Source organism: Schistocerca gregaria, chromosome 3, assembly GCF_023897955.1.
Source record: "Schistocerca gregaria isolate iqSchGreg1 chromosome 3, iqSchGreg1.2, whole genome shotgun sequence".
Classification (NCBI taxonomy): domain Eukaryota; kingdom Metazoa; phylum Arthropoda; class Insecta; order Orthoptera; family Acrididae; genus Schistocerca; species Schistocerca gregaria.
Genome location: NC_064922.1, coordinates 421,994,954 through 422,067,042, shown reverse-complemented (window position 1 = coordinate 422,067,042; position 72,089 = coordinate 421,994,954).

Genomic DNA, 72,089 nt, shown 5'->3' with positions numbered 1-72,089 from the left:
TGCAGAATCTCCGCTCGGCCACCTAGGCGCTTCAGTCCGGAACCACGCGGCTGTTACGGTCGCAGGTTCGAATCCTGCCTCGGGCATTGATGTGTGTGATGTCCTTAGGTGAGTTAGGTTTAAGTAGTTTTAAGTCTAGGGGACTGATGACCTCAGATGTTTAGTCCGATAGTGCTTAGAGCCATTTGAACCATTTTTGAAGGAACATATGAAAAACACTGACAGGAAGAAGGGAGAAGGTGATCAGTACATGTATTACGACGTCATGGTCCTAGAAGGAGCTGCAGAGCATAAGAACTGTTGGGCTGACAGTGTTTTGAATACATCCGCCAAATAACTGAGGACATGGGTTGCAAGTCCTATTTTGAGATTAAGAAATTAGCGCAGAAGAGATATTCGTAGCGGGCTGATTCAAACCAATTAGAAGACAAGCAGACGTAAGATCTCATCCACAAAACCCCAAGAGTGCAGCACATGGGACCGTTGCCAATTTCCAGCGTCAAGGGTACAGACAAAGTATGTGACTGGTGACTCACCAACTTGCAACGTATGTTGGTGCCTAAAAAAAAAGATATCAATCAGAGGGATCATATAACTACCAAATTAAACACTCGTCCTCTTTAACCTCCATTCATTATTAATTTCCCTAACACAGTCAAGAACAAGAAACAATGAAAAGATCTATTCCATCTTGAACAATCCAGAGAACACGAAAATTGACAATTGATAATTCTTTAAAGACCTGCAAAGACAGGACAACTTAGGTGAAGAGGACAAAACTGGGATCTTAAAAATGAGTTATGGAGAAACATACCCGCGGTGGGAACGCAGTGATTGCCTGATAGCGCCTGAAGAATAAAAAATTATTGATCGAGTCATCAATGACTCGCGAAAAGCATTGTGAGACCTACTTGATCCACAAAATGGAGCTGTTTCGCTGTTCACGGAATGCAGAGATGAGTATCTGTGGCGAACTGACACCTCCACAGCGTTGCAAGAACGCGGTCTGTCAGTAGTAAACAAAGTTCTTTTGAAAGGTGTTTTGACCAGATGGCACGCCTTGTAAAAAGCAACATTCTGCAGGAGCGCAGGTAGTCGTCACGGTACGTTGTACGACTATTCTGAATGGAGGCCTGGGCCCCATTTTGCGCAGGCACATAGTGCGAAAAACTGCCGGAGTGCGTCTTCTACCATACAATACGTACTTCGGCGAGTAGACGCTTCGGTTCATCGCCCTCGCTGAAAGGCGAGCCCAAGCTCCCAGGGATGCCTGACCGGACACGGACGGACGGGACTGAGATTGTGATGAGTGATGAGTTTAAATCAGTTATGAATGAAACATGAAGCGTACCAGTACGGCAATGGACTGACGCTTATCAATAGTAACTGAGCAGTCTTATGTTTCACCTTGTAGGATCACAAACACTCAGGTTCACCTCTTGCTAACCCCAGGAGTTTGCGGGTGCTCAACGCCGAGGAAATCTGCGCTTCTATACCACAGTTCTATCCAGATTTTTTCATATACCGTTTTAAAGCAGTTTGTAAGTCTTGTTATTGAAATCTTCTCGGGCTTCGGTCCGGGTAGCTGTGTCGAAAATCCGCGACGTTTCGATGCTTGTCATTCTCATCATCTTCTTGAGCCAGAAGATGGTGAGAGTGACACTCACCGAAACGTCGCGGATTGTCGACACAGCTACCCGGATGGAAGCCCGAGAAGATTTTATCAGAAGTATACACCGGAAAAGCCTACATTCACTTACTTATAAGCCTTGTTTACACATCTGCAATGGCTTATTCTTTTTCCCGTTATTGCTTAAAACTTTTCTCGTTTTTGAGTCCGGTTTTTTGACAAATACTCCAATTTGTGTTTTTTGACTTCGACCTCTTCCTTTTTGTTTTGGGGCCACACAACACATAAGTGAAGTAATTTCTGTAACAGCGAATAGTTTGAAAGTCTCTTTGCTACATTCCTTCTTCTTCCTAGGACCTGTGGAATAAGATTCTTCATGTGATGCAATCATAACTGAGGGATCACCTTCCAGATCTTGTTTTGACTTCTTGGGAAACGAGCCCTTCGCATAGTAATCTATTTCTTGGCATTTCAACAAATAGAGCACGTCACGGGGTACCATACCACACAGTCCTGATCTCATGAGTTTTAGAAACATGTTTTACTTGTGGGCAGCTCAAGCTGCGTCCATAATTTCAAACTTCTTGGCTCTCATGTAACAAGCAAACATTTATAATGAGAAGTCGAGGTTCTTTTATTAATTTTTTAGTCATAGCGACGCGAAAGTAGTTGCTTCCACATTACAAGTGAGCTGCGAGGCATCATCACCTGAAATACAGTAACATATCATCAAATGAATAGTTACTTATTCGACTGTGAAAGGTAGGAACAGATACAACCTCGTATGATTCAAACAGTTCTGCTGTAGCTGTAAAGCTTGCCTCTTCAAAACTCTCCAGACTACGCTTTTGTTGCTTCGTTCAACTTTGGAGTGTTCAAAAACAAGACAAAGTACACTGTTTTGTAAAAAATGATTGTAGGCTTTAGGAGAAAATTTTCTTAATGTGATTATCTTAGGGGAGAGACCAATTTTCATTTTAAAGTCTTACCCTGCAAAGTAGGCGCCATTTTAATTGGCAACTCACTTAATAATACGCACATCAAAAAAGCTTTGCATCGGCCCGGTTTCTAGAACTCCTGAAGGTAGACGTTGACTGTGGATATTGTAACATACAGTTCCTTTCACTGTTCAGAGATGTCAGTTAAACCGCCCAAGGATGCAGAAACCCATGCATGAGCAGCGCGTATTAGACGGAGGGGGTCCGACAGCCGATCAGTTCCAGTCATTCCACCAGGAAGGAGGTACAAGGCTCGTGTTGTCTGTAGTTCAACCATGCCTAGACGGTAAATACCGCGATTTGTTCGCATCCGCATTGTTACTTTGTGCCAGGAAGGGCTCTCAGCGAGGGAAGTGTCCAGACTTCTCCAAGTGAACCAAAGCGATGTTGATCGGACATGGAGGGGATACAGAGAGACAGGAACTGTCGATGACATACCTCGATCAGGCCGCCCAAGGGCTACTACTACAGAGGATGACCGCTACCCACGGATTATGGCTAGGAGAAATCCTGACAGCAACACCACCATGTTGAAGTACGGTTTTCGTGCAGCAACAGGACGTCGTGTTATGACTCAAACTGTGCGCAATAGGCTGCATGATGCGCAACTTCACTCCCGACACCATGCAGCGCGGTACAGATGGGCCCAACAAAATGCCGGATGGACCGCTCAGGATTGGCATCACGTTATCTTCGCTAATGAGTGTCGGATATGCCTCCAACCAGACAATCGACGGAGACGTGTTTGGAGGCAACCCGATCAGGCTGAAGACCTTAGACATACTGTCCAGCGAGTGCAGCAAGGTGGACATACGCTGCTGTTTTGGGGTGGCATTATGTGGGGCCGATGTACGCTGCTGGTGGTTATGGAAAGCGCCGTAACGGCTGTACGATACGTGAATGCCATCCTCCGACTGATAGTGCAACCATATCGGCAGCATATTGGCGAGGCATACGTCTACATGGACGACAATTCGCGCCACCATCGTGCACATCTTGTGACTGACTTCCTTCAGGATAACGACATCGCTCGACTATAGTGGCCAGCATGTTCTCCAGACGTGAACATTATCGAACATACCTGGGATAGATTTAAAAGGTCTGTTTATGGACGACGTGACCCATCAACCACTCTGAGGGATCTACGCCGAATCGCCGTTGAGGAGTGAGACAGTCTGTACCGGAGCCGGCCGCGGTAGCCGAGCGGTTCTACGCGCTTCAGTCCGGAACCGCGCGACTGCTACGGTCGCAGGTTCGAACCCCGCCTCGGGCATCGACGTGTGTGATGTCCTTAGGTTAGTTAAGTTTAAGTAGTTCTAAGTTCTAGGGGACTGGTGACCTCAGATGTTAAGTCCCATAGTGGTCAGAGCCATTTGAACAATCTGGACCAACAATGCCTTGATGAACTTGTGGATAGTATGCCATGACGAATAGAGGCATGCATCAATGCAAGAGGATATGCTACTTGGAAATTAGAGGTACCGGTGTGTACAGCAATCTGGACCACCACCTCTGAAGGTCTCGCTGTATGGTGGTACAACATGCAATGTGTGGTTCTCTTGAGCAATAAAAATGGCGGAAATGATGTTTATATTGATCTCTATTGCAATTTTCTGTAGTGGTTTCAGAACTTTCGGAACCGAGGTGATGCAAAACTGTTTTTGATGTGTGTAATATCAAAAATAGAGGCGAAGAGAACTTCCTTCTAAATATTGACTTCAACATATCATTATGTACCACTCAAGATGTGTACCGTACTACATTGAAGTACCTGGCGGGTTACACTGCATGCAAATGCAAGAACATTGACATTTTACCAAAAATTGTTAGCCTGCTGCAAAAGAAACCGGGGATAACGCCTGAGTTACCGTGATTTGTAAAGAACGGCTCACATCTATATCACCCAAATGGCTCACTAGATTGCTAGAGATCTAATAGATCTTAGCGATTTTCCACGGAAAATGGGTTTTGAAGGTAAACAAGATGATGGAAATTGACATCTGTGTTACATTTTCAGTTCGAGAAAATTAACGAAAATTTCATTTCCATTTGAATGAGAAGTTTTTTTGTGTGGATCAAACACCTGAACAGGGGCTTAAATTGGGAGACTATTAAGGAGAATGTAACAAGAAAAAAAAATCTGAATTGTGTCTCTTCAGTCATCTTCAACATCCTACCCTCGTTTTAAGTAATGTCAGCATTGTTAATTAACTTGATATGAAAAGTTACTTCGGCGAAAAATGTATTCATGTAGATCTGATAATTTAAATTGTAAACTTACATACCTTCGGGAAGCTCTAAATCGATCAGCATAATTTTCTGATAGTTTGAGCGACACCATTCCCTATTAGATCCTGTTAATATACAACCGTCTTATATATAACTCTTGCAGCTCCATTAAATACAGTAACAATTGTTTTATAATGTTGCAAGATAAAAAAACTGTAAATGTTTATACAATCTGTATGCGGGTTATATCTAGAAACAACGTTGCAGTCGAGACTTAAGTGTCCCACTGCTGTCATCATCCCATTGTCGTAAAGAGACCGGCAGCGTCTTAACCGGACTGGTGTGCATGTTAAATTTCCGTCTACCGTTGATAGACCGTCAACGGAAGACTTTGCTAGAGCCCAAGAAAACAAAGACACTGAGACAACGACCTAAGGAAGGTTGGTGGGCAATGTTAAATTCTTGAGCAGCCTTTTCCCAGCTTGATTTGAATATATAAAACCCCAACGGCTACAATTTACAGCTCAGGTTTTGCGGGACGTTGTTAAAATGGCGCGACGTTGCTCCACTTTTGTATTTCGGACATTTGATAATGAACATTATCCGAAATATATTTCAAGTTCACATAAAGACTGTTAAAGAAGCTTCATGGTGTTTGAATAAGATGCCTTTGTAAAAGTATATTCCATACAGTATGGCATTCATATAAAGCAAAATGAGATACCAATGTTACAAGTTTCGAAGCCGGATTATAGTATTTCTCTCTTTTGTGTATAACAAATACCATAAGTTACCTTGTGCTACATAACCATATTTCGCTCCATGTAGGCATCTCGCTGGAATCTGGTTGGAAGGAATGTGTCGTCAGTCCACTTCATCAATGTGAAATGTACAAACTGTGTTGGATTTACCATGTGCGCATACTAAGGCGTGACAAGGAAGAACTGTCTGGTGGAATAATTAGAGAGTGTTCCACCAGTTAGTGACTAAGACTCCAGTGAAGTGACGCACAACTCGACCTGAAAGCAGCCTTTCTTATGTGAGAAGTCATTTCAAGAGTCATCAAACGAAGTGGAAGCATGAGAATATCATAATGTCTTTGCGACCGCAAGCGGCGCAGTATCAACACGTGAGTTTCGAAAGAGCACGGTGATTGGTCCACTTTGTTATTTCGTGCTGTTTCATTTGTTACGCTGACTTTTACAAGGAATGCTACTACGACAATAATGTGTGTTTGAAATCGGTGGATGTAGAAGAGAATCGTAGATAGCGACAGACAGACATCACGTAACGCGAATACAGTGGCAGATAATCATTATCTTGACGGTATTGTCATCACTGACCGTACATCTTCGTTAATAGTGTTGGCGTACCCTGGAATACTTACGTTGGGGGGACTTTTAGTGGATCTACGGTTTTACGCCATATGCTGTAGTCTCAACTAGACATGGGGGATCCGCTCCTGAACTGATTCTTAGAGTTGAATCTTTCAAAGGAGTAAACAATCAGTGATTCAGAAAAAAATAACGGTAGCTCCAAACGTTTCCCACAGCAGATAGAGAGAGAGAGAGAGAGAGAGAGAGAGAGAGAGAGAGAGAGAGAGCAGATCAGCGGGGCCTCTGCTGGTCAGAGCACACTGCACGCCACACAACACAGCCAGCACTGGCCTCTGCCCTGCTTCTGCCTTGGCTGCCTGCATTGTGCAGTGCCCCATTGGATTTTGTGTTCGTTTCTAGTATATACCTATCAGTGATTTTTACCTTCATTGTGGACTGCAGTCATACTGTACTTTACGAATGAAAATGCAACTATTTGCCTAAGTTTCATTATTACTTCATTTCACACTATCACTATTTAGATGTGGAGGTATGTTTTGCAGGGCACTCTAAAGTGTCGTTATCAGCATGCTTTTTGAGCTTTGTAGCCATTATCACTTGCAAAGGTGAAATATTTATTACATATCTGACATGTCTGAATGATTGTCACAATGTTACAATCATTCAGAAATGTCATATATTTTATGACTATTTGATCTTTGACCATGATAACGGCCACAAAGCCAAAACCACGACAGTGCAAAATAAATCAATAATCAAAAACTTTGTCATATCGTGGAAATTTCAATAAACAATACAAAATTCTTATTCATTATCTGTGTTACTTCAAAATAAGATCAAATAAGATCAAAATACAGGTACAGCACTGGAATAAATCAAGTTTAAAGGGCAATGTGCCTTCCATTCATTTTCTATTGTGAATGAGTGGTGAATTATGAAAAAAAGAGCTAGTTCATTTCAGGGAGTGAACAGTTCTGATTCGATCTCTGAAAAGAACAGTTTTACCCATCTCTAGTCTCAACCCCCTAAGCATGCTGTTCTGTCGGCCTCCATTGCGTAGAAAATATATACGATGAAGACGGAATTTGACGTTCTCAATGCATACAGGGTGGTATAGTGCCTGTTTCTCGAAGAGGCACCCTTCAGCCTGATTTACAACAAAGGCAGCTTACGTGTAAGATGCTATTTGGTGACCAACAATGTATCCATAATCTAAGCTAAAGACTGGTAGGGAGGAACTCACATTAGTTTTGTGTAAGGGAGTAGGATAGAGCAGACAGACCATGTGTTACAAAGTAAAACTCAGAACTACTGAAAAACTGCGTTTCTTAAATCACCAAACATATTAATGCCTCCATTTAACAATACACTGTACAGTGACATTATTCTGACCTTCGCCTATGTTCGACGTCAACATTAAATGACAACTCACACAAGGCAGGTGGCAGGACTAGCAGTGGAGCGCATAGGAAGGCAATCGGGGGAAAATGTCGACGAAAACAGTGCAGTCGTTATTGTAATTCAGAAACGAGGCGATTTATGTGGCGTCCAAAGGAGTATGATCATTGGCTTTCGGACCAAAGGTGGAAGCATTTCCGAAACGGTCAAGTCTGTAAACATTTTGTGTGCCGCTGTGTTTAAAGTATACTGTGCACGGCGAAATGGCACTAAAAAAAATTAAATCAAATGGCTCTAAGCTCTATGGGACTTAACATCTGAGGTCATCAGTCCCCTAGACTTAGAACTACTTAAACCTAACTAACCTAAGGACATCACACACATCCATGCCCGAGGCAGGATTCGAACCTGCGACCGTAGCAGCAGCGCGGTTCGTGACTGAAGCGGAAATGGGGCTATCCAAAACTGACACCGAGGCAAGTATGGTGTACCAGGAGCCATATAGCCCTATGGCAGGAGTAAACGACGGCGGAGAAGATGCATAGGGCGAATAGACGTTCAACTATTGAGTAACTGACCACCCAGTTGAACCAGCCGACTAACGACAATATCTCCTCAACGACCGTTGAGCGAACGTTGCTGTGTATGCTGTGTACAGGCCTCCACGTCAGGCGCCTGGTTCTTGCACCCGTTCTGACTGCTGTTCGTAGGTGACGAATTTAACTGGACGTCCAGTGAGATGAACCAAGGAGCTACCAACAGTGTCTCCTCAACGACCGTTCGGCGAACGTTGCTCTGTACTGTTGCTGTGTACAGGCCTCCCCATCAGGCGCCTGGTTCTTTCACCCATTCTGACTGCTGGTCATCGGTGGTGAATGGAACTGGACGTCCACTGAGAGCGACAGGTGGCTTTTCGGATGAATCACGTGGTACCCTCAATCGGACAGACGGTCACTGGCGTATACGATGTGAAACATCTGAAAACACGCACCATGCAACAGAAGTCAGAAGGGCCTGGGACGGAGGAGGGTGCGTTATGGTCTAGGGAATCTTTTCGTGAGAGTTCCCGGATGATCTAGTCATTCTGTAAAGCACAGTGGATCAACACATGTATGAATCTATCCTTAGGAACCATGTCCACCCCTACTTACAGTTTGTTTCTCCTCAACACGATGGCATATACCAGTAGGACAATGCACGGTGTCATGCATCTCGCACAGTACGTGCATATCTCGAAGAGAAAGAGGATGAGTTTATGTGTATGGCTCGAAGAGCAACATCATGAATTTGCCGTACTCTACTGCGCACCAAACTTCTCGGCTTTAAAATTGCACGTCTCGTAATTGTTCAGGCTTGTGACAGACGGTGAATTAATTTCATTGGACAATGTTTGTGCTACTGGATGCAGAATTTTAAAATGAGAGATTATAGTATGTACGAGAGTCATACACGATATTTCGTTAGAAGGCGGGTAACGCTGAGTTACGTGCGAATACTTTCTGTATTCACATTTTAGTAGTTCTCACATTGTCTGGTAGCATGAGAAAAAACATCTCGAGCTCAAGGCACAACCCTAATGGAAGGCCTTTGACATTTTCAGTTTCAAGGAGAATAATGGCGATCTGCGATAGAGCGACGATACGACTGCTATTGCTTTCGTCTCGAAATGTGTGGCTGACGACTGTGTAATGATTTTTGAATCGTTTCGCCAGCACGCGTGACTGACAGTGTGACTGATTCACGCTACATTGCTGGTGCAGGTATGTAAATATTTGACAATGGCAACCAATCTTACTGACGAAACGAGAGAAATACGATTGAACAAACGTCGGCCGAAATTCCCGAGACGAAAACCAACAGGCAAAGAAGTGGCCACTAAAGCCACAACAAGTTTGTCGTATTGTTGAATGTTCAGGATGCGAACTCGGTTTTCGAAGATAATTTTTTTGTTATTGGTAAAGTAGAAGGCGGGGGCGGGGGAAGGGACGGGGGGGGGGGGGAGGGTGGCGATGTCGGAGCAGTGCCCTCCCTTGACTCTCGCTGGATGTGCCAATCATGGTGAAGCATTCTATCAGCCTGCGTTATTGTACGGCGGGAAAAAGAAAAACATGGTGATTCGTAGCACCAACGCATCAAACATAAAATCACGACAATGGCGCGTTGGGGACAACACTATTCGCTACACCAGTGAGGGATTAGAGCATAAGGTACTGTCCTCTACCAGGCAACTTCAAACCCCGTAGTTCAGATATGAATTTTACCGGCTGGTGTGACCGAGCGGTTCTAGGCGCTTCAGCCTGGAACCGCGTGACTGCTACGGTCGCAGGTTCGAATCCTGCCTCGGGTATGGATGTGTGTGATGTTCTCAGGTTGGTTAGGTTTAAATAGTTCTACGTTCTAGTGGACTGATGACCACAGATGTTAAGTTCCATAGTGCTCAGAGCCATTTGAAGCATTTGAACCAAGTTCAGGAGGATTACTCTTGGACCACCGAGGGAGGTTGTCCACGGGTAAGATGATGGACTCACATTCGGGATAACGGCGAATCGGATATCCGCCCGGCCTTCCAGCTTGAGGTTTTACGTGGATTCCCCAAACCGATTAAAGCAAATGCCAGGATGGTTCCGTCGAAAAGGACGCGTCACATTTCCTTCCCCATCCTTGTGCAATCCAATCTTGTATTCCAGATCTAACGGCATCGTCGTCAACGGGACAGTAAAACCCCAGTCGCCCTCGTCATCGACGGAACTTTAAATCCTAACCTTCTTTCTTTCGTATTAATACCTGAAATATGTGACGAGGGATGCTGACAGGAAACACTGCTTCCCTGATCAGCTTATTCGTCTAATTAGGGGGTGTGGAGGAAGAGTAATGGTTTATAGTTCATCGTAGAACATTTTCCATACACAGAATAACATCGCCAAATGTGAAACATTACATAAAATGGCTGAAAGTTCATAATGCGAATTCAGTCACTCCGTTTCTTCAGCTAACATTAAAGTACCAAATACATACAGCGTAATGAATATAAACGTTTTAATAATTATTCTTTGGCTGAAAGCAAGAAAAGAATTCTATCTCTAAATTTGCACTTGCACACGAAAAAGGAAAACAAGTGCTACTGCCGCTGAACTAAGAAGCAGGTATTAGTCTTATTTCGACAATGCAACGAGCTATCAGTTTCTGTTTTGGAAGAATCTGACATTTTTATTATTAATTTATGTAGGGACCCCAACGATTAACGGCCTCATTGACATAGCTCGAACACCCGGAAATGGCTGGAAAAGATACAATTGATACCAGCCGTGGCATGGTCCACTTCCTGATCGGGCACGGCCCGTACCAGCACGCATCTGTGGTATGCACCTCAGAAGCCTTACAGGGTAGCCTTGTAGTTTGGTAAGTTGTCGGTGTGCGCGTCAGAGAGAGAGCAAGTGTTTTTTTTTTTTTTTTTTTTTGAGTCATCAGTCTACTGTCCTCCTTGCTCCGTCTGTCATTGGTTATTTTACTGCCTAGGTAGCAGAATTCCTTAACTTTATTGACTTCGTGACCATCAATCCTGATGTTAAGTTTCTCGCTGTTCTCATTTCTACTACTTCTCATTACCTTCGTCTTTCTCCGATTTTCTCTCAAACCATACTGTGTACTCATTAGACTGTTCATTCCGTTCAGCAGATCATTTAATTCATCTTCACTTTCACTCAGGATAGCAATGTCATCAGCGAATCGTATCATTGATATCCTTTCACCTTGTATTTTAATTCCACTCCTGAACCTTTCTTGTATTTCCATAATTGCTTCCTCGATGTACGGATTGAAGAGTAGGGGCGAAAGGCTACAGCCTTGTCTTACACCCTTCTTAATACGAGCACTTCGTTCTTAATTGTCCACTCTTATTATTCCTTCTTGGTTGTTGTACATATTGTATATGACCCGTCTCTCCCTATAGCTTACCCCTACTTTTTTCAGAATCTCGAGCAGCTTGCACCATTTTATATTGTCGAACGCTTTTTCCAGATCGACAAATCCTATGAACGTGTCTTGATTTTTCTTCAGCCTTACTTCCATTATTAGCCGTAACGTCAGAATTGCCTCTCTCGTGCCTTTACTTTTCCTAAAGCCAAACTGATCGTCACCTAGCGCATTCTCAATTTTCTTTTCCATTCTTCTGTATATTATTCTTGTAAGCAGCTTCGAAGCATGAGCTGTTAAGCTGATTGTGCGATAATTCTCGCACTTGCCGTCTTCGGAATTGTGTGGATGTTGCTTTTCCGAAAGTCAGATGGTATGTCGCCAGACTCATATATTCTACACACCAAAGTGAAAAGTCGTTTTGTTGCCACTTCCCCTAATGATTTTAGAAATTCTGATGGAATGTTATCTATCCCTTGTGCCTTATTTGACCGTAAGTCCTCCAAAGCTCTTTTAAATTCCGATTCTAATACTGGATCCCCTATCTCTTCTAAATCGACTCCTGTTTCTTCTTCTATCACATCAGACAAATCTTCACCCTCATAGAGGCTTTCAATGTATTCTTTCCGCCTATCTGCTCTCTCCTCTGCATTTAGCAGTGGAATTCTCGTTGCACTCTTAACATTACCACCGTTGCTTTTAATGTCACCAAATGTTGTTTTGACTTTCCTGTATGCTGAGTCTGTCCTTCCGACAATCATATCTTTTTCGATGTCTTCCCATTTTTCCTGCAGCCATTTCGTCTTAGCTTCCCTGCACTTCCTATTTATTTCATTCCTCAACGACTTGTATTTCTGTATTCCTGATTTTCCCGGAACATGTTTGTACTTCCTCCTTTCATCAATCAATTGAAGTATTTCTTCTGTTACCCATGAGGCCCTTTTTAGAGATGTCCATTCCTCTTCAACTGTGCTGCCTACTGCGCTATTCCTTATTGCTGTATCTATAGCGTTAGAGAACTTCAAACGTATCTCGTCATTCCTTAGAACTTCCGTATCCCACTTCTTTGCGTATTGATTCTTACTAACTAATGTCTTGAACTTCAGCCTATTCTTCATCACTACTATATTGTGATCTGAGTCTATATCTGCTCCTGGGTACGCCTTACAATCCAGTATCTGATTTCGGAATCTCTGTCTGACCATGATCTAATCTAATTGAAATCTTCCCGTATCTCCCGGCCTTTTCCAAGTATACCTCCTCCTCTTGTGATTCTTGAACAGGGTATTCGCTATTACTAGCTGAAACTTGTTACAGAACTCAATTAGTCTTTCTCCTCTTTCATTCCTTGTCCCAAGCCTATACTCTCCTGTAACGTTTTCTTCTACTCCTTCCCCTACAACTGCATTCCAGTCGCCCATGACTATTGGATTTTCGTCCCCCTTTACATACTGCATTACCCTCTCAATATCCTCATACACTTTCTCTATCTGTTCATCTTCAGTTTGCGACGTCGGCATGTATACCTGAACTATCGTTGTCGGTGTTGGTCTGCTATCGATTCTAATTAGAACAACCCGGTCACTGAACTGTTCACAGTAACACACCCTCTGCCCTACCTTCCTATTCATAACGAATCCTACACCTGTTATACCATTTTCTGCTCCTGTTGATATTACCCGATACTCATATGACCTTGTCTTCCTTCCACTTCACTTCACTGACCCCTGCCATATCTAGATTGAGCCTTTGCATTTCCCTTTTCAGATTTTCTAGCTTCCCTACCACGTTCAAGCTTCTGAAATTCCACGCCCCGATTCGTAGAACATTATCCTTTCGTTGATTATTCAATCTTTTTCTCATGGTAACCTCCCCTTTGGCAGTCCCCTCCCGGAGATCCGAATGGGGGACTCTTCCGGAATCTTTTGCCAATGGAGAGATCATCATGACACTTCCTCAACTACAGGCCACATGTCCTGCGGATACACGTCACGTGTCTTTAATGCAGTGGTTTCCATTGCCTTCTGCATCCTCATGTCGTTGATCATTGCTGATTCTTCCGCCTTTAGGGGCAATTTCCCAGCCCTAGGACAAGAGAGTGCCCTGAACCTCTATCCGCTCCTCCGCCCTCTTTGACTAGGCCGTTGGCAGAATGAGGCTGACTTCTTATGCCGGAAGTCTTCGGCCGCCAATGCTGATTATTTATCAAAATTTAGGCAGTGGCGGAGATCGAACCCGGGACCGAAGACGTTTTGATTATGAATCAAAGACGCTACCCCTTTTTTCTTTTTTTTTTAATCTCATTTTGTTCGTGTTTGTTCATTGCTTCTGCTCGTGGCGGACGTCGCAAGACGCCCGTTTCAGTTCGTCGTTGATCAATTAACTGTTTTTTTTGTTTTTTTTTTTTTGTTACAGAGGGCAGCTAACCCTCTGACCGAACACGCTGAGTTAACCGTGCCGGCAACTAGACCACGGGTATTACTGTTGAAAAGCTTGGTGTTATTGTGACACAGTCCTTGTGTCTGCGCTCTCTGATACATTCTTGGTTGAATTGTGGTAGGTGATGGACGTATTCAGTAGTGCTGTGTTGACCTGTAGTTGTATCTGTAGATGAAGAAAGCTTTATTGTAAAGGACAACACGGATGAATATGATGTATACATTGGAAAGCGAAAAGAATATAAAGTATGAATACTGTTATTATTTTTTGAAGAGAAGTTTGAGGTATGTGTGCAGCACTGCGCAGCTAGTTTTGCTGAGTGACATTGTCAGCTGATTAACTTTCTCAGAGCTGAGAGTTATGCATTAAGATCACAACTGATTAAGCTCATTGGTTTTCATAGAAATTCTCTGTTAACATTGTACCCTGTTCAAATCATTGTTCACTTTGTTAAGCACACTACTGTGAAATTTTACTCTGTCCGCTTGAATGCAAACTTCATTCTAAAATTACTGTCTTGGAATATCATTTCATAGGAATATTTACTCTCCCAGTACTACTGTTTAAAGAAGGTTCATCATTACGCATTACCGCATGTTACCATATGGTATGCAACAGTTTCAACATTGTTCGCAAATTTTATTTAAAAACAGAAATCTAGCTAACTTTTTGCTGCTTGCTGTGCTGTTGTGCCTTCGGAAAATCTGCAACAATGTTGTCAAGATGCGAGGCAAATGGAAATTTTGATTAGGACCAGATAATTGTTTTACTTGAGTTGCGCATTTAGAATAAAGACAAGTTGTATTCAGACCAGTTGCAGTTCAATTCAAATTATCTTCTCTTTAGTCAAAGGTTAGCACATGCTATTAAGTTGGATAACATTTTGTGGGTACATAGTTTTGGTAAATGTAGATTTTTTATAGAGTGGTAGGTGAATTTGGACTAAGTTTCATACAGAGACATACCGTGGAAACGTCAGAAGCCTGAAAGCACAAACGGAGAATATGGGATTCTAGAACACGTACTCTTCCTCTGTGACATCCTAGATCACGCAAGACACTCAGGAAGAGACGTTAGAAAATTGGACGGAAACAGAGGCTCCTGCAAGCGACGTATCCATAAGGCTATGCAGTCAATAGAGACAAGAAACCTCAAATAGCTCCAGGGAAACCAGTGAAGACACTTCAAAGTACGGATACCACTGACTCACAAAGACCAAAACGAGCCATTTTTAGAAGAAATGATCGAGGAGGAAACGTAATAACGCGACCTTTCTACTAGCAAAATCTATTATGAATACATTAATACGTGTGGACTAGACACACAATTAAAACAAAGGTAAAAAGCGCATTGGAATCTCTGAACACATGCAAACACTTCATTTTCAATATATACAAATTAATATCAGGAATAAAGGAAACCGCTACGGTCGCAGGTTTGAATCCTGCCTCGGGCATGGATGTGTGTGATGTCAGTAGGTTAGTTAGGTTTAAATAGTTCTAGGGGACTGATGACCACAGATTTAAGTCCCATAGTGCTTAGAGCCGTTCTAAGTTTTAGGGGACTGATGACCACAGATTTAAGTCCCATTGTGCTCACAGCCATTTGAACCAATAAAGCAAACGGAAATATTGCCAACAGGAAAGCTGTTACTGTTGTAATTAATATTCAATTAAAACACTTCATTTTCGCCTACGTCATACTCCGCAAGCCACCTAACGGTATGTGGTGGAGGGTACCTGTCGTGAATAGTGCGTGGTAAGAATGATTGTCGGCAAGCCTCTGTATTGTCTCTAATTTCTCGAATTTTCTCCTCGTGGTCATCATGCGAGACGTACGTGAGTAGAAGTAATATGTTGTCCGACTCTTCCCAGAAAGTGCTCTCTAGAAATTTCAATAGGAAATCTCTTGTAGCGTCTGTCAGTGGCGCTTGTTGAGCATCTCCGTAACACTCTGGTGCCGACTAAACGATCCCGTGACGAAACGCGTCGCTCGTCGTTTGATCTTCTCTATCTCTTCTATTAGTCCTACGAGGTAGGGAGCCCAGACAGATGAACAGTACTCAACAATCGGTAGAAGAAGCGCCTTATACGCCACTTACTTCTTGGATGAGTTACATTTCCGAAAGATTGTTTCTATTCTGGCAGCTGCTTTTCCCTTTATTATTTTGTTTTATGTGCTCATTCCACTCAAGGTCGCTCTGAATTGTTACTCCTGAATTTTTTACGGTATGTCCTGTTTCTAACGGTTTGTCACCGACAGTGTAGCTGTAGAGACGTAGATCCCAGTTTTTGGACAAGAAGATAAAAATTAATTCAGTCTCTTAACTGGAGCAAATATAATATAAAATAATATGCAGAGTTACGGTATACTGTTAATTTTTACTTCATGGACCGTCTGACAGCACAAAATTCGAAACCAAACACCAGATCTGTTTATAACCTATAGGTACAGTGACCAAAATGTAAACTAAATAGCAAACATATGCACATATTCCAGGCCACTGAAGATGCCTTGCAGAAAATAAAGGCTAAACGCGTATGGCATGAAATTGTGTTTCAGTTGCTGTCAGACGGTCCATAACGTAAAAATTATCAATATACCGCAATATTACACTCAACTGAGGAAGCAGGACTAGCAAAAGTTGGAGATGTTAATATACAGAGTGTTGGGGTATAAGCGCAAGCATTTTCTTGGTGATTGAGAATAGTGTACTGAACAATATTACATCAGTATTTACTACATTTGCGGACTAGTAAATGTAGCTGTTAGGATTAGTACGTTTTTAGGTTGGTTAGTACCACCAAGTACATACGGCAACCAATTTTATGTGACGCAGCATACGAAAGTTGCTGTGTATGGACGGGTTAATCCTGTAACCGAAATTGCAGATCTGAAGATGGTTCTAGAGGAACCGAAACCGGTGATGTGAATAAAAATTTTTTTGCAGTCAAGACGGATTATAAATAACATTGGAAAAACCAGTGATTGCGGTTATCCCATCAGACATTATGTCTGTTGTTGCAAAGTTACGACTGCAGTGTAGACAGTATCATCGATACTAGGTGGTAGACCATTGGATACCTGTCGAATGAATCGCGTTTCTTGTTACATTAGGTCATCCAGGCAAACGGCTGCTCCAGATATGCAGTGAGCCAGTATGGCAGCAGTATTATGCTGTAGGTGCATTCACCTGGGATTCCTTCCGACGTGTGACAGCACTCCTTGAAAATTGAGGATCACGTAAACATTATTGCTGATCACCTGCATCCATTCAAGTTCGATATCCTCCCCGAAGGCGATAGCATCCTCTAGCACGATAAGTGTCTGAGCCACAAGGTCATAAACGTGCTATAGTGGTTTGGGGAGCATTCTGGTGAGTTTATGTCGATTTTTGGGGTACCAAATTTGCCTGATGTGAATTCCAATGGAACACATCTGGGAAGCTATCAGGCGGGGCTCCATCTATGCGTCCACGGACTCCTGACCCGTAATTTTCAGGAATAGCGGTGTTTGTGTCGTTGACTGGTGACACAAAGCTTACGGACTTATAGAATCCAGTCCACGCAGAATCTCTCTGTACTCGTTCCAAAGCGGATCAATACGCTGCTAAGCACACAGTCTTTGTTTTGTGGCTCATCGAGATGTGAGACAGTCTGTTAGACGAACATTGAGGGACCATTTATCAGATATTGAGATAACTTTGACGTTCAAAGTGTGAGGATACTGATGTGTAGTATCTGTAAGTGGTTGTTCTTTGGAAGGCGACAATGGCCAGTGACGCGGAGAGCCGCATGCAGAGGCAGTTGTAGAGAGGCTGCGGAAGGTGAAGGTGGCGTGAGCCAAAGACGGTTGCTTAGCGAAGAATTTATCTCTATGTTTGATGGTAGTGGCACACAGTTTGAATAATTTTATGTTTGTGCAGTGTGATAAAGGAAATAAATGAAATTTTACCAGTTCTTAATGCGTCTCCATCAGTTAGTACCACACCATTGCATTTAACAATGAACGAAGTCAACTACAACAAGAGGATTGTAACATAATAATCATTAATTAACCCATATAATCTCCAAGGAGACGGGACCTTATAAAAGGATGAAACAGTTTGCAGTGGAAGCGCTTTCAGCAGATTCGATGATGTGACTTGGCTCAGAAAAATCGAACAGTAGCCTCAATGGAGCAATATAGTTGCAGTGAGTAGTGATAAATCATTTTTGATTAATTTAATATAGACTTCGAGTGGCACAGTCCAAGTAGCTTCAAGAAAACCAGGTCGTAATTGCTATGTGACTTGGCACATCTGTATAAAGTAGCTCAAAGTATAGCATGTATCAGCTAAGCTCGTTAGCTCAGAAATTTTCTGAACCGTCAGAGAGCTCATAATTCTGTTTTCACAGAAATTATTCATGAAAAATTCCTTACTAAATGGCGCATTAATAACAGAAATATCGGTGTCAATTTCAATTTTCCCAAAGGAAACTATATTGATTTTTGCTGTCAGTTTTTCCGTTCTAAAAGAGACAAATCCAACGGTACTCCACTCCACAAAATCCTATCACTAGTTCCTGAGTAATTACAATATTTATAACTAACGATTCCTATGGTTTGAACACGAAACCGACTGCTCTCTCTTGCGGAAGGTCATTTTATTACACGGAAATGTCGAGTCCGAATAATGTGACATAAATTTAATTTTTGAGTTTACCACAGACCTAGAAGTCCATTGACGTCAAATCAGGCGAACAACCCAACTGATTACGCCTTCACATCCGGTCCAGCGACCGCAAAAGAGCTGGGTGCGCGCTTTCCTGGCCGCAAGCAATTAATGAGCTGGGCACCACCATGCTGAGAGTACCATCTCTAGGAGAGCCGGTAGCGCTTCGGTACGAAACTGTGCGTATTTTTTACGCGTTAATGTTTTTTTAAGAAGTAAGACCCAGCCACGTAGTCTCCAATAACCATACATCAAACTTTCACACTCCATTACTTCTGATTTGCAATCCACCACAGCAAGCGCGTATTTCAGCGGTATAGCGTCGTGTATTGCAAGAACCGCCCCCATTAATACTAAAGCTCCAGAGATGTCTCAGTTTAGCCGGTGAGTCCGTAGATGATGGTATAAGGGCCGTACAATATAAATGGCTACGCATTACCACCCGAGTTTTGCCATAATTAAGCTAGTCCGTCCTTGAACTGACTTACGGAGTTGCTGCTTCGGAATGCTTCCTACCTGTTATGTGGAGATGCTTCCGTAGTTTTATGTACACTTGCAGAACCGTAGCAGCGCCGTCGGATTCTGAAACTACAATACTACCGTCTATATTTCACGTAATGAAGAGGGAAGAAGTTACTGTGCATGTAATTTTTCATGGGATGCGATTGTGGTACTTTTATTTAAAATCACCGTAAAATGACCTTGTTCACACAGATTGTAAGGTAACTGTTAACGGTACGACAGCATGGTCCAGCGAATGACTAGACCGAAAACCATAGTACCGACGAGTGCCGACAGTAGTGCAACTTCAGCATGCAACGTGTACAGTTCGTACAAGATTATTCATTTATTTATTAATATCAACTTTTCCTGGCATTGCAAATTTACTGAACTGTAGTGTTTATGGCCCGTAGACTCCTGAATGGCAAAAAGCAACTTTTATTAGCAAATATTTATTAATAACAATTACTTGTGAAATATCTCCTCTGAAATTTTTTATAAATGACAATGCTGGAAAACCTCTACGTTATTTCATTTTCAAACAGCTGAGCAAAACTGGACGTACTCAGACATTCACTAAACTGACACACAGTATTTTTTTTAGCGCAACGCAATCTGACTTTCAAAAATCCCTACAAAAGAATGGGCCTGACTAACAATAACCTATACCTTTCATGAATCACTTGCCTCACAACAATCTTCGTTACTCGAACTACAGCAATTCAGCGAGCGCCACTACTGCCAGCTAAATAAAACATTCTAACTACTGAAGGCACTAACTACTGCTAGGCAAAGTTAGCAAATGAAATACTTTGACAGAGAACAAACAATGTATTTACCTTAATAATGTTCAAAAGTCATCATATATATATCAGTTCATGATATACAGTATTACAGATTTACTCTTTCTGCTGGAAACACGTCCAGATAGTCCGCTCTCAAAATTCTGCCATCTCTTTCCCTACATCCACCGCTGCTAGCGGCTCACCTCCAACTACGCGCTGTTCACATCCAACTGCCCAACAATGCAAACCAGCCGCAGACTGCACACAGCACAGCAGTTATTTTCATACAGAGAACTACGTGGCGTTACCAACATAAAAACGTAAAAAGCCTACTTAGAATTGTTTCGCGCAGGAATAAATGTACTTTCCCCATGTTTCTCTTTGCTGAAGTCACGAGCGACTTCAGCACGTGCACCTCATCACACTGGTTAGCCTCTGCCTCTGCTAGCCAGCGCGGGAACCTACCGCTCGGTTCTTCTTACATTCCAATTTTCGTGCTTTGTAAAAGTAAAGGGAACTGTTTGAAGAAAGAACCTACAGTCCTAATGTATCAGAATTCCATGCCTGTTCTGAAGTCCCCCTGGTTAACCTGTTTGTGATGTGACCCGCGATACGGATGGAAGCTGTAAGCTGTTTGCACGCAAGCAACACTCGGCTGATGTATTCCAGAGCCACTCTCAAATTCTCAGGCGGGAACATGTGCATTATGAGCAACAGCTGGCAGAACACCCATCGCGCTGTCTCTGTTCGCGCAGGTTTGCTCCTTACCCTCTGCCTAATATCCTAGTATCCTTCCGATAATTATATTTTGCACTTTCGCTGAAGTGTCATTCTTGTTCGACACCGTCTGTTGGGATATCTTTACGCATACAACTCCATTGTTCGTTATACGTTCCTTCTATCTACATCTACATTTACATCTATATCTACACTCCGCAAGCCATTGCAGTGTACCACTGTTACTTCACTTTTTCTTGTTCCACTTACGAATAGGTCGCGGGAAGAACGATTTCCGGTAAGCCTCGGTGTGGGCTCGAATCTATCTGATTTTATATTTACGGTCTTTTCGCCAAATATACACAGGAGAAAGCACTACATTTGTTGACTCTTCCAGGAGCGCACGCTCTCTGAACTTTAACGGTTAAGCACAGTGTGTGTAGAACGCTTCTGTTGCAGCGTCTGCCACTGCAATTGGTCGATCATCCCTGTGAAGCATTCGTGCTTACTAAATTCCTGTAACGAAACGTGCTTCTCTTCTTTGGATCTTCCCTATTTTCTCAGTTAGTCCTATCTGGTACGGATTCTTCACAAGGGAGTAGCATATGTACTTTATTTTTTTCAAACTAACCAACACTCCACACCCGTGAACGATACAGACGGAATGAAACCTAAATTTCCTCTCTGCCCCTTTAATACCGGCACTGCTGCGTTGGCACACACTGTTTATTCCTTATCCTAGGTGATGTCTTTTCTTATTGTGATATGGAATCAGGAATCAGTGTAAGACAGCAGTCGGTTTCATGTTCAAAAGCGACAAATATTAAGTTATATATATTGCAATTTCTCAGGAACCCGTAATCGCGTTTTGTACGATGAATCGCTGTTGAATCTGTCTCTTATTATTGCGGTACCAGTAGCAGAAGCCACTACAGTTCCATTTAAAAAAATTAACTTTGTACCTATATTTTTGTAATTAATATAGCTGTGACAAGGTACTTTCTCAAAATTACTTTGACTGAAACAGAATTACGATATCTTAAAAGATGCCGAAAATATTTGAGATAAACTGTTTAGCCGAATCATCTTGTGTAATGGTATTTATTCGTAATCTAGCTACAATAAAGAAATTGAATACTCGACAGTTGATTTGTAGACTCACAGTTTTGGTTATTTGCACAAATATGGTTTTTATTATTCATCTCGCATTACTTAACAAGACAACAGGCCTAGACCGTTATTACAATAAATAAATAGATGTACAGCATGAGGTATTATCAATTCCACTCCTTCTGAAGCGTTGGATTAACATTTTAATATCCCCAACTACCTGTTATTAACCTAAGGTTTTGCTTCGCGGTACAGAAATAAACAGGATGCAGTCGGATAAGGAAAAAATGGGAATTCTCTCCCTAAAACCAGTTCATAAAATTTTATAAGGAAGTGTTCATGGGATATTAATCCTTCATCTGAGAATGCAGCAGCGCATAATTTGTAACATCCCCGCTGCTCTTCTTAGAATATGCTCGCCAATAAAACTGAGGCAGTCGTATATTGTAGTGAAGGCTGCTGGTTCATGCTTCTACTTCAGGCGTCACGCATTCTTACTCCCGTGTTTTGTATGACATGACTGACTGGTGTTATTAACCATATCAGCTTCGTGCAGGAAGAGACATTCACTGGCTTGTGTGTGTAAGAATTCATAATCTTTCCGCCTGTTCATTTCTGAGCGGCAAATTTTAAACTTCTGAACCTCCGCAGCGCACCATCCCTTTACGCCAACTTCGTAAACCTTCATCAGCGATATTGCTCACGGCTCGCTTCTTACCTTATTATGTCGTTGCACATAGCAGCTTATTGCCGGAGGGTGCAATGTTTCATGTTCCGATGTCTGAAATGGTAAGTGGAACGAGCATGGTGTTTCTGTGACAATTGTGCCTTATGCGTCAGAAGTCTTAACTCAGAATTTTAAAATTAATATCAAATACTATGTTAAATTTAAATCCTGAATTTCATTAATATAGAAAACGCAGATGTTATCATCGTTCGAGTTTTTGTGCAGTTTTCATCTTTTCTTAATCCAAACAAAAACTTGCAACATTTACAGTTAAAAGTACTAAAATACACACAAATCGTTAATGGAATCAAAGTTAGTCCAAAGCCAATGGTACTTAGTTGTAAGGCGTTAGCATAAACCATTCTCTTGCTTTGCAGTCAAATGGTGTATGTGAATTGAAATAAACGTTACTTCATTCTTTCAACCATTCGGTATCATATTATTGTAACAAGAGTAAGCCATTGCCGATTCGCGTAAATATTAGATGACGGTAGATAAACCGGAGAGAAACACCAAAAATCGAGCTCGGGCATTTCAGAATATTCACAGATCTACGAATCATATTTTCTATCGTTTACAAAAAATGAGTATTCGCAAGCTAAGTTAACAACAAAACTCAACAGTGGTGATATTTTTTTGACTCTGCACAGCAAGAAAACGAAGGTTCTAATACAGATGCTTTTGAACGAATAAATCAACTGCACACTTTGTACCTTTTTAATAGTTTGATAGCTGGCACCGAAAGGAACACGGGAACATTTAGTAATAAACGGATGTCTATGCTAAAAGCAATGCTGCGTATGGTAACAGTATTGACGCCCACCGAGAGGCTCTTGGTCTGCCCTCTAACGGCAAGTGCGGAAAGCTATCATCGCCAGGGACGCTCGTGGCAGCATCTAGCGGAGGGCTCTTGAAGCTTCAAGAGATCTCCAATGCAAAGTAATTACGTCACATTACATTGTACGAGATTTAATTTAGTCCGTTCTCAGTACTTTTCATGGCGGCTTAATGAGCAGCTAATTGTCATCCAGACAAATTATCGTCTTCCCTGTCATTAATCTTCTTTCTCTTTTCGAGGGCGGTCTTGTTCTGATGATATCGTCTATCTTCCATGCGAATTTCTGAAAAGAATATTCGAGGCCTTGTTAATGGCTGAAGCGTACTCTTTAACTCAAAAGAAACCGGCAAAAAAAAGCCAAGTACCTCCCTCCAGCACTCGAAATTCGGCAGAAAGTTTCATGTTACAAACTCTAATATTTCATTATGTCGATCGGAAAAATTGTTCCTCTCTATATTATTTTAAACATGCCTCCCAGCCCTCACTCAGTAAATTTTGTTGAAAACTCTTAGATATAACAGAGACGTCGCAAAAATTATTTAGTAACGCTTCTACGAAATTATTTTTGTAGTTATTATGTATAGACAAGGAAAATAGTTGAAAACATGCTCTTATGCTCTCTCTAGTCTTCAACACTACAGAATAACCCAAAAGATTTACTGGAATGAATGGCGCGGTGTAAAAATCTTCAAAACACTAAATTATACTTGGAAGTGCCTCGGAGGAACAGTGTACACATACACCATATTGTGCGGTTCTCTGTCACGTATTTCTCGTACTTAACGGCAGCACATAATTACCACATGTTTGTCCAGCTTCTACAAGAAACCGACGGATTTACATAGTTCTGCTGTACCAAAGCAGGATATCGACCAAATGTGCTATCTTTACGCTCGTAAAGTATTTGCAATTTTTCTTTTTTTGTTCTGTCGTCTAACGTAAGCAGTAGTAAGAGTACGACTTAATAACATTTTAGAATTCCTTGTGTTGTTATAATTCTATTAGACTTTTTTACGTGTAAATACATTTTTGCTTCGTAGAATGAGTTTCTGCCAGCACGGTAGCTGCAGTATGTTGTTTCATTACTTTTGCTTTTCTTACTCTACCCAAAAGTGACATACCGGGTTTCACATTCTAGTTGTTTGGACTAAGCTCTTGGGGTTGTTAGATGGAAACAGATCTCATTATGCACTGAGGCAGGTCGCTGCAAAACGGCCGCGATGTCGGTTCTTTCGGTACTTTAGCGTTTTAAGTACTTGATAAGACAGCACATCCAGCAAGATTTTAATTCGCTTGACGCTGACCGCGGAGTCCTACATGTTTATCCTAAGAAACTGATTTTTTGCAAATTACTCAAGACTAGCAATCATGCCCCATCGTACCATTTTTTATGTCACGTATGTTTAGTCTAAGTAGTTTCGATTTTTACTTAAATATATATATTTTTAACGCGTTGTCAGTTGCCAGCTTTAAAAGTGTTTGAAACGCGTCGAGTAAATAGGAGCAATTCGCAAATATTTCAGCATTATAATTGTGAAGTTAAAGGTAATTATAACAGTGGAAGTCCTCATTTAGACGCTATAGGCGGCATAGTTAAAGTGAATGACATTCACGTGCAATAAATAGATGGAAGCTATTCAGATGCATCTACTAAATTTGATCAACGTACGCGGCAAGACGTCACCGCAATTATGCAGTACTAATGTAATCATTTATACGCTAAAACGGTTCTTCCAATCTAAAGGGGCTATTTATTATATTCCTCTATAAAAGTATAGATCGAAACAGTTATATTCCGCATTGAGAGCTTCGTAGCGGTTACATTCCAGATTCTGTACCTAAAATTCTCCCTAAATCTCACAAACAAGAAGCGTATTGTCTTTAAATTTTTACTCACAAAGAAATAAAACAGTAATAAGAGTTAGGAAAATGAATCCTTACTACTAACAAAGATATGAGTCGTCTGTTTTGTCAACTTATTGCTGAAGTAGGTACAAGTTTATGTGGGATGCCTAGAAAGTCCACTGTTACAGGGAAACTTACAAAATAAATCGTAAAAATAAAAATAAAAAAATGACAGAAAAATTTTATAAAGCAATTTTAAGTGACGTCTTTTTATAATTTATAATACATTTAAAGCGCTTCTTTACTATTTTTGGTGAATAGGCCATACCACGGATGTAAGGAACAGCGACTAAGGTGTTCCCGTTATTTGGTTTTATTTTATGACTTTGTGCGCTTGTTACATGCATGTTTACTGTATGTAGGATTGACGGAGACAGCTAGATTTTGAGAACTTCACTCCCGAAACATTAGTGGTTGTGTTCAAAATTAATTATAACGAATACATTTAATGATTAAGGAAAAGGACCAAAAAAAGGTTTTGCACGGACATAAGAGATAAGGTAATATTATGTCCTCAGGAAACAATTACTTTGCACCAGATTTAATTTTTTTAACTCGTCCAGGCATACTGAGAATGACATTACCGAAAGAATAAATGTGATTGGAAATATTGCCATTCCAGTTCGGCTGTCTCAGGACAGTGTGTAACACTTTCAATCGAGAAGTTCTTGGAATAAAGAAACAGTCGATACCTTCGACGCTCTTTTCTCGTACTTCACTGGTCTTTCATCTCTGTTTATGAGAAAACGAGATGTTCATTTTCTGATTGTATCACTATTAGGGGTAGTTTTTGTATCCTACAGGCCATCATAGAAAAATTTCATTGAAAAATTCTCGATCACATTTGTTCTCGTTCGCAGGAGGCTGTATTTTATTAAATACTTGCAAAATGTGCTTTGAATGGCAAATCAATTTGGTCTGGTGAGCCAGAGGAAAGAAAAGTTGTACCGTTTCCAGCAGGTCCTACCTTCCATTAAGGTAAACAAGATTGCGCCAGTAAACTAGGCAAAAGAAGTGCAACATGTACATTAATTTTTTATTGTTTTTATTTTGAACGCAGAAAAAATATTTCAGTACGCCAGGATCGCTAATGAAGCATTTAATTCAAATGGTTTTAGGTAAGGCTGGGCTGTCATCTTCTTCGAATCTCATGCTGTAGAAATTCACATAAGCTCCTCCACCTGTGCTATGTATCGTGTCACATCAGGAATATGCATGTGAAGATAATGAAGATCACTGGAATCGTACATATTGTTTATTTTAAATTTGACGTGCCGATATCCAGTGATCTTCGCGAACCTCACATGTGATACGATACATAGCACAGGTGGATGAGATTAAGTAAATTTGTAGAACTTAGGATCCGAAGATTGTAACGTAGCCTTGCCAAAAACGGTTACTGAAATAAATGCTTTACTAGTTATCGTGACTTTTTGAAATTTTTCTTCTCAGTTTATTAAACTGCGGATCGCCCCATTCTGGCACTCTGTTAGGAATATACAGTATTTATTTTGAGCCTGTAAGTGCCATTCTTAAACGAGGTGTATTATGAATTGTGAATAGACTCGATTAAAATCACTGAAATGTGGTTCAGCGCAATGGAAACGTGAAGTTATAATAATTATGAAAAACATATATGTCAATAAACAAAGTAAAAAATGGCATTATGCATAATACTTCCATTTCGTTCATGACTCATGCTGTAGAGCAAAGAATCGCTTTCTGGTTATATTAATCTAAGAGAAGAAAATGTAAATGTTAGAATAGGCTTCATGGTATACATTTTCATTAATGATCAGCCCTAAGGGGATATGTAATGAGCCAAGGGTGAGATCCCGTCACGATTGCGCGTGAGTTGCTTATATTGTAATGTACAGTTTTGACCAGAATAGAGGCGCTGCTACGTTTGAACACAGAAACCAATCTACAGGAACTACATAGTTTGTGCAGTAAGAACTTCATATTACATAGAGAGTCTTTTGAATCATCGTCACCCGATAAAATGTTGACTTTCCGATCTTCAACCATGTTATCGTTTAGTACACTCCATATTGTATGTCTCGCCTGTGAAAGCCTCATTCATGTCATTCTTATAAGTGGTCCTACGAGATGTTGTAAGGCTCTTGAATCCTTTAAAAATTATAAAAATTAACGCATACAGCTGTAATGATATATTCCCAGCTGTTTATAATTTCCCCCCATATAGTCCGACAGATATTACTTACATTAATGATCTAGAGCAACGAGACTTATCGAGAGATTTCAAATTTCATCGTTGTGTAATGGAGTGAAGATGAGATTTTGAATGTAATACAATGTCCACTTAGTGTTTCAATCGCAGTAAAATTCTCATACGTCTTCAATAATTTCTCTGGATCGAAAAAATGAGCTGTCTGCTACTATCTACAAAATAACTGTGGTTTCCTATAATATACTTAATATAAATGAAGGCAACGAACTCACAGAATTTATTGGAGAGTGGCTGTCTTCCAACAAAACTCAGACGATTAAAACGTAGTTACTGTTTCCTAATCACTAATGAAATTTACTCTCAAGTGCCTAGTTTGCCTAATACGGTAGTTGTATTGCAGTGTTCTTCCATGATTACGTTCCGACACAACGAGGATTCCTTTTTAAAATCTGTTGTTTCGAAGTAAACTAATTTCTACTTTCACCTGGTTCCAATACTGACGAATTTCGATATTTAATTCCTTGTGGTAAGCTACATGTTAAGTAATGACGCTGTTTCTGAAACTTAGCCCTGCAGCGGGAACGTTTGTTAACGTATGTACAAGGTGGAATAATAAATGAATGAACGAATCGGCCGCCACAGTGATTTGGGTGTACCAGCAGTATTCGACAAGGTATTAGGATGTTCTACAAAACGAGAGTGTGACAGTTGCAGTCTTTATATGTGTTCATTGAATAAAAATCTAAAGACAGAAGTGATTTCATACGTCTGCCTCAGGACTGATATGCCGGTTGCAGCAAAACAAGCAGTAAGAGACATATGAAGAAAAACTGCTAGCTGCGGTTTCGGTTCTGCAAAACCCTGGAAAAACGAAGAAACTATTTTCTTCGGTGATTATACGACAAACCAACTGACACAGCCTGTTACTAGTAGGCCAAAAACCATTCCTATTCCCTTCCTTACTTTTCGTCATAGCTAATTTGTAGTAGAGTTAGCTCACGGTTGCAGATGTTTTGAAAATGTGAAGCGTCACAGTAGTGCTCTTAAGCGTTTATCTGTAATGCACACTTAGCTGAATACTCCAAGTATGTAACAACCGAACTATGTCATACACAGCTTACTCATAAACACGTAATTAGTAGCCATGCAAACTTGCTTTTGTGAAAAAGCGTATAAGATTGGAGATTTCATGCTATAGTTTCTAGATGGCACATTTTGTATTGCTACAACTGCCATAATAGCAGAATCAAAAACGTCATTTGCCATTGCTTGTTTCTGTTTGATAAGGGCTACGGTATTCTTTCTCTTATCTCCTTTGAAAGGTCTGAATTTCAGTGTTACTCTAGTGTGTTGTACATCCACTGATAATGTCCGTCCACACTTTTTTTATACACCCTATATCTTACTTGTCGAAGGAAACCTATTCTGAACAACTTGTCAGTTATTCGTGGTCAATTTATACATTTCAAACAAATGTTCTCAGTTTTGATTCCGTACCCTATAATTGTAATATTGTTCCGTGAAGAATTATACAGTTACTTAAAATGTGTGTTCACGAAAGCGAGTGAAAACGCGTGTTGTTGTCCATTGAGAGTTCTGCTCCTTCGTACGAAACAAAAATGCGATTGGTTATGTGTAGTCGTGACACGAAATACCATTTGCTGCTGTCACTTACGTGTTCGCTCACTTATTTCAACCATGACCCATTTCCGGTATTAATTCCCATTATCAAGTGGCGTTTTTCTTGTATTCTGACAGCTGTTTGTCAATTGATGCGTGTGATTTTTACATGTACTGAGAACACTGAAGAAGTCTAGAAGTGATACATAATACTTGTAAGTTTCTGCATAAGAGGAAAACGAGATATCCAAGGGCACCACAATAATGCAACAACTCAGACATCACAAACATCACGCGAAAAATGTCTTAATACACGAACAAAGCACTTGATACTGGGTACTATTTCCCGAAACGCGTCGTACACAGAATAAATAAAAGAAAATAGTGACTGGAAGCAGAAACAAACAAAAGCATCGTTTTTACAGCCGCAGTCTCTCAACAACCATTTTTGATGGATGAAATAAAAAATAATAATTATGCTACTTTTGATTCTCGTATATGGCGCTCTTTTTCAATTACGATAGTCGTAACTTGGAATGCCATATGACGTACATTTGTGACAGACCACTTGAAAATGATTCAGTAGTCCAAACAGTGTGACACGTAAAAGAAGTTATTACCAATAATTCCATAATATTGGTGAAACAATGTATTTTTATTAAAAATATACCATTCAGCTTTCGATTTGGAACGAATATCTGTTATTTATCCCTTCATAATTAGCAGTTCTTGCTCGTAATAGCGACAATACAGTGGAGTTGAATATTTTTCGTTGAATATTTTCGCAGTCAAGAAATATTTTTGGTTTGTGAAGTCACCTCTACAATATTCGTCTTGTCTCATTTTTTTTAAAAAAAATCTCAGTTATGTTCCTCTTGTGGGTCTTAGGATGTCTCACAGTATGGTGACAAATCTTTGTATGTTACGCATCTGTCCCTTTTTCCCTCTGACGAATATTAAATAGCAGTAAAGTGGAGGTACAGTTACAGTTATTTAGAGAAGCGATACGTGATGCAGCTCCCCCCTCTACCGCGTTGAAGGAGAGTAAATATTAATGAGGACTCCAGAAGACGCATGCGCTCTTTCCCTACGGGCGGTCACTGTTATTCAGTAACCGGTCTTACAGTTTCATGAATCAGAACACAAGTGTGTACGACTGGATATCTAAAACAGGAGGACAACAAGTCGATAGCCTCCACATAGTTCTGTTACGATTACAGTGTTCAGTCGCGTTTTTTTTTTTTTTTGGTATGTGTGTCTTAATTCTACGATCTTCATTCTGATTTAGTACGCTGCGCGTAACATTCGCTGTGTGTGGAGACGTTCATAGCCATGCCTCGACAGAACTCGATTCATCGATTTCCTTTTCTAATCTTTCGCCCACATGTCAGAAAAATCATCAAACATACGTCGGCTGAAGAACGCAAGAAAGAGGCCAACAGACAATTTGTCAACAAGTGGCCACGAAAGCCTTAACAATTTTCACGATTCATTCTTTTTCGTAGATGTCCGATCGCCTGCTTGACTCACTGATGCATCAGTGGTGGCAGGTCTTCAAGTTGTTTACTCAGATATATTTTTATTGGGAGTTTCAGGAATAAACCAGGATATCTGAGAAAATGGCGGTGTTCATACCGTAAGCTGCAACTTTTATTGTCTTTTGAGTTAGAAATATTTTTGTTAGTAATGCGCTGTTTCCAGCCAAAATATTTTGTTTTTATGTTTTAGTCCAATTCTTTTTGGAACTACAGCTCTATTTTCAAGGACTAGTTGCGCCTTTAAATCAACTTCAGTTTACCAGTTGCAATATTTTTTTACGTCAAGAGTTTGTTATTAGGTTATGAGATACAAGTGACGCCTAAAATCTCCAATTTAGTCCTTTAAAATGACGTGTTGGACAACAACACGAAAAAAATGAAGATGTGTTAGAAACAAGTCAAAGTCGTGGACAACGCTTTGATGAAATACCTGTTAATAACTCCAATCTTTGATACGTCCATCGATAGTAACTGTATGCGCTTCATTTTGCTCAACATTTGTATTCATTTTATTTCTTAAAATTTGTATGACGTTTTATGTTGATTTCCCTGTTGCCACTACAAATAAATCGCTGAGATCTCTAATTTTGTGCAGATGAATGCAGGACTTAAATATATAAAAGAATTGAAAAGTTCATTCAATCATTTCATTAACAAAATTTGGTGGGACACGGTTAACATACAGACACCTCACCCGTCAAACATGTTGATTAATGTATATCTGCTACTGAGCTTCACGTCTTCAAGTCTGTGACGATACTAATAGGCAGTGCCTTATTATTGAATTTTCTTAATACGTATGTCTGAAACAGGCTGATTTATAACGTACATAAAAAAATAACGAGAGAAATGAATCAGTGGGCCGATATCGCGGTCGACCGATCTCCAGCAGCCTTTGTTTCATTGGGATATTAAAGTGCTAAGGAAGACAATCGGGTGGTGCTCAGAGCATTTGCCCTGATACAGATACTCCTATTGTTCCTTAATAATGAAACCTATTAGGTTTTGGACAGGGGTTCTTAAAACTACGCAGCACATTCGTCCACATTATCCATTACTATTCGAATATCCCTTGCGGCGGAATTCAATTACTGTCCATAATGCACATGTCAATAAAATATTTTCTATTCTATAAGATAGACAAAGTGAGATGACACAGTGATCAAAAACTGCACTTCCAATCTCTAACAAAGGGGTCGAGCCTCAGTACTTACAGTTTAGGGTTTCCGTGGTTTACAAAGACCGATTAACACGAATGCCAGGATGGTTCCTTTGAAGTGAGCATGGCAGTTTTCCATCTCCATCATCTTCGAGTCTAACGACATCGTTTTCGACAGGACGTAAACATCTAAACTTCTTCTTTTTTCTCCAAGAAATGATTCGATTTTAAAAATGTGACTGTCTAAAACAGCTGGAGCTATCTGGTAAATGCAGAAAATTCTCATTACTGATGTGCTACTGGGCAGAGCGTATCCAAACGTCGGCGAAAGTCTCCTCACTGACGAATGGCTCCTTCGTTAGAACGAAATGCATCTTAATCCATGTACTTTATATAATTTCTTTAATAACATGTCCGCTGTTGTTGAATTTTTGTTCATCGTAGGCGCTCCAGGTTTTGATGGGGAAATGGTGGTGCTTTGTAACGCCTATGTGAAAATCAAACACAGCTATTTCACACAGTTTGTGTAGTGTCATTTTGTTGCTGTATATACATTTGCTTGAAAATAAGAATTTTGGCAGCCAAGATTGCGTGTTTTATCATCAATGACCGGTTTCGGCAGGTCCAGCTATCATCTTCAGATTTTCTAAAAATAATATTACTGTGCATACTACTTCCAGAAAATCCGAGGATGACAGCTACATCTGTCGAAAATGGTTAGTGAGGAAATAAAAAGATCTGAACACGCGATCTTGACTGCAAAGATTCTTTTTTATCATTGAAGATCAGATTGCACACAGCGTCATGTGCAGCTTGTGCTTACATTTGGTTTTAAGCAAATTTTTTTGAGAACTACATTTCATAAGCATAATGATAATTGCAAGTAATTTCTACTCACAGAGTTTCCTTTGTTTCTGGATTTTTCAGCTGCTAATCTCAATATCTACGCATGCCAGATATTACTATCACGGTGCGAATCTAAAAACACTCTCACCGAGAGAAAAATCTCATTCGTTTTAAGGAGCCTGGAAAAAAAACAGTTGTTCGTCTCGCAGATATAGAAAATTCATTTAGCAATTGTAAAAAAGAGCAGGTACATTCGTTTCAGTTATTTATCTCCCACAAAGTTGTGAACGTTGTTAAACTTACAAGAGAGCGTTTCGTACGAGAATATGCTCTGTTAGTGAAGATTTTTTGAAAGTTATTTCCAGACAAGAAAGTTAGATTAGTTATATGTGAGTAGACATCCGTCTTTCCAGAGCTGGGATGGTAGAACAGCGGAGAGAAAGCCGTGGAGAGGAGGGAAGGGGGGTGGGTGAGAGGAGAGAGAGGGGGGAGAAAGAGGTGGAAGGAGAGAATGTGCAGGGGACAGCAGAATGTCGCTTAGAGGGTCATTAACTCAAGGTTAATTCAAGCCCTTAACTTAAGTAGAGCAGAGCCCGGTGGTTTGCCTTCTCTTTAAATTGGCGGCCTTTTGAAAGTGAATGGCGTATGAATGTCATTTCTTCGCTGATTAATTATTACGAGATTTCTATGCCTTCTTTTCCTTTTTTCCTATGGTAGCAGAAACCCTTTGAGAAGATACGAAACATGTGCCGGAAAAAAGGCTACACTTGAGATTAGCAGTTTTCAGGCGTATTGTTTCTCACGGCATTAAAAAAGTTGCTTCGTGGATGTACGTTTATTTAATACTGAGCACTATTTTCTGGTGTTTCGTTTCTGATGGAAAATATTTTGCTCAAAAAATCCGTTTTATTTTACTCTTGTTTTCTATATTTCCCTCGAAGATTTGCGTACTACTCTGATTTTCCCATAATCGTATGAGTGTGTTGAAATATCCAGGCAAGGAAACTTTCCAGGATTTCAGCTGTATGTATCTTGGTCGCTGGAATAAGGCAGCTAACAATTGTATCTTAATTATTTTTGGTTTCTCTGTCTTAAGCTTACTGAAATTGAATGAAAGAGAGTTTTATATCTGACACGTTTCGGTTTTGTTTGTAAAGCATCTTCTGTGGTAAGTCTACAAACGAGACGTATGTCTGTTCATTTTTTGTTGTTTTATATTAAAAACAATATTTTTGTTTACAAAGTTGGTGTACACGTTGCTTACGGCGTTTCTGCCTCTTGTCTGTATATTCCTAAAACTACTGCTTCTTCCCTCTTTGTTAGCACAGGCTGAAGTCGAAAGACTTTTGGAAATCGAACTGGAATTATGTGTGTTCTTACTCAGCACATTACTGCAGTGTTTATGTCTGTTCGTTTGTTTTTGTACACGCTGTGAGCACAGCCAACTTGTGAAGCTATATGCTCTTTTTAATTAGTGTGTGTATTGGGGGGGGGGGGGGGGAGTAGATGAGGAGAGATGGTATATATATATATATATATATATATATATATATATATATATATATATATATATGTGTGTGTGTGTGTGTGTGTGTGTGTGTGTGTGTGATCCCTCACCCCCATACACACACAAGTTGTATTTAAAAAAAAACTTATATTTTCACAGTTTGGAAATGCTCACAACCTACATAAAAACAAACGAACAGACATAAACAGCGTAATGATGTGCTGCGTGAGAACTTACGTAATTTCATTTCGATCTCCAAGAATGAGGTGAAGTGTAAATAATGCAAATGCAGCGTAAGAGAAAGTGCAGCGGCAAAAGCTGCCAAATGTGTGTATGAAACGAAGTCTTCCGACATCAACCTCTGCTGACAAAGAGGGAAAAAGCAGTGGTTTGGAGAATATGTAAACAAGAGGAAGAAACAACGAAAGTAAACTGCACAGCAACTTTATAGGCAAAAAGATGTTTTTAGGCCAAAACAATAGAAAACGTCTAAAGATACGTATCGAATGTGCAGAATAATCACAGAAGACGGCTTTGTTAAATTAAATTGCAGTAAGCGTAAGACGGAGAAACCATTGATAACTGTTCTCAAAAGGTTCTGCGGAAGATGGGCATGAAAACAAAAATATGTTATTGTACTTTAGACTTCAGCTAGATGCTTGGACGGGACAGATTAGGCAAATGGTTGTCGATATTGCGGGAGGGGCACCGAGTTGTTAACTTTCGTTACAATGAGGCCACGTAAAGTTTTACGTACGTCTAGAATAGATGTGTAGTAGAGCCCACAACTTCGTAACCTGCGTTGATGTAGACAAGTCACTGACGAGTGGTAGATTACAACATTTGAAAAAGAGAATTTACTTATTTATTTTTTGGGTCTTCCAAAGTAAGTAGGTTTACTTATGTCAGGTTTACATTCTTGACAGCGTGTATGTTTGAGAAAGGGAGAAGAGAAGGATATGATACTCTAACTGCCGCTATTTATGTGACGTGGACAGTTTGTAATCAGAATACTATTCTTGCCCTTTGAAACATAGAGTCAGTAAACCTTCAATCGACAATAACAGAGATCCTGAAGGAGATGTTAAATAACACGCCACTTCAGCAGAAGTTCGCCTGCTGCTGCACGCTGTTGAGTTCGTGAATGGCGTAAAGTAAGTAATTCAACTAGCGTCTCGCTTTGATAGCCTCGTAATTGATTCGGCACTCGGCGTGCAATTATAACAATGTAGTTAGGCTAGAGACGTGCATTAGCAGAATTGGCTGGAGTATGCACGGCAGGACCGCCATGTTTCCCTTATAGTGCTGAGTCGTGTTATTATTAAACTGATGATGCTTGTCCAATATGGACTAAACCGTTCATCAAAATTCATGAACCTACGGCTGCTGCGTCTCGCAATTGTGTTGGTTCTGAGTGAGGCGTCATTTTGCTTAGATTACGGATAATTCAGATCTGTTCACGGTGAAGAGGTGATAATGAAGTCGTTGAAAACGCCACTGGCGAACTACTTTATCGGTCCATGAGTTTAGCGTTCAGTTGTTACGTGCATGATATCTGCATAAAGGTGGCGCTTTACACCATACATGTAGTTGCGGTAACGTGTTACTCGCTGTCATAATACGGGAACAAAAGCGGCCCTGGAGCGAGAACACCTTAGACTTATTCGCTCAGTACCCAACGTCACACTATAGAGGAACTACGCTACGTCCGTTCGGTTGTTTTTTCTTTCCTTCCATGTCTCTAACATTGTCTCTATAGCCCTTCTTGTGGCGTAGCTTAAGGCAGTAGACTGGGGTTCAAATCCCAGTGCGGAAACCGAGATTTAAGTATTCCGTTGTTTCCCTAAATCGCTCAAGTTGTATGCCAGGACAGCTCGTCTGCAAAGGACCAGGCTGAGTTGCTCTCTGTCGATAATCTGAGTTTGTGAACCGTCCCTAATGACTTCGTCGAAGACGAGGCTTCAGACCTTAAATCTCTTAATCTTCCTTCCTACTCCATCGTCCTCTCAACCCCCCCCCCCCCCCCGCCCCTCTTCTTTCTCTCTTTATCTTCTACTCTCAATCTTATTTCTTCATTTTTTTCACAGAAGTTGACATGTTTAGCTTGTCCTCTGTCAAAAAATTCAGTGAGGATAACTCGATAAAATAATCGTATGGCATTATTGGCCTGTAGACTTCGTCTGGAGTAGTTCGCCTACCTGTTGCAAGTTTTTCTATTTGACGCCAATTCGGCCTCGTTGATGAAGACGAGATGAAATTGTTGGGATAACACAACACCTAGTCCCTGAGAGAAGAAAATCTCTCACTCGACCACGAATCGAGTTAGGGAGCCCAGGAAGTAGAGGCAACGATGCTTGCCACTTTTTTACCTACTTTCTTTCGATCTGTGGCTCTGTGCGGATGTTGCACAATATGTTTCAAACTCAACCCATGAGAATTACTCTCAGTTTTTTATGGAGAGTGTGCCCAATTCTCTAACTGATCACTCTGGGCTCCACTAGATCACCATATAGCTAACATTATACACCAAGTGGTTCTTCAGTTTTTTTTTCTTAAGAGGTCTGGAGCAAAAACTTTCAGTTAATTTTACCAGAGACTGATTCCTAACAAACGGAATTCTTTGTTTTACACTCAGGCAGGACACCTTAGTCTGGGTGGCAAAACCTAAGAGAGGACCTCATTGTGGGTGATCTAAATATTGCGAAAGTGTCTTTAAGTAATACACACATCACCGTCGCTATTATTTTATACTGCGAAATTCTACCCCCACTTTATCTAACCAATGCTGGACGAAAAAATAATCCTACACATTGTCATCATAATTTTCCTTTGCTGTCACTGTAAAGCATTGATGGAAGGATCGGACATCCTTACACAGCAGTGCTATTTACGATTTATTTTTTGTTGCTGTGCGTATTTTAATCAATTAAATATTGCAATTTTAAGATGTAAAAGTGAAACTGACATGTACAGATAACATTATAATCGTCTTCTGGAAGTAAGGCTGAGATATGACTTGAATGAGAGCTTTTAAATATCCAAAGATTGACGAAAGACACTATAACGATCACGATTATCAAAGCGGATGAATGTGAAATATTATGTGCAAAACTACGGAACAATATATGGTGATTGAAATCGCTAAAAATATTTTAATCACACAAAAACGTGTGCTCATCATTGTATTCCCTGTTTTGATTCTTTAGAGTGGCATGCTACGTTTTTAATACGCGTGCATCGATCAGACGTTTAAAGAACTTCTAGCAAGAAGCAACTTACTTTCACCATTTTGTAATCATTCAGCCTTCATGGTAAGAGTAACCATACCCACAACTGTTGTCGTTCTACACGAAAGAGGAAATACGCACCAGCATTTGCAGGTGGTTCACCCAAAGAAAACAGATACATCGTGCCCAGTCTGAGCGCTCAAAGTGTTTCTACCAGGCCTCAGTGAGACTCGATGCTGCACGCCTTTTTTACTACTAACGGTGGGGCAGGCGCTATAATAATACGTTTCCATCTGCTGTGATGGACCACGCAAATTCTAAGTTACGATACTTTTCACCTTTTCTGTGTTAGCAACTACGACGATCTCCATCCCTCGCACAGTTCTCTGTTAATTACTTGTCAGTAGTAAAGAGTATTATTCGAAACTGAAGCCTAGTGAGAAACAAATGAAATCCCAGCCTACGTTCCCATATTAACAACTGCAGCTCACAGAGTAGCTTGTGGACCATATTTCACGTGATCTCTATGAACATAGATTATATTCCACTACTTTATTTTTGTTGGGCGTGTGTAGCAGAGTAGGTATCAAATTTAATTTTGAGCTTCTCCAGTCTGACACAGTGTTTATGATCTCTTAGGCCGAGCGAGATGGCGCTCAGTAAAACGCTGGACACCTAACGGAAGGACCGCGGTTCTAATGCATGCTACGCTTTCCATTGAGGTTCTCCTGATTTCTCTAAATCACCCAATTCTAATTATCAGACTGTCACTTAAATAGCATGTTAAAAGTTGATGCATACTTCATATCACAGAGGGCACATTATTCATTGAGCTTCGTATGTCGTAAAAACCTGATGTTTACTCAAAAAATGCCAGTATAAATTTTCTAACCACAATATAAAACATAGAAATAATGTCGGGAGATTAAGCCTTAAAGTATCGAGTAGTCATGTTGTAATCTCGTAATAATCGAAGACGCTAAGCTCACGGCATGCTCGGAGAAAAACGTTCTATGCAGATCGATAAGAAAGTATACAGATCCTCTAAAGATTCAGCTGTCACCTTCACAGACCAAGAAAACAACAAACTTTTCTACTTACATGAGTCACGCCCTGATGTATTCCACCGGCTTCTCCTTCGATTTCCTTGCAGTCATGTTGTGCTATTTGGGGCTTAACTGATAAAGCCACCGACAGGGGGTACGCAAGATAGGATGTGTCTAGTAATGGTTTCAAATGATTCCCCGCGTTGGTTTAATGCCTTTGAGGTTCTGTACAAAGAAAAAGTAAGTAACTGAAGACTCTAGGAAAAAAATATATTTGTATAACATCTCGATCACCAATGCGTGTTCTCAGTGGCACTAACAATAACCACAAAAAGTTTGAAAACTTACGTAGTATATTATTAATAGTCGTGCGAAGATGCTTGTGTCAGTTATGTTTCCCTATATCATAAATTTTTAAGTTTCAGGTTAATAAATTCAACACATACTCTTTCACGCTACTTGGTGCTTTGAAACAACAAATCTTTTCTCTCTGGCGTTCCCTAATATTGTGTTAGATTTTATTCCCGCAAACTACTACTTTGATTATACCACGTTAAACACAGCAGGAATCCCCATAATTCTCCGTCGTAATTCAGTTGAAATAATTAAACAGGATAATGAGGAAACCAACTGACTAATGCTTCAAAATTTAGTAATTAACAGCCATTCTGATTCTTGGAAAGAGCTGTTTCGTGACGCAAATGATTCTCAAGATTTCAATGTTTCTCATTTCGCATGAGGCATTAAGAATACTTGAAGCGTGCGGCAGAAATTTCTATATATTGAGTTGTTCCCTGCGAAAAGTTGGTGTTTGTCAAAATTTGAGCATTGTTGCAAAAGAAATTTATGAAGAAACGACAACTGGAAATCCAGTAGATCAATGATTTACTGTATTCTCAATGATGTCCTGGCTCTGAACTTACTGCGGAACGTTACGTCGTCTTTGTGGAGTTAATAAATTTCTTTTGCCTGATAGAATAACTGACATGTGCAGATAAATATATGTTTGAATACATGGTTTGGCAATCATAATGATACATGATGTTATTGTGGTCTTCAGTCCAGAGACTGGTTTGATGCAGCTCTCCATGCTATTCTATCCTGTGCAAGCTTCTTCATCTCCAAGTACCTACTACAACCTACATCCCTCTGAATCTGTCAAGTGCATTCATCTCTTGATCTCCCTCTACGATTTTTACCCTCCACGCTGCCTTCCAATACTAAATTGGTGATCCCTTGATGCCTCGGAATATGCCCTACCAACTGATCCCTTCTTCTAGTCAAGTTGTGTCACAAATTTCTCTTGTCCCAATTCTAGTCAATACCTCCTCATTAGTTATGTGGTCCACCCATCTAATCTTCAACATTCTTCTGTAGCACCACATTTCTAAAGCTTCTATTCTCTTCCTGTCCAAACTATTTATCGTCCATGTTTCACTTCCATACATGGCTACACTCCATACAAATACTTTCAGAAACGAATTCCTGACACTTAAATCTATACTCGATGTTAACAAATTTCTCTTCTTCAGAAGCGCTTTCCTTGCCATTGCCAGTCCACATTTTATATCCTCTCTACTTCGACCATCATCAGTTATTTTGCTCCCCAGATACCAAAACTCATTTACTACTTTAAGCCTCTCATTTCCTAATCTAATTCCCGCAGCATCACCCGATTTAATTCGACTGCATTCCATTATCCTCGTTCATCTTATATCCTCCTTTCAAGACACTGTCCATTCTGTTCAGCTGCTCTTCCACGTCCTTTGCTGTCTCTGAAATAATTACCATGTCATTCGAACCGCAAAGTTTTTATTTCTTCTCCATGGATTTTTTGTTAGGATGAAATACCTGGAGCAACACATCCGAAATATATGCAGAGCGAGTAAACGTAGAAGGTGAGGTTTTCTCTAAGAGGGGTGCGCTAAGCCCTTGCGAGGCCACTGGAAGAGCTACATGATTCAGAAGTAGCTTCACCGGTCACTGAGAACGACCGAGAGAGAAGTCTGCTGGCCCACATGCTCCTCTGTATCCGCAGCGCAGCCGGTGACGCCTAGGGGCTGAGGATGACACGGTGGCCAAACGGCACCTTTGGATCTTCAAGGTCTGTTCGAGCAGTTTCTTTTTTTCGCAAAATGTGGCGATTTGTAGGACCTACGCAATTTTTAAGGTTTATAACTGCCGAACTATAACAGCACCCGTGTAAGAGGAGTTATAAGCTTTAGTTATAAACTTTTTCTGTGGAGTTGTAAAGAACTTTCGAGGAGGATTGCAAACAACATGATATGTGTGGTACTCGATCAGACTGTAACAAGAAATCAAAGCTGAAAATCATTGACCCGCCGTCGAGAGAAGAGGTTACATAAATGTCAGTCCTATTACACCAAATATAAACAAAGGCAGGTACGGTTTGTGTGAGTGTGTAGCACTGTGACTGCCCTGTCAAATATTGAAAATGTAGAGCTTGTGCATTAATATAAGGTATTAGGTGACTTCGAAGAGGTGATTCTGCACACTAGACTTAATGCAGCTTCTGTTATGCAGCATTTCACGTCTTTGAGAGTCATCGGTGTTTTGTTCTCCTGCTCTTGTTTTAATTTAAATTTAAATATAACAGTCCGTAGCTGAGCAAGCAGGCGTGTTTCTCGAAAAATCGATCCAGCGATCTCCAGATTTCCCGTTAATGTCAGTCAGTATGTGCAAAATGTTCAGGACATCCGGCAGCCTGGTACCACATGGACTGTCGCACGTCCAGTGGAAAGTCTTCGAATAGCTACGGAAGCATATTTATTAGGAACTGTAGATAACTGTACTAGCAGAAGCCCAGCAAGAAAACGGAAACCAGTGATGTTCTTTTTGAAAGCTAGCATCGTATTCTGAAGACCAACGTTGTCATTAACCCATCGGCCAGAGTGCCTTTTCAATTGATCACTAGTACATTTTTGCGAAGATTGATTTCCTCGTGTCTTTGTTCGTAAATAAAATATTGAATGGAAGCGCCGCAGTACTTTACAGTTTTCGTTGTCACCGTCGGAGAACTGCAATCGATTTGGAAGATAATTGCTTTTAAGCAGTTAATGTAGCGAAACTTAGAAAGGATGATATGCATTACAATGTATTATTCACAGAACACTTCTTTGACTGTGTCCACTCACACATTTATGCTGCCTCGTAATGGCACGTGGATTGTGTACTAGTTGCAGTTCTCTCATCAACTGCTGTTCGTTTACCTGGCTAATTTATTCTTCTTATTCCCAGTTCCTTGGAAACATTTTCAGCGATGTTCGCTCAGACAGTTCACTAGGGTGAGGCAAGATCAAGATACCATTCACCATACAGCCGCACTGCTACTCTAACAGTTTGGCGACGTTCTTCGTAAACGTAAATCATTATGTTGTCGCATTGTGGAAGTCTAAATAGAAAGTTGTCTGAAAGCTACAACAGCAGAACACAAACTCACGACATTCAGGCGCAGAGGTAAACACGCGAACCGCACCTGAGTTGCGTGTTTGCTTACATTTGATTTGGTAGGGTAGGGCAGACGTTTGTGGAAACTCTTCTCCTGACGACGAGATAGAGTTTGCAGGGTTGCTCTCTTGTTACTGTTTGGTCAAGTTGCACGCGTAAAGAAAAAAGAAGGCTTTGAACTTAGCTGCTAAGGTTCAGTGACCGTAGCAACCCTTGTTTACAGTACGAGCAGCCCTTAGCGGCTCGCCATCTCACAACTGTTCATGACGTCGCCTTTCCGGCTTAGATCTTTTTTAATATGTGACTTGTAAATACTGCATCTTTCCCAGTCAGTACAAACTTTAATTTTATTACTGTACTATGTACCTAATATGTTTCAGAACAGTTAGTCTAATTCTGAAGACGACGCTCATAGTAGCGTCGAAACCAGGTCAATTTTGACTTAATATTTGTGACCGAGGGCTTATTCGTTCCAATATAAAAAAGAAGAAGGAAGGAAGATTGAGTTTAACATCCCGTCGACATCGGGGTCATTCCAGACGGAGCTGAAGCTCGGATTGAGTCAAGCATGGGGAAGAAAATCGACCGTGTCTTTTCCAAAGGAACCACGCCGGCATTCTCCTGCTTTAGGAAAATGATGGAAAACCGAAATCTGGATGGCCGAACGCGGGTTTGAACTGTCGCCCACCCGAAAGCTCCAAATGTATTATGTCCTAGAGATATGAGGGCGTGCTGAAAACTAATGCCTCCGAATTTTTTAGGTGAAAACTCTTAAAGATTTTTCGAAAAAAAACCACGCTATTCACATTATTCTTCATGTCTACATATTTCTCTCTCGATTTTCTCAACCTGACGACGAACACATTTCTCACAACAGGAGATCAGTTTCTTGATACTGTCATTGTGGAACGTTTGTTGACGGGGCCACAACCTGAACTCTATTTTCACTGCCTCATCACTATCAAAGTGATGTTTTTGAAGGTGGCCGGCCATTGTGGCGGAGCGTTTTTAGGGCTTCAGTCTCGAACTGCGCGACCGCTACGGTCGCAGGTTCGAATCCTGCCTCGGGCATGGATGTGTGTGATGTCCTTAGGTTAGTTAGATTTAAGTAGTTCTAAGTTCTAGGAGACTGATGACTTCAGATGTTAAGTCCCATAGTGCTCAGAGCCATTTGAACCATTTTTTTGCTTGAAGGTGTTCCTTAAGTTTTGGAAAGAAATGAAAATGAAATTGGGCAAGCTGGGACTGTGTGGAGGATGATCGATGGCAGTGAACTCAAGGTGTCGGATTCTTGCAGATGTCGCAGCACTCGTGTGTGGTCTGGCATTATCATGCTGAAGGAAAGGGTGCGCCATGTGTGGACGAACTCTTCGAATTCGAAACTCGATTGCAGCGCTCTGTTTCTTACGCTCTGACATAGTTACGTTAAACAGCGCCACGTTACACGCTACAATTCAGAGCCCTGTAGCAGCAGAGGGCTGCTAATATGCAGAGGTGACGTTTGTTTCATCTAAAAAGCTTTAACTGTTTTCATATAAAAGATTCGGAGGCACTGTTTCTCAGTAAGCCCTCGCACTGCTCGAAGGCGACTTGCGAAATGTAGCTGTAGATGAATGGCAAAAAAGATACAGTGATTTTTGTTTCTTAGTGTATAAGCGTAACGTGGTAGCCAAGTGTGTGTCAAACTACAAATATGTATGTTCTCAGTTTGAAGTTAAATCTTTCTTGTGGCTATTGACGTGCGCTTCCCTTTGACAGTGCTTTGTTCATATCAATAAATAAAGCTGTAGAAATAGCACCCTGGTAGGAATGCAACGTCCACTGTAAACGCTGGATGAAGCGTTTCTCACACGTCGAAGGAAATCCCGTGCCTACTACTGCCGTAGGACACCATGCTACGCGTGGATTCTCATCCCTATCTTCTTTCTCTGTCTGATATCCTCTGTTACACATAGTCAGCAACTAAGGGCGAATATCACCGTATAAGGGCAGAGATCCACTATCGCGTCGACGATTGATTTATAAAGGTGTTGAGGAACCTCGTAGCAGATGGAAGGAGGAAGTGCGGAAAATTTATAATTATGTTGCTGAAACAAATATATCCGCTTTACATGATGTAGTGACAAACAAATGTTCAGATTGTTTTTGGACAAGATGCTTTTCTTTTCACTTCTATTTCAAAGAGACTGTGAAATCAAAACGGCCTGATACCTTAATACAGACGTCTGTAAAATAATTTGCTTGTGTCGGACTATCATTCGTCTTTTTGCGTCCTCTCTTTCCAGACAGCCATATCGCTGGCAATTTTACTTTCACCCTCTGGAGACTGTTATTGTTCAAATGAATATAAAATAATACAACAACCAAATAAATAATTCATTTTTAGTTTCTTTCAAATCAGCGTCTCACTGCTCACGCTTTTTTGCTTCTACGTTGTGTTATGTCTAATGCATATTGACGGAATACAGAGTGTAACTGAAGTCCCTCTACAGAATTTGAGGATATGTTCCTTGCATCAAAACAAGAAAAAAATATCAAATGAACATTGCCTCTAAAATGAATACCTTAGTAGCTATGAGCATTTGTTTATTTTCGATACTGGTAAACACATCCCTTCTACTTCAAGGTCTTCGCCAACAATATTTTGGGAGGGCACAGTAAGGGCCAAAGCAAGAAAAACATGTCCAGTAAACATGGGCTATAAAATGATACCTTAAGAGCTATATGAACACTTGTTTAATAGAGGAGATGTGTTTCACAGTAGCGAGATGAGCAACTGCTCACAACGAGGTGTGCATTTTAAAGCCCATGTTTTACAGGTCATTTTTTCTGCGTGTAAAGGGAATTTAGTTACACCCTGTATTTGTGAACTATTTGCTCATGTTATCAAAACAGATGAACGACACAAGCCTCACGCCAGCTGTTACGAGAATGAAAGAAGCTTGCCCGTATAAATGACTACGGAACATTTATAACTGTATCTGGATGTCACTAATAAATCAATAAATAATTTCACTTTCGCAATGTCTCAGCTACATGGACACTCATTGCTTACGTGTAAGAATTTTGTTACACGGAAGAACTGAACATGTTACCCTATATATTTTATCTCATAAATTCATAGGCTATAGCATTGGTGATAAGGAACTTAAATGAAATATGTACATTACTGAAAGTATTTTGCAGATATCAGTTACAATACAACACTATGATATACGTATTTCGTAATAGTCCGGAAACTTAAATAAATCTGGTGCACCTGACTATCTGACGTAGTTATAGCATCCTGGATTTCGAGCCGGCCGAGGTGGCCGAGCGGTTCTAGGCGCTTCAGTCTGGAACCGCGCGACCGCTACGGTTGCAGGTTCGAATCCTGCCTCGGGCATGGATGTGTGTGATGTCCTTAGGTTTGTTAGGTTTAAGTAGTTCTACGTTCTAGGGGACTGATGATCTTAGAAGTTAAGTCCCATAGTGCTCAGAGCCTTTTGAACCTGGATTTCGAAGGCACATTGCGGGAGAAATTTTTCCATGAATTCATAGCTAATGTATGTTTCCACCAAAGGACGCTGGTGACGGTTGGGGCTGAGTGAAAGGGGGAAGGGGGCCTCAAAAATTAGGCAGTTTCACTTGATTTAAAATGTATGAACTGATTTGGAAAATTATGATTTAAAACGCACATTATCTCCTAAAAATCGTGAATGAACCTTCGAGACGTCTTTCACTGCCAACTCATAATCAAAATACAGACATACCAACTCGGGTCATCATTTTAGATACGTTACCTTCTACGGCGAGTCTTCTTTAGAAGCACAAAGTGGCAAGGAAGCTTGACTTCAGAGTGAACTGAATTTTCCGACCAGTTTTTTCGTATTATTCTCTGATTGTGGCGTTTACGGGAAGATGTTGACTCTGAAAATTATAAATAAACGCAAAATGATAGCGATTGGTTTAGGTTTTACTGCTAGTTACACAAAGCACACGAGAAAATAGTTAAGAATACACAAATAAGTTGTTCATACTTAGCAAACTTATTAGCTGTTATCTACAATATCATTTATTCAGAGTTTTGTGACTTTGAAATAACCTCTGGGTAAGATATGTAACCTATAAAAAATTTCAGAATCTTACTTCATACTGCCTAGACACATTAATATTTAAATTTTCTTCTCATGCGCTACTTTCTGTTGTCAATTTGAATAGTCTCATAAGCTATCAAGTTTTAGTTTAGGACTTGACGTTCAATATTTTCATGTCAGTGCAATCAAAGAGGGTAAGGTCACTTCTTGTGAACAGGAACCGTTGTAGATAATCTCCAGGTAATCCACTCTGAGTGCTTTTAGAAATCTAATGTAACAAGAGATAATTCTTAGCATACTACAGTGAATTGTTTTGTCACTGTATACTTTCACAGCCAGTCGGTAGTCGTAGACAAGACTGCGGCAAGATTAATGATAAGGCACTCAAAGAAGTCGAATCGGTAAAATAGGCCACTAGGCCTCAGCTGGTAGAAATAACTGCGGGAACGATTGACGAATCTACTTAGGAGACAGACCACTGTCATAAATGTACTCTTAAACACGGGAACCTAAATAACATACAAGTCTTTACTAGGATTCGCGTGAGGTCAAAAGGAACTGTGAGTGAAGTTGAAGACACGTTATTTGATAGATCAACGAATTATCAGTTTACCCATTACAAAAAGGGCGATTCACATGTTCCTGAAAAAAGATCTGCTGTGCTTGGTGGCCATTAGTTGCTGAATACCGTCTGGAAAGACTGATTTCATAGGCCATTCAGGAGGAGCGAGGTGGCACAATGGTCAGTACAATGGACTCATATGCTGGAGGACGACGGTTCAGATCCCCGTCCAACCATCCAGATTTAGGTTTCCTCCATTTCCCTAAATGGTTTACCTCAAGTGCTAGGATGGTTTATTTGGCCCAGCCGGTTTGCTCTCCCAGCCTCTCCCTGTCAGAGGTTGTGTCCCAAAGACTTGGTCGTCAATGGGACATCAAATCTTAATCTTCCTTTATTCCCACCTTCTGTAATCAGTTCGGGGATGGCAGGTTCGAAAGTGACTGTCCGTTAGAAATACCAACTGGCAACAACCGTGGAAAGGGGTGTATTTGATGTGAACTGAACGTGATAAAGCATTGGTATCCCATCCATGAAATAGATTATCAAGATACTACGCCGAACGGTGTTTAAACGAGGACACTAATAGGAGGTAGGTGAGCTTAAAATTGCACTCTCTTGAAATTTGGTAGAACCGGATCGTCAAAATTAGTTAGAAACAATACGCACAGAATTCAGTCTCAGATCAGTATTCTCACCGTACACAGAGAGCTGACGAGACATGGATCCAGTAATCTATCTCCGTCACCCAGACAGCCGGCCGGTGTGGCCGAGCAGTTCTTCAGCCCGGAACCGAGCCACCGCTATGGTCGCAGGTTCGAATCCTGCCTCGGGCATGGGTGTGTGTGGTGTCCTTAGGTTGGTTAGGTTTAGATAGTTCTAAGTTCTAGGGGACTGATGACCTCAGATGTTAAGTCCAATAGTGCTCAGAGCCATTTCAATGTGAATTTATCACTCATATCAGGAAGACAAGACTTCAGTTGCAGCTGCGTGAAATACGGCGCTGATCTCTTCCAGAGCAATGGAAAGACCGCGAAAGAAGTAACGAATCACTTTAGATCTCTAGACAAAAGTGTACAAAGCCATCCTTTCATTTTCATAAACTTGGTCTCAAAAGTAGGCAGCTGGCGAAATGGCAAACAAAATAAATGATTACTCCATAAATCTGAACTCACATCAAGTAAACGACACTCGTATGAAGTGCCGTGCCGAAAATGAAACGGCAAGAACATCCCTAAATGACAGCATGACCGTTTGGTGAGTTTCATGCGTAGGAAAAGATGCTCCTCCTGTCATCTGCTGAAATTAACGAACAGTCATTCCATAAGGGCACACAAACGTAAGTCATTATGACATAATCGCTTCAAGTAAGCTATAAGCTACAACGAATATAGTCTTTTATTGCGTGATTAGGATAATAATGAAAGCAAGAACATAAGGTGGGATAGTGCTTGTTAGGGAAAAGTGTTGCATGATATCTAAATCATAACGACGAAGTAGTTTCAATTGAGGAATACGCTATGAATGTCCATTTAATAAATGATATGCCGGCCGCGGTGGTCTCTCGGTTCTAGGCGCGCAGTCCGGAACCGTGCGACTGCTACCGTCGCAGGTTCGAATCCTGCCTCGGGCATGGATGTGTGTGATGTCCTTAGGTTAGTTAGGTTTAAGTAGTTCTAAGTTCTAGGGGACTGATGACCACAGCAGTTGAGTCCCATAGTGCTCAGAGCCATATTTTTTAAATAAAGGATATTCATTGCTTACCTGTGTCAAAGGTAAGATAATTCATGATATGAGACACGATAGTGCGCTTGCGGGAGCGGCTACACAGCTTTCCCCTTATTCGTTCGTGAAAGGAACAGGATAAGAATATTTCTAGTACGTAAGAGAGCGAGGTGGTTCCTCGACTTAAGCACTGTGCTGACGCTGGGGAAGAGAGTGTTTCAAATCCCGCCCGGTCATCTGTATTTATGTGGTCTGGGATTAATCCTATGTCGGTAGAAGAATATTTTTTGCTGCCAGTTTCAGTATGTGAAAAATAACAAGTAGCGCCGTGGGTAGGAGTCCACGTCAGACTGTTGGATCCCCTGTAACTTCTGGATATGCAAATAGAGAGATCAGATGAAGGCAAGAGCATACCAGTACAAGAGGACCATGCCTACTAAACTACCGTGGTGCAGCCGACAAAACAACCCCCGGACTGACGATAGCTTAACCTTTTATTAACAAGTCATCGAACTAAAGACCACAATAATAACATACCTTATCGAGTCTGTTCATCTTTTCATTGACAGTTTTTTCCCACACACATTGTAAGGCCACTATACACATACAGTTTGTGTCTTTCGCATTAGTGCATTTAGCAAGTGAGATGATCGTGCCAGCTTGACTGGGGGCGTCACCTATAAAATATGGAGATAGGTAAGTGTACGGCATCCGGCAGAAGTATTTTTTAAAGATCCGTTTGCCACATCTGCTACATGTTCCACGTGTCATTTCTTTCTACGTCCCTTTTCTTTTTCTGATTCTCCGGGATGGTTTCTCTAACGATGCTCTGGTCTATTACTACCTTCCTCACTTTTCGTCCAGGGTTACGCCCAGTCTGCAAGGCCGTCGGCATCGGAAATTGTAACCTAATTCTTTCCTCTTTTTATTATGTGAAGTATCTGATCAAAAATGTCAGGACACCCATTAGAGGACATTACTGTAAGGTGTGTCAAACCTTCGCCATTACGACAGCTTTAATTCAGCTGGGGTACTTTCCGTGTCTGGGGAGGAACGGCAACCGGTACTTCCTCAAAAGCCGAAACCAGAGAACGTAGCGATGTTGGGCACTGGGAACTGGAGCCAAGCCAACGTTCTCATTCCAAAAGTTTTCCTTTGGATTCAGGTGATGCTCTGGGCAGACTACTCTACTGCAGCAATGTTACTATCCGCAATCGATTGCCCCACAAATAATGCTTTATGACAGGATGCATTGTCTTGCTGATACAAAGAATCGTCGTCTCCGAACTGGAGGAGGTGGAGGAGATCTGTGTTAATCCCGTCGACAACGAGATCATTAGAGACGCGGCACAAGCTCGGATTAGGGGATCGGCCGTGCCCTTTCAAAGGAACCATCCCACCATTTGCCTGAAACTATTTAGGGAAATTACGAAAAACGTAGATCAGGCGAATGCGAGTCCAATGTGCTTACAACTACATCACCTCGCTCGGTGTCTCCTAACTGTTTCTCTTCTGTACGCAGTACTCAACGCTATAAAATGTGTTCCTATCGTTCTGCATTAAGCATTTTCTTCACTGCCGTAAGGGGACCACACCCTAAACATGTAACACATCAACATACCTTAACACGACCTCTTTCAAACTCCACTGTTAGTATGACACACGATGGAAGGTGTCGTTCTCCAGGAATTCGCCAAATCCAACCGATTGTCATAGGGTATAGCGTGATTCATCAACCCAAATCACATGTTCCCAGCCACCCGTTGTCGAAACTAGTTACTTGGGTCTTGTCTATAGAATCCTTCTGGTGTGGCAGCACATAGATACACTATGTGCTCAAAAGCAACCGGACACCACCAGAAACATACGTTTTTAATATTAGGTTGATTGTGCTATCACCTACGGCCAGGTACTCCACATCAACGACCTCAGTAGTCATTATACATCGTGAGAGAGCAAAATGGGGCGCTCCGCGGAACTCAACGGACGTCGGACATGGTCAGGTGACAGGGTGTCACCTGTGTCATACGTCTGTACGCGAGATTTCCTCAGTTCAAACATCCCTAGGTCCACTGTTCCCGATGTGATAGTGAAGAGGAAACGTAAAGGGACACGTACAGCACAAAAGCGTACACGCCGACCTTGTCTGTTGACTGACATAGATCGCCGACAGTTGAAGAGGGTCATAATATGTAATAAACAGACATCTATCCAGACCATCACAAAGGAATTCCATAGTGCATCAGGATCCACTAAAAGTACTATGAGAATTAGGCGGGAGGTGACAAAACTTGGATTTCATGGCCTTGCGGCTGCTCATTAGCCACATATCACGCCGGCAAATGACGCCTCGCTTGGTATAAGGAGCGTAAACATTGGACGACTGAACAGTAGAAAACGTTGTGTGGAGTGAGGAATCACGGTACACAATGTGACGATCCGATGAGACTGTGTGGGTAATACGAATGCCGGCGAACGTCATCTGCCATCGTGTGCAGTGCCAACAGCAAAATTCGGAGGCGGTGGTGTTATGGTGTGGTCGTGTTTTTCATGGAGGGGACTTGCACCCTTCTTGTTTTGCGTGACACTATCACAGCACAGGCGTACATTGATGTTGTAGACACCTTGTTGTTCCCACAGTTGAAGAGCAATTCGGGGATGACGATTGCATCTTTCAGCACGATCAAGCACCTGTTCATAATGCACAGCCTGTGGCGGAGCTGTTACACGACAATAACATCTCTGTAATGGACTGGCCTGCACAGAATCCTGACCTGGATCCTACAGAATAGCTTTGGGATGTTTCGGAACGCCGACATGTTGCCAAGCGTCACCGACCGACATCGAGTCCTCTCCTCAGTGCAGCACCCCGTGAATAATGGGCAACCATTATCCAAGAAACGCAGCACCTTACTGAACGTATGCCTGCGAGAATGGAAGTTGTCATCAAGGCTAAGGGTGGGCCAACACCATATTGAATTCCTGCATTACCGATGGAGGGCGCCACGAGCTTCTAAGTGATTTGCAGCCAAGTGTCCGTATACTTTTGATTATATAGTGTATGAGAGAGTATTGTTGCACTTATTAGATGCTTTTGCTTTGCGCATAACTTAGATTGCGCTCTTATCCGAAACAGTGAAATCCATTGTCGAAAGTGTACTTTGTAGCATGTTTAAGCGGCATCCAGTCACTGTTCCAAGGACGTTTGCTTTGCGAAGTTTATGATGTACTGCTGTGCAAGTGACAGGACTTGGAAGCAATTTTACAAGAGAAAACATAAGCATCTCAACTAAGTTGCTAATTCAGATAATTGAATAGTCCATGTGCAGCATTTACATAATTATGAAAATTAGGTAGTTGACTGCCGTATCAGAAATTCGTTGGTTCTTTAGTCCGACAATGACATAACTTACGTAAGTTCCATGGAAACAAAGTTTACCAAAGTATTTTATTTTCATTCAACATTTGATCCTGTTCAATATATATAATTCAGAATTAAATACGTGAGCAATAATTATAGCTACGACATGGACAACTCCAATAATAATCAGACTGAAGACAAAATAGATAAAGGAAAGACATCGTCTTGGCTGGACAAAGGATACCTAAAGAAGGAAACTGAATGACTGATTTCTGCTGCACTGGGAAAAAAACGTCAGAAATAACACCGTCAGTCCCAAAACCGACAAATCAGCAAAAGACCCAAAGTACAGGCTCTGAAAAGAATGAAAAGAAGCTGAAGAAACAACTGACCAAATTTTCAACTGTTGCAAAAAGATCAGCCTGACTGATTACAAGCGGAGGCACAATGAAGTGCCACTAATGAAGCATCGAAAATAACCATTTGCCGGTAGTAAGGAGCTCGTGGCACCACAAGCTAGAGAAAGTAGTCGAAACCGAACATTCCAAATTACTGTGGGACTGCCGACTTCAAACATCACAACTATACAGAAAAGAGAGTGTGAGTCATTGACACTGTATCCCAGTTTACAGCACAATCAATTAGAAAGAAATTGTAAAACTTGCCTTGAACATAGTACTATAGCGACTCTGGCGAAAACCAGTGAAAGTGATACCAGTGGTTTTCGAAACCCTGGGAGGAATGCTAAAAATAACTCATTGGGCACTGAAAAATTGATAAAACTGTCGTCTGCCTACTAGAAAAAGCCACTTCACTGGCGTGCTTGGTAAGAGCTCGAGTCATCATAAAATAGAAAATCCGGCAGGGTGAACTCATTTCCTCTGTTTACTGTTGTAAACAATATGTACAATAATATTAATAATAATAATACGTAGTGTTAAGAAATTGGACGTCGCTGTGAATAAAGAGAATCTAGCTGCTGGTAGTTTGGTTGAAGTGACCTGAAAACAGGTCTACTCTTGTTACAGGAGGAGTACCACTTTTTCTGAAAATAATAGCTGTGTTGTGGAATGCGACCACGATCAAATATACCGTGTATTTCTATTATGCTGTTCGAGCAGCAGTGTTATGTTATAAGACAAGTGAGATTCGTTGCATGAATTGAGCGGACGACTGTAAAATCAGAGTATGCTATCAACGAAGATTGTTGGTATGAAGACAATATAACTGCTTTGAAAATGATGTTATGGTGCTCAAAACACGAATGTTACAAAAGTAACACTCGCCATCTTCAGTCAAGACTTGGGAGTAGCGGCACTTGTTGAATAGCAGCACAAGCGAAAACTGGAAGTTCTACCGATAACTGATGTTTTGTTTAGCTACAGAGGGAGAGACAGACATGCCACTGTGAAAATTTAAGCCATGTTCATACACACTTAGAGCGGAGCTCTGGTTAAAATACTAAGTTCTACTGCCGGCCGATGTAGCCGAGCGGTTCTAGGCGCTTCAGTCTGGAACTGCGCGACCGCTACGGTCGCAGGTTCGAATCCTGCCTCTGGCATGGATGTGTGTGATGTGCTTAGGTTAATTAGGTTTAAGTACTTCTTAGTTCTAGGGGACTGATGACCTGATATGTTAAGTCCCTTAGTGCTCAGAGCCATTTGAACCATTTTTTAAGTTCTACCGCACAGGAGACCCTGTTCGTCGTCCTGATTTACTTTTTCGGGGTCTCCTTCGAGTACTTTTAGTTATTACCAGTATGTTTCTGTCTAGAAAGTCATAGTCGACTGATTTCTCAACAGGTAACTAGCGTTCAGTTTCCAATTACCTCGAAGATGACGGAACATTAAATCATCTCCTCCTCTCGACTGCAGCACTTCTGTATTACAGATTCCGTGTACAATTTACACATCGAGTACATACACCACTACTTTCAAAACAAAAAGAGGAACCCGTACAGGAAGTTTTTACCTGTTTAGTCTGAAGAATAATCACCCGTTCTGATGGTACAGGAAGCGACTTCAACATGGGGTGGAGGAACAGAGAGAATATAGAAGAACTGTCTGACGAACGACACATGGTGTGCGTCAGTCTGCCTGCATAACTGGCCATCTACTATAGAGAAACGGCTCTGGTGGCTTATTTGCAGTTGTAAGTAATGAGATGTATGTATGTGTGGAAGCATGTGACTGGCATGTGGCTCAGTGCTATACAGTAAAGGGCGGAAATTTTGGCACCGATGACTTCTCTCCATGCTGCTGCATAAGGAGCAAAAAATTTGGCTATCTTAATCCTTTCAAGCGTAACTGCCCACCTGCCCTGATCAGCCTCTCCTTCATAGCGATAAACATCACTGACACACATTCTAATTTGCTCAGCCTGGCTGACAACGATTTCCTTGTGGTAGTAAGGAGGAGCAAACTGTTAAATGAGCACGGCTGTTTTTGCTAATGTTTTTTATAAGACACAGGTTGAGTTGTAGCCTGTGTCTGGAATTTCTTAAAGCAGTTATATGAGCCTTACCTGAATAAAATATTCTGATGCAATGTTATGAAATGCCATGCTTCTTGCATAGTGCAAACTCGTCATTTCTCGCAGAAATCAGCATTACCTGATTGAAAAGCGGCCGGCCGCGGTGGTCTCGCGGTTCTAGGCGCGCAGTCCGGAACCGTGCGACTGCTACGGTCGCAGGTTCGAATCCTGCCTCGGGCATGGATGTGTACGATGTCCTTAGGTTAGTTAGGTTTAAGTAGTTCTAAGTTCTAGGGGACTAATGACCACAGCAGTTGAGTCCCATAGTGCTCAGAGCCAGTTGAACCATTTTTTTTTTTTTTTGATTGGAAAGCAACCTTTGGTCAAGACGTTTATGTTAGATTATTAGTTTCATTTTATTACCTTCAGCTATGAACTTCTAATACATGGTAGTCCTTCACGCTCTCTCTTACATCCAAGCGTTAATATATAATTAGATTCTCCTGTCGAATTCCTCTTTCCAAATAATTTTACCTTGAATGCAGAAGTTAAAGTATACAGAACGTTATTTAAGTTGCTGAAGTTAGCAATAACAGTAATAACATCATTACATCAAATGTATTCGTAGTGCGAACATGGACAACCACCAGCTGTAGAATGGAATGACGACAATGAAAATTCGTGCCGGACTGCGACTCGAACCCGGATCTCCCGCACATCCAGATGCTATCCGAACAATTCTCGCGGCCAGACCCAAACTTCCACATGTCGTATTTATCCGCCGACACCGCGCAAGCAAATTTCAAAGTAAAATGTCTCACCTTTATGGAAATATACATAATGGATGTACGAGTACAAGCTGTAGACGCATCGTTGACGACGTATGGGTGCGAACATTTTAGGTTAGGCTTTACCGTGACTGTTATTGACATTAAATGAAACAACAAGTTTACTGTTACCAGTCACTGTTTATTTATATCCACGATAAGTTCCAAAGGTTTAAACCTCCATCATCAGGTACATTTACATTTGTTAATATGACATTTGTGTGTGTGTGTTGTGTTACGAGTTTTTGGGCGAACTTGTGGCACTAGACAGTGCCCACAGGTTCCTCCAAAAAATCGTAACACGACACACACACACAAATGTCATATTAACAAATGTAAATGTACCTGATGATGGAGGTTTAAACCTTTGGAACGCGTCTTGGAGATAAATAAACAGTGAATGGTAACAGTAAACTTGTTGTTTCATATAATGACATATGGATGTTTGGGTTTGACTGTCTGTCAAAATCGCGTAGCCTAATAGTTCCCGGCACTACAGCTCAGGGTGTTCGGTCAGAGGGTTAGCTACCCCCTGTAATAATAATAATAATAATAATATTAATAATAAAACGGAGTGAATTTATCAACGATGAACGGGTGTCATGGGACGTCCGACCCGAACAAATGCAACGAACAATAACGAACAAAATGAGATTTAAAAAGAAAAGAAAAGGAAAGGTTGGCCACCGATCCCGATAAGCAGGAAATCCGGATTCGAGCTCCGACCTGGCACAAACTTTCACTGTCGTCATTCCATTCTACAGCTGATGGTTGTCCATATTCACAACTGCGAATGCATTTAATGTATTTCAAACGGCTATAGCCGCCGCAGTGCCTGTTCCTTTAGACACTCAGGCACGTCCAAAGGAACTTTGCATCGTAATTCATAATAACACAGGCACTGCATTAGCGTATAAAATTATTAGTTACTATAATAATAACAACTTTTATCAGAAAAAGTACAGAATGAATACAGAACTATAAACAGCTTTTTTTAAAACATTCGATCGAGAGTCTAGAACCAAAAAAATCAGTTACATAAAAAAGAACAATGACTATATTAATGAACAGAAATTTGTTCACAGACTCAGTAATCGACTTAAGGGATTTACGGGACAAAATGAAAGCCAGGTCAATACGAGTAGATGCTGAACGAAGAATAGCCTAGAGCTGGTACGAGAAGGTCGCATCATGGAATGAATCACTTTCATAAATGCAAAATGGCAAAAAAGGAGCAAATCCAGTTTTCACAGCTGCATTTAGTACGACACATCCTTCACATTATCAATAATGGAGTTTCAACAGCACCCATGACAGCAGTAGGATAACACTGATGTTACGGCTGGCATGGTCAGAGAAAGAGAGGCAACGGATAGGAGAAAGCGTCCTGGAAGAGTAATAATAAAAGAACGAAGGAAAACATAGAAAACGAAATGAAAACAACAAATAATCATTGATAAGCGGCGAGTACTATGCCACGCGGTAATAACAGGAAGCGCACCGCTAATGTCTACCTATAAGATTTGCATATTCGTAGTGTTTTGTGGAATAATAAGGCACAAACGTAAGTACCATACGCTGTCACGAAGCATCATCACTCTTTTGTCACTCACAGGCCCAAAATAAGCTACACGTGGACGTTAGTGGATTCAGTGCATCGGTTTGCTCAAAAGTAGTTCACCATACAGTAATGAAATAAAGCTGAGCCCGGCTGAGAGTAAGCACTTTCAGGCTGCAAAGAGTTCGTGAATTAGCTTTACATGAGGGTCCCCAGTCTGCTCTCCCTCTCATATGTCTCTCGTCCACCACTTCGCCAGACAGCCACCACTGCAGGTTGAAGGAACAGGAGAGAACCTAAGTGTACCGAGTTTTATTATGACAGGCGCCCTGTTATCAGTAAGCCAGAGGTCCCGTGTCTCTAATAGCTACGCTTACATCATGGGTAAATACAACATCTCAGGGGTATATAGCACGCCCGATGGTAAGTCACTGATTTACACCGGAAACTGAATCTGTTTTACTTTTGTCCGTCAGAATGTTTACATTGCAATGTTGTTATTTCCCAGCACCTCGTTAGTCTCTGAACATCTCCAGCACAGCGTTTTATGAAAGCGCTTCGGTGACTTCAAGAAATGCAGGAAATAAAATATTCGAAATTTTTAAGCTGTGTTAAAGAAGAACGCTAAATTAAGTGGACTGATAAGGTAATGAAGGAGGTAGTCATTCTCAGAATCGGCGAGGAGCCTAATATCTGCAAACAATCACTAGAAGAAAGTTCAGGACGCTAGGATGTGTATTAAGGCATCATCGAAGACAGACGAATATATTCACCAAATAATCGACGACTTCGGGTGCAGGTCCTACACTAAGATATGCTGGAACAAGTAGGGAGTCATGGCGAGTCGAATCGAACCAGTGAGAAGGCGGATGAACAAAAGGTACTTTTGTTGTTTACTATTGGGATATGTCGACAGTCAGTACCACTCCGACAAGTTATAAAAAAACAGAGTACTCGTTACGGGAATAGAACGAACAAGTACACTTATATGTAGCACTTACAACAAACAACAGAAAAAATGCAAGTAAATATGTACAAACGAAAGCAGAATAGTTAAGGTAGTTATGTAAATTACATTAAGGGGATAATCAGGGCAGGATATTCAGGTTGTTTCACAATTTCTACTATTGGCGTCTAAGGACTGTAGACAGCACTTAGCAAAGTTTTGATAAACAACCAGTGTCCGTAAATGTACCTTTTGGATATAAGTTTGAAGACCGGATAACTTTCAAAGTTTCCGCTTAGCAGTATACACACTAACTGAAAAGATGGTGCCGTTGTCACCCCCTGTCGTAATTATGACATCATATACTGTCTTACCGGCTAAGAAGCCAAAATGATAATAAACAGTTCTCGCAGTCGAATGGAGAACGGTTCAGATCCGCTTCCAGACATCTAGATTTACATTTTCCACGATTTCCCTAAATCGCTCAAGGCAAATGCTGGGATGGTTTCTTTCAAATGCCATTACTGGTTTCCTTTTCCATAATTGCCCAAGCCAAGGCTACGTTCCAACGGTTCTAATAGCTTCGTAACCGACGGGACGTTAAACCAGAAATTTTCGCTCTGTAGTGGAGTGTGGCTGATATGAAACATGCTGGTAGATTAAAACTGTGTGCAGCCCGAGACACGACCCCGGGACCTTTGCCTTTCGCGGGCGAGTTCTCTACCGACTGACCTACTAACGCACGACCCTAGCCCAATCTTCATACATCTGCTTTGGTCAATACATAATCTCGTGTTTTCCAACTCTCACAGAAATTTCAGTAGACCACTTGCCCGCGAAAGGCAAAGATCCCGAGTTCGAATCTCGATCAAGCACACAGTTTCAGTCTGCCAAGATTTAGAAACTTCATTCCCATTTTTCATGCTTTAGATCTTGTTGTTCTTATCCACAGTCGTTTCACGGATTTACATACTTTCCAATTTTAGAGATTGGCAAGGACTAGTAATTCATTTGGTTCCATCCCTTCATGGTGGTGCTTTGAAGTAGACCACATCCCCATTTCAATTTACGTTTGGTGTTCGTAGTCCTTAGATTATTGATGTCATAAGGGATAATATCTGAGGGCAGATCATCCGAGTCATATGTGGTGATAATTAACGAAATTTATGTAGAGCTCTTTTCAAAGTTTTGGCGCTTTACACACTAACTTCACCGAGCATCCATTCGATTACGAGATTTGCGAGTGATAAAAGGCTTGTTTAAAAGGAGCAACAACATCCATTCAGTGAATGAAAGACAGAGGAAAGACCATTATGTTGAGAGTACACCTTAGACTACTGTACATTTCCTGAGTAAGTCATCTGCAATAGGCTTCCGCCAGATTTGAAAGCTTTTAGCAACATTTAGCACGTTTTCACTAACAAGCTGAAGACTTGTCTTCTCACACACTACTTCTTTTCTTTACAGGAACACTTTAGGTCCATTTGATCTTACTACATCTACATCTACATGACTACTCTGCAATTCACATTTAAGTGCTTGGCAGAGGGTTCATCGAACCACAATCATACTATCTCTCTACTATTCCACTCCAGAACAGCGAGCGGGAAAAACGAACACCTAAACCTTTCTGTTCGAGCTCTGACTTCTCTTATTTTATTTTGATGATCATTCCTACCTATGTAGGTTGGGCTCAACAAAATATTTTCGCATTCGGAAGAGAAAGTTGGTGACTGAAATTTCGTAAAAAGGTCTCGCCGCGACCAAAAACGTCTATGCTGTAATGACTTCCATCCCAACTCGTGTATCATATCTGCCACACTCTCTCCCCTATAACGCGATAATACAAAACGAGCTGCCCTTTTTTGCACCCTTTCGATGTCCTCCGTCAATCCCACCTGGTAAGGATCCCACACCGCGCAGCAATATTCTAACAGAGGACAAACGAGTGTAGTGTCATACCGGAATGTAATTAGGTTATGAGAGAGTAAAAGAAGTTTATGCTGCTCACATATGAGTGACTTGGTCAAATTAATAGTGTTACTGTAGTTGTGAATCAGTGAAAGTACCATAACAGGTTATTTTAACTGATCCAGTCATTCTGGCGTACATTTTCCATTGTTTCATTCCCGGGGAATGCCAACGTAGTTCGTATTGAATGGCGATGGCTGACGCGCCTCCTTTTACTTCTCGATTATTGGGAACTGTAAAATGAAGTAATCATTTCTTATTATTTCTGACGTTGTCTTGTCATTTTTCACGGCTTCACTTCTGTCAATATGTAACTTTATACTTTCCAAACTTCATACAAGTTCTCCAACATACCTAGCGGGACTGTCATTCCTGCAAGAAAGGTCCCAGGTTCGAGTCTCGGTCCCGTACACAGTTTTACTCAGACAGGCAGCCCAAATTTGTACTGTGTGTTATCGTATTTTTACTGTCTGTGTATCTTGTTTCACGAGACGGAAATGGCGGATCAGAGCGGAAAACCGCCTAAAAGACAAGAGGGGCTGGCTGGTGTGAGCTCAGTGGTTGTTAATATGGCGTGCAGATTCGATTCGTAATCTCGCACAATTCCACCTCTCGTTAAGCCAGCACCTTTGTGAATTATGTGTTCAGATCTACATTATTATCTTAACAATGATATTTGTTGGCCCTATTCGTGTGGTAAGTATAGAGCTACATGTTTTTCGAACTGATCTAATATGTGCCAACATACTCCTAAGTAGTCAATAAAATTCTTCTGGGTTTGAGGCCGCATTGTCATCTGTAAAATTCCACCGAAACGTCGTAATTTTACAGATGACAACGCGGCCTCAAACCCGGAAGAATTTTATTGACTGTGTCAACGGCCGGGGAAGCCTACGTTTACATACTCCTAAGTATTCAGTGTGAAGAAAGGTCTTTAAATGCTTTTTCTTCTTCTTCTCCGCGGATGGATCACTTAGGACCACGCGTAATTAACATTTGTTGGCCTTCCTTTTCGCCCCGTATTCTTTGATAAGCAACGAATGGGTCAGCTTTCGTTGCGTAGACCAAGTATGTCTGTTAGTTTTTATCCCTACTTCCTCAAAACCCCGCGTGTTTGTGATTTTTCTGATTTCATTTCTATCATGTAGATTTGGAGACCTTAATTCTCTCAGGTCTTTTTCCGTCTGTTTGTATCAGTTCGGTCTTGTAGGCTTGTTCTGTAAAAATTTATGGATTTTGTGCTTTAACCTGTTTGAGTCCATTCTTTCTAAATGCCCCATGAATTGGATTCTTCTCATGCGCATTATGTCTGTTATTTTGGAGATATTTTTATATATTTCTGCAATGGTTCAAAAATGGTTCAAATGACTCTGAGCACTATGGGACTTAACATCTGAGGTCATCAGTCCCCTAGAACGTAGAACTACTTAAACCTAACTAACCTAAGGACATCACACACATCCATGCCCGAGGCAGAATGAAGCGCCTAGAACCGCTCGGCCACACCGGCCGGCTTCTGCATTGGGTTTTGGATAATGTTTTATACTATAGTGATAGATACATGTATTAACGTGCATCTCTATTCCGTTGTACTGCAGGTAAATTGAAATCGGCAGTGACAAAAAATTGTACAACAGCAGCGGAGATGGTGATGTGTGTATGGAATTACCATATGTCACTATTCCATTTTGATTTTTATGGGTAATTGTTGCGATGTATTTGACGACATTGTGTCATCTTACGTTAATTTAAGAGGGATGGGTAGAAAGGGAAGGAAATGGGATGAAAGATATCAGCTGTGACGGAGCTACGTGCTTGAGTGAAAGTAAGCGCCACGGCAGGATCTTCTGCGTACTAGCCACCTGCGTTAACTACAGCACTGCCGGGACATAGGTGTGACCACAGATGCTTGGATTGTCTCCGCACGCTCCCTGGCTGACTCACACTCACAGCCAGCGCCACATACCTGCAGTCCCCTTACATGTCCTCCATCCTCGCCAATTACAGATGCCCACTGGAGGTCGAACACAAGTGAGCATACGCACTCAACAGTGTGGATTCATTGCCCATCGAGGCGAATGAATTACATGAATGCGTGGTGCCTGTTCTTCCTGATATTTTCGAGGAAACAGGCACCATGCATTCACACACTAAGTCACTGTCAGGAAAGTTCTTTGCTGAAGGAAAAAAAAGTACATTACCTTGAGACGACTTTTACTCAAGAAGGCGTAATGTGAACCCAGGCTTAGGAGGTTGGTGGTGTTAGAGATTGAGGAGTCAGAATGGTTCGAACCTTTAGAACACTTTGAAAATTTGGCTTAAATGTTTTGGGTTGTTACGCCGAGTCATGTCCCTCTTTAGTTTCTTTTTACACTACCGACGATTAGATCGTTCGGCTGAAATCTTCTTCATGATCTTCTGGTGTCCCCGACTATCTGAATACTATCATAGACCATAAAAGGGACTTTTCCTGCTCTTATTCTGGAGAGGTGCAATTTTTACGTGATTTTCTTCCAGATACTGTTGACGGACCATTGTGTTTCGATAGGTTGCGAAATAGAAAAATTATTATTGCAATGCTGCAGAGGTGGTTTCCCGCTTCTCGTTTCTACTCCTCGCGCACCGTGATTGGTCGTTTACTTCTTTGATAGCGGGAAACCATGAAGCCAGTGGTCTTTGACAGTGATCAGCTACCTGGGGACATCAGAAATCCTGAAGAAGATCCTAATACAGAGTTCAGAATGCCTATTTTGTAAGTAGAAATTGAAGTGGGATATGGCACAGACTAAAACCCAATAGATTTTACCTTCAATGACAACAGCCACAAAAGCGTGTAGATTTACCTTAGCCGGCCGATGTGGCCCAGCGGTTTTACTACCTTCAGTCTGGAACCGCGCGACTGCTACAGTCGCAGGTTCGAATCATGCCTCGAGCATGGATGTGTGTTATGTCCTTACGTTAGTTAGATTTAAGAAGTTCTAAGTTCTAGGGGACTGATGACCTCAGATGTTAAGTCCTGTAGCGCTCAGAGACATTTGAACCATTAGATTTACCTTACAATTAATCTTCGAAATTATATTAATGTGTCTATATAAAAATGGAAAAATGTGTGTAGATATGTATGTATGTTCTAAGTTTTCTCCAGAACCAATGGATCGGAATCAACCAAATCTGGTACACACACTACTTACTGTCTGCAAAGAAGTACTTTGGAGGTAAGTATCACCAGCTCCCATAGGTGTGAGAGTGAGGGTAAAAAATTGTTGTTAATGCCTGACATCTAGGCTGACCTGCAAAGCTGCTGTGTATTATAGGTGGTATCGGAATGTATTACAGGAAACGTATGTCCAGATGGTCATGCCTGTGCAGAGAGATGGGGGAAGGGGGAGACTGGACAGAGAGGGGGAGGAGGAGATGGACACAGAGAGAGGAAGGAGGGGACAGCCAGAGAGAGGGGAAGAGGAGATGGAAAGAAATAGGGGGAAAGGAGGAGATGGACAGAGGAACGGAGAACAAGATAATGAAAAGTAATGGGGAGGTGGATGAGAGGGACAGAGAGAGGGATGAGGAGGAGGAAGACTTGCGTGCAGTGTGTGTTTTGTACACATACACAGATGAAGCCACAGGTAAAATGCTCATTAATTCTTAATGCAATGCTCTTCAAAGGTGGGACAGAACATTAAGGTTCATTATTTGTTCGACCTTTGTCTCATGTAGGAAATACGAAAAGAATGGAAGATATTACTTATAAAATCAAATTTCAGAAAGGACGACAGATCAAATCCCGAAAATTATAAAGGTATATCGTTACTGACTCGGTATATAAGATATCTGCTAGAGTAATAACCAAAGGACAGAGGCCCTTAATAGAGTCCATTCTATCAAAGGAACGAAATGGATTCAGAAATGCAAGAAGTTGTACAGAGGATACATTTATACGACAATAAATTATAGAGAAACTCAAGGAATATAACAAAGAAATACACATTCATTTCACAGTTTATATAAAAGCCTTCCATAAAGTAAATATAGTTATTACAGGAAATATTAAGAAGATGAAGCATACCAAAACATCTTACACAGACAATTCGGAAGACCGATAATAATACAATAATCCATGTAATTGGGTATAAGGAGAATAGAACAGAGGAGTTCGACAAGGTTATACTCTTTCATCACTGCTCTTTACCACTACGTTTACGAAATTGTACGGCAATGGAAAATGAATTTACATTATTACATATCATATTGTACCAACAAGATTATATAGTGACGATGCGATTTGCAGTTCTCATCTCAAAACAGTAAAGATGGGTGCCTATGAACTACACAAAAAAACAGACAATAACCTCATTATCAACAGAAAAAAAGCGATGGCTTCCTGTGAGGTAAAATCCAATGAGGACAAAATTATAGAAAACAAGATCACAGAGCAAGTAAGTAGATTTAAATCATTAGGGACTATGTTAACAGACTGAGGAGACCCAGATCAAGCAGACAATACTGAGAAGTTAAGCTACCTAAACGGTACCATTAGCAGATATCTCCAAAACAATTTTATGAAGATATATGGGATCCATCGTTGCTGAGTGGGAATGGAGATAAAAAGAGGTGACAGGTCAACGTAATAACATTCGTTAACGAACATAGCAGAATACACAAAGAATATAAAAGAAATATAGATACTACGAAAGGATTGAAAATATTTTTGTAAAGACTACAAGGTTGAAGAAAATAGACAAAAATGGATATCCCGTCTGTTGCGAAGGGAGGAGTCAACATTACCACTGCATTTTTGGCGGTATATTCCGCAAGATAGAAGACGCGTTGAAAGACGAGAAAAGAAATTGGAAGGTCAAAATGTAGCTGCAACAGGCCGAGAAGGGTCTAACGCATGAGAGACGAAGAAGAAGAAGGCATCCGTTTGACGACGAAGTCGTTAGTGATAAAACACAAGCAAAGACTGGGGAAAGAATCGGCTGTGTCGTTTACAAAGGAACTATCATGCAATTTGCCTGCAGCGAGCGAGTCGTGGAAAGCACGGAAAATCTAAATCTGTTACGACGAATTTTATGATGTTGTGCCATTGGAATGGACGTCCACAGAGTAAAAATTAAGTGAATGAAAACGAGTTACATCGAGATGTTTTTTTTTTTTTTTTACTTTGGAGGAAGTGAGAGAGACGAGGTGGATGCTGCTATGAGGTGGCAGTGTGTTGGCGCGCAGTACTCGCGACAGGAGGTGCCGAGAAAAGGGGAGGGGGGCGGGGGGGAGGGCGACTGAGCAGGAGGCCTGCATTCCCACGGGGGCCATTTGCATGTGTGTTGTCTTTGGATTTGCATGTCGCGCCAGACATCTGCCGGCCGGGCCGAAACAAAGGGCGCGGGCCGCGACACACCTCAAAGAGCCCGGCTGCGCGGCGGCGCTTTGTCTCTCTGCTAACTGTTCATTTTCATTTTCATAACGGTGGCTCGGCCCGGCCCGGGACCCTCGCTCTATCCGTAAATGTCGCACAGTGGTGTGGGACGCAACCGCCGCCGCTACCTTGCACCGCGCGTCTTTCCTTTTAGGTCTGCCCGTTTCCGGCCGCCCGTGTAAATCATCGCACCTGAGTCCCACGACGGTTGTTGGGTCGCGGGTACAGTCGGCTCCCTCCGCTACCACTAGCGCTAACCTCGTACGTCAGTCTTTTTCCTCAAAACTGGCTTCACAGCCGTTAGAAAGACCTCCTGGTTAAATGACGATATGTTCCCACTGAGGCTGTAACTTTCTTTCGTATATGCACTGCTGGCCAATAAAATTGCTACACCAGGAAGAAATGCAGATGATAAACGGGTATTCATTGGACAAATATATTATACTAGAACTCACATGTTTACATTTTTACGCAATTTGGGTGCATAGATCTTGAGAAATCGGTACCCAGAATAACCACCTGTGGCGGTAATAACGGCCTAGATACGCCTGGGCAATGAGTCTAACAGAGCTTCAACACGATTCCACAGTTCATCAAGAGTAGTGACTGGCGTATTGTGACGAGCCAGTTGCTCGACCACCACTGACCAGACGTTTTCAGTTGGTGAGAGATCTGAAGAATGTGCTGGCCAGGGCACCACTCGAACATTTTCTGTATCCAGAAAGACCCGTACAAGACATACAATATGCGGTCGTGCATTATCCTGCTGAAATGTAGGATTTCGCAGGGATCGAATGAAGGTTAGAGTCACGGGTCGTAACACATCTGAAATGTAACGTCCACTGTTCAAATTGCCGTCAATGCGAACAAGAGGTGACCGAAACGTGTAACCAATGGCACACCGTACCATCGCGCGATGACGAATACACGCTTCCAATGTGCTTTCACCGCGATGTCTCCAAACACGGATGCGAACATGATGATGCTGTAAACAGAACCTGTATTCTTCCGAAAAAATGACGGTTTTGCCATTCGTGCACCCAGGTTCGTCGTTGAGTACACCATCGCAGGCTCTCCTGTCTGTGATGCAGCGTCAAGGGTAACTGCAGCCATACTCTCCGAGCTGATAGTCCATGCTGCTGCAAACGTCGTCGAACTGTTCGTGCAGATGGTTGTTGCCTTGCAAACGCCCCCATCTGTTGACTCAGGGATCGAGACGTGGCTGCACGATCCGTTACAGCCATGCGGATAAGATGCCTTGTGTGAATGCTCTGAAAAGCTAATCATTTGCATATCACAGCTTTTTCTTTCTGTCCGTTAAATTTCGCGTCTGTAGCTCGTCATCTTCGTGGTGTAGCAATTTTAATGCCCAGTAGTGTATCTTTTAATTGATTTTGGTCAATGTCACCCCATGGTCATTGTCAAGCATTTCTACATTTAAACATACACCCCTAACCACCGTATGATATATGTGGAGGGTACCTTTTACCACTGCCACTCATTCCCTTATCTGTTCCATTTGCAAATGCAGCTACGGAGAAACTACTGTCTAATACCTCCGTGCGGGCCCAAATTCCTCTTGTCTTCGCCGACCTTATGTGAAGTGTAGAATCGTTCTCCAGTCAGCTGCAAGTCCCAGTTCTCTGGATTTTCTCAATAGTGCTTCGCGAAAAGAACTTCGTCCACCCTCCACGGAGTCCTATTTCAGTTCACGAAGTATCACCGTAATACTCGCCCGCTTATGGAACCTACCGGTAACAAATCTAGCAACACTCCTCTGAATTTCTTCGGTATCCACCTTCATTCCTACAAGTTGCGGATCCCAAACACTCGAGCAGTACTCAAGAATGGGTCGCACAACTGTTGTATACGCGGTCTCCCTTGCAGATGAGCAGCGGGTTCCTAAAATTCTCCCAATAAACCGAAGTTGGCCATTCGCCTTCCCTGTTAACGCCCTTATGTGCTCGTTGCCTTTCATGTCGCTACTTCTATATATTTAATCGACTCGACCTGTCAAGTTGCACAGTACTGATGCTGTATCTGAACATCATAGGATTGTTTCTCCTACTGATCTGCATTAACTTACATTGTTCTCCATTCAGAGAAAGCTGCCACTCATCACATCACATAGGAATCCTGACATCTTGTGTCATTCTACAATCACTCAGCGGTAATACTTCACCGTACACTATAGCGTCATCAGCAAACACCCTATCCGTAAGATCATTTACCATATAGAGAACAAGAGCGGTCCTATCACACTTGTTGGGGTACTCGTGTCTGATGAACACTCGCCGTGTCTGAACGAGGGGCGTTCAATAAGAAATGCAACACATTTTTTCCTTGGTCGATTTCGGTTGAAAAAATGGGAAATTTGCTGTCGGACATGGCGGAATACCGTCGCTTCAGCATTCATAGTTTCATTAAGTTCGGATAGACGACGGCGCTATGCGTAGCCTTCAAAATGGCGTCTCTAAGAGTGGTGTGTTCCAAGTAGGGAACTGTCATTGAGTTTCTTTTGGAGGAAAACCAGAACATCGCAGATATTGATAGACGTTTGCAGAACGTCTACGGAGAGTTGGCGGTGAACAAATGCACGGTGAGTCGTTGGTCGAGGCGTCTGCCGAGATCGTAACAAGGCCACGCAAACCTGCCCGAGCTCCAGTGTGCTGGCCCACCGCAGACAGCTGCGACTCCTGCAATGCTGGAACGTGCGGACACTCTCATTCGAGGTGACAGACGGATCACAATGGATCAGCTCGCTGCTGAGCTCGACGTCTCTATTGGTATTCCTGACACACTCGTCCACCAGTTAGCGCACTGCTGAAGTGTGTGCCCGCTGAGTTCCTCGCCGCCTAACAGAAGACCGTAAAGATCGAGGAAGAACCATTCGTATGGAATTGCTTGAGGTTTACGAGGCTGATCGTGACAACTTTTTGTCCAACATTATCACATGCGATGAAACATGGGTTCATCACTTCGAATCAGAAATGAAACCTCAATCGGCACCACACATCCTCTCTTCCAAAGACGTCGTGCCTCATGGTGCAACAGTCAGCTCTGAAATGTATTGCGCTACTCTCAGGAAACTGAAGAAAGGACTTCAACGTGTTCATCGCCACGAAAATGCAAACGAACTTGTCCATCTTCAAATGTGTGTCATTCAGTTGCTGTCAGACGGTCCATAAAGTAAAAATTATCAATATACCGAACTTGTCCATGTCCAGGACAACTCAAGACCTCACGGAAGTCTGTGTACACGAGATGAGCTCAAAAAACTTCATTGCACTTTTCTAACTCAACCACCCTACAGCCCGGATCTCGCACCTTTCAACTTCCATCTGTTTGGCCCAATGAAAGATGCACTTCGCGCGAAGCAGGACTTGGATGATGAGGACTGATGCAGCAAGACATTGGCTAGTAGAGTGGTACAATATGGGCATACAGGCCTTCCCGGTAAGGTGGCGCAAGACCGCATTGAACGGAGATTACGTTGAAAATAGGATTTGCAACTTCAGCAGTGGGGAATAATATGGGGTATGGGAATCCTGAATAAAACCAACCTGCTATCCTAAAAAAAATTATTGCATTACATACTGAACGCCCCTCGTAAGTGCCTCGACATTCTCCCAATATTTTATTTTTTAACTTAATTTAAAATCTACAAACAGCTGATATGTGACCACCTACATGCAAATGCTTATAGTGAGCATGAGACTGAAGTCGGCTACTAACAAATAAAAGTATTACGTGAAACCACAGTGTGAGTACGTCTTCATTTATCCTCTTACGGCTTCCGGATACGGCAGTTAAACGTTGGAGAGAAAAGAAGAGAAAAAACTGAGGAAATCTCTAAAAGAATTCTGCCTTGAGCAGATGAAGTTTTTACAATAAAATTTCGTAAATGAGTCTCCCAACATTGTAGGATTTTGTGAATAAAGACATCTTGATCGCTTAATTCATTTATTTATAACAAGGTTTCGAATACTGCCATCATGAGATAGGGATTTAGAGAGTGCAAACCAAAGAGCGTTGTAAGTTACAATAAAACGTTTGCCCTGGTGGGGTGTCGACTGAATTGGCAGCTTATGCCCCGGTTAGGTGTGGGATTTATTACATCTTATACTGAACTCTCTTTCGCGTGTCGTAAATTTTGATCTGATTGTGGCAGTAACCGAAACGTCGTTATAAATAAAGAAATATTAAGCGATCTATGCGGCTTCGTTCAAAAACACAATTTTCTTTTTTTCCACATGTACGTGTTTCAGATATCATAAAACTGAAGCAAGGATGATTGAATTTAGTCGTACTGAATCAGGTGATAGTGAGGGAATAAGATTAGGAAATGAGACAGAAGTGTACGACATGAAGAGAAAATGTGATGCTGCAGAATAATGGAGAAACTTGTCTAGGTAGAACGGATACCTAGTAAAGAGGTACCCATACCAACTGAGGAGACATGAAATTTATGGCACCACTTGATTAAAAGGAAGGTCACATCCTGAGGCATCAAAGAATGTCAGTTTTGTAATGGGATCTGGAGGTAAACGTGACGGTTATAGAACTTTCGGTATAGGGCTTACGGTTTAATTGACGCGATACATAATGACTTATTTTTCATTCCATGAGGGGGACTTTAGTCATAAGTGTTTTTGGTGAGTTAGAAGGCCAGTTAAACCTTATTTCTTCTAGATTCCATAGCCTTCTTCATCGCTAGATGAGGGATTCCCAGTCTGTTGAGTCACATGCTTTTTGAAAGTCAATGAAAGTGATTGTCGTTATTGTTATTATTATCACTATTGTGAATGTTACTTACAGCGTAATGAAAACTCGAAAAACTAAGAAGTGAAATTATGCATAGAATGTGGACGAGAGCAAGGAGATATTTTCTCAGTCTGGTACACAGATAATTTTGATACTATGTAATTTGTTTCTCTTATGCTGGTGTGTTGTGACAGGAGTCAATACTATGAAGTTGTCTGTTTAATAAGTCGTTGCAAGAAACTGACAGCGGAAAGGGACCGGTGGCATAAGTGTTATGTTGATTTTACTGACCTAACAAAGCAGTGTCATAAGACGTGCTCAGAATTTACATAATGGTCGCAGGTCACCGGCGCGACCTTTATGTCGTAATTGAAGCTACTGGTAGATGCCCCCCGCGAGGATGTCAAACTGGATTCTGGAGAATAGCAGGAAGACGCAAGGCAGTACTAACACTACGACCTTGACTTCTGGAATTTTCAGGGCTACGGTATAGGGAGCGAATGATTATCTATAACTTGCACAGAAACCATATTGCATTTTTAAGAGTCGGACAGGAAAAGGAGGCAATGGTTGAGAAGGGACCGATATAGGGTTTTATCCTATCTAACCTATTATTCCAGCTGTATGTATAGCAAACAGTAAAGCAGGTGGGAGAGAAATTTTGGAAAGGTTTTTATTTCAGGAAGAAGAAACAAAAATAAGGTTTACCAACGAATTAATGAATTAATTCTGTCAGGGACATCAAAGGACTTGGAAGATCAGTTGCACCAACTGCATTGTCCTTTAAAAAGAATTTAAAAGACGAGCGTGAATAAGAAAAGTGAAGTGCAGCCGAATGAAGTCAGTAGATGCCGCAGAATTACATTACGAAATGAGAAGCAGAAAGTAGCAGACGCTGCTATTTGGACTGCAAAATAACTGACAGTGGCGGAAGTAAAGAATATACAAGATAAAGATTGGCAATAACAAGAAAAGCATTTCTGAAGAAGAGAAATGTATTCAAGTTGGTTATAAAGATAAAATGTTTGGCAGTCTTTTCTAAAACTCCTTGTTTTGAGTGTAGCCTTGTTTGAAAGTAAAACGTGGACGATAAACTGCACGCACAAGAATAGAGGTTTTTGAAATGTAGTGTATCGTGTAACTAATGAATTGAGCTTTATGGTACAATTTGACCGTGGCAGTTGGTGAAGTAGGGCTTAACGGAGAGTAGGGGAGAGCGAGTGGGGTTGTTGGGGGAGACTATGTCTTGTAGTAGCTTCAAATGTACGTAGTTCGCAGTAGCTATACAGAGACGAAGCGACTTCCACAGGGCAGCTTAGCGTAGAGAGCTACTTGGAACTGAATAATAGAACGCGTTGGCGCATGTTGTGCAATAACGTGGGGCAGGCACGAGCCTGGTCGGCAGAACATTTTTAAAGTAGTAGTGCTATGTATTTCATCAAGTAGTTTACATAGCATTACAACATAATCAAGTAGATTACATAACTTTTATTTTCCTATGGTTTGCTGGTAACGAAAATAATTTGTACCAAAAGGTGTTGAAAATTCCTTCATTCAAGAAAGTTAACGTATGTGTATCTGTACCTCTCTTAAAGGGGATCTGCATAAAGGGCGTTCCGAAAACGGCAAGCACAGTTGAAAATATCTGCAAAGTGTGTAATATGGTATTAGACGATAATACAGCTGACCCCGAAGACATACCATAAGAAAGAGTACGGTATGTTTTACATGAAGAATTAGCTATGATAAAGCACTGAAAATTTTTGTGCATTGTTTGAATACCGGCCAAACGAAAATGCGGAAACATTAAAAAAACAGTCCAACTGACCTAATGATGAGTCAGACAGCTATAAAAGAAGCTTCAAGAGAAACAGTTAGGCAAAGACGATGATATTTCACCAAAGAAGGGGAAGAAAGTTTCATCAGCCAGAAGGTTTAGTGGTTGTTTTTATAAGTTATGTAAGTATTTCTACGCATTGATTACCTTTTGAAGGGTGAAACAGTAATGGGAGTTCTCTGGAGGAACTGGATGCAAAAATTCTAGTCAAGATTGCAAATGATGAAGTCATCTTTCATTAGGAAAGGGTTTTCTCAGTGAGAAATCTGTAGGACTTTTAGCTTGGATTCTCTGTATACCATTCTATTCACATCCTGTCTTCCACGTATTCTTAGTTCTTTTCCAGAGGAAGGTTTTCTTCATTTTTTTTTTTTTTTTTTTTTTGACGCGCATTTTGAAATGAGTGAAAACTTGTGTTAAACGTAACTTCCTGCTTTGCAGTCTTTTCACAACTAGACATGCACTGTACTTCAGGAAAAAAATATTCATTGACATAGAATGAAACTACAGGCTATGAAAAATAAGTCCGCTTTTGACCTTAATACATTTACTTTTACTGCCATGAGGGAAAGTTTCAAGTTTTGCTGGTATATGGAAATAATAACATTCAGATTTCAGTGTTACAAAATGTTTATTATTGAGTGACAGCTTAATGCTCAAAATCCAGAACTAATCCACCGCGATGTCACGCGTTGTATGAAGATCTTCCTGTCCTCCCTGAAAATACATCAACAA